This window comes from Thalia democratica, chromosome 8, assembly GCF_965202585.1.
Source record: "Thalia democratica chromosome 8, ktThaDemo2.hap1.1, whole genome shotgun sequence".
Lineage (NCBI taxonomy): Eukaryota > Metazoa > Chordata > Thaliacea > Salpida > Salpidae > Thalia > Thalia democratica.
This window is the reverse complement of record NC_139172.1, coordinates 28,323,102-28,395,190: the sequence shown is the minus strand read 5'-3', so window position 1 is coordinate 28,395,190 and position 72,089 is coordinate 28,323,102. Positions and strand designations below refer to the sequence as shown.

The 72,089-nt window shown below is 23.4% G+C and overlaps 1 protein-coding gene across 1 annotated transcript; it reads right to left on the bottom strand.

The window, feature by feature from the left end:
• Positions 1-44,464: 44,464 nt before the first annotated feature.
• Positions 44,465-54,681, bottom strand: LOC145843109 (glucagon-like peptide 1 receptor). Its single transcript, XM_082950571.1, has 4 exons — positions 54,667-54,681; positions 47,203-47,348; positions 45,087-45,252; positions 44,465-44,638 (listed from the first exon to the last, which is right to left on the bottom strand). The coding sequence occupies exons 1-4, from the start codon at positions 54,679-54,681 to the stop codon at positions 44,465-44,467; spliced, it is 501 nt and encodes a 166-aa protein (XP_082806697.1).
• Between the last annotated feature and the right edge of the window lie 17,408 nt (positions 54,682-72,089).

The following is a 72,089-nucleotide window of genomic DNA, read 5'->3' as shown; positions in this document are numbered from 1 at the left end:
TACTGTACATATTATCACAAAAACACTATGTGCAGAACTTAAAAAAATTTAAAGAAAGTTTTATGTAGTCCAAATTGAAAAAACAAGGAAATTCAAGAAAGTTTACAAAAAACGATACAAATACATAAAACAAAAAGTATTTCCATTAAACTTTTAAAAATCCTCTATAATTCTACACAATGATTTTTTGTGATAATTGTCACATTTAAAACAATTTATAGCTAAAACTAAGTTGTATTTTTGGGTCCAATACAGTTTGAATTTGGGTTGTTTTCAAAAAATCAAAACTTGCTAGCATAAAGGTTTTTTCAATCATTTGGATTTGCACAGAATGTTTTTTGTTTTTTGCCAAATGTAGAAAAAAAATGATTTAAGTTCAAAAGTCGCCTTTTTAAAAGCACCCTAACAGACATGTTAAAAAGCTCTGCTTTGTTTACTCGAGCGTGAAATTACTAACTTAAAACAAACCAAAGTTTATACGCTTCATTGCTGAATTACCATAGTAACTATTAGCATTTTACCAACTCTGCACCCTAATATATATACATATAAATAAATGGAAGATCAATAAGATTTATTTTATTTTGCTTTTGACACATTCTAATTTTTTAAGTTTTTGGCTAAAATTGATTTTTTTATTTGAAAATATCAGGCTTTTTTTGTTTATGTTTTGTTTATAGGGCCCGCAGGAATTTTTTTAATGAAATTCGGTCCGCAAGCTGCAAAAGTCTGCCGACCCCTTGACTATATTAGTCATTTGTTGTACATCTAAATTAGCATCAAACAAAACAAAAATTTCAAAACTGATCAAAATTCACTACCTGCAGAGACTTCTTTCTGAGGTTTTACGCAGTGGTGACTGTGGTGTAGTACATTGTTTTCATCTTTCATTTGAACCAGGGGCGTCGCGTGGGGTGTTGCACTGCCGCAACTGCACCACCTTGAAGTTTTGTAAGAAAAAAAATTAGTATCTATAACGTTTTCGTTATTTTTTAGAACGAAATCTCTTTTAAAACTCCAATTTTGAAAACGACCATTTTGCCCACTTCACTGCCGCAAACTCTTAACTGACTGCCGCAAATGAACTCAAAAAAGCAAAATTTCTTCAAGAATTACCGCAAAATCAATATCTTGCGGTAAGTAAGCAAAGTTGAAAATTACCTAAAACAGGACATGCTTAAGTATCATCTACAAACAAGCTATTGTAAACAAAATAAAAACAAAGCTAAGCTACTGCAAACGATTAAACTTAAGTTTTTTTAAATTTAAGAGATCACTTCTATTAAATGGGACAACAAAAGAACAAAATTGTCATAAATTACATTTTTTGAAAAAAAATAGATAAAAAACCTAAATCACCAAAGTAAAATCATCTTAAAAATTTGATTTTTTATTTTAATATACATAGATAAACTTAACTATAACTGATTATTGTTATCATAAAGTTACTAAAATATTTAAAAAAATTATATTTAAATGTAAAATTTGAGTTCTGAAAAAAAAATGTTAAGAAGTTTATTATAAACTTCTAGTTAACTCTTACAGAAAAATAGTTTGGATTTGTATTAAATAAAAATTATTATTATTGAAACAGTCAAATATTTAAACAAAGTAAATAGCCTTAACTTAAAATATTTGTCTGACCCCCAAGAAACTTTGATTACTTGGAGTAGTTTAACATTTTAGGAAAATTTTGTCTACTTTATATGACTTTAGTTTAATTTTTTCATAAACAAAGCAAAAATTTTAGATAAAATTTTTAAAACATGGTTGCCTTGCCTCATAATCAGGACAACTTAGAAATGTTAAAAAACTCAAGATGACCCAAGATAAATTAAAACAGACCAAATTAGAAAAATAGTCAGGCTGACTAAAGCAGTTTTAGTTTTATACTCTGAAAATTACAAGCTTATTTAAAATTAAAAAATAAGTGTTTTATCCATATGGCCACATTAAAACTAATTAACCAATTTTTTACTGCCCTAATGGTTACATATTTATAATTTATCTTTAAATCTCTTGAAAAGTTCAACAGCCTCACCAACTAAACTTAAAAAAGGTGAGTTTCTGAGAAAAATACTATCATCAGAATGAAAAACAAATTAAATTTAAATAAAGAAAAGATACCCTTAAAAAACTATTGAATTTTAAATTCTTTTTTTTGTGGTTTCAATAGATTTCACTCAGAGGAAGTGAATGAAATTGTTTTCAAAAATTATGCCTGCAGTTGAAATTTTTTATAACATCATGCAATGCACAGACTTAACTGTTCAAAAAGTTGAAGAGCATTTTGAAAAATTTCAAGCTGCAGTCAACAGTATAAGAAATTCAAGTAGTACAGAGAATTTTAGAAAAATCCTTTCTTCTTCAGCAAAAGAAGTCTGTGATATTGTCAGCTTCAACATTACTGAAAGGTTCAAGTTTTCAGGCCATTTAAGAATTTCACAGTTATTTTTGGCAAAATATTTTACTGTTTATAAATCTTGTTTTCCTTTAGAACTTATAGAAACAGTGAAGAAGTGTTATCCTGTAGATGAATGTAAACAGTTAGAAAGAGACCTGAAAACATTTTATTCACGTCAAGAAATGCATCAGAATGGTTAAGTGAAAATACTGTTATATCTTGAAGAACATGGCGTGCCTAAAGTATTTAACAAATTACAAAGCTTCTTAGAATTTTGATAACTATTTCATGACTAGTGTAGAAGCTGAAAGAACATTTTCATCTTTGAAAAGGATAAAAACATTGTTGAGAAATACCATGGGTAAGTCAAGGTTAAATTCTTTAAGTGTAATTTCGATTAGTAGGGACTTACTTAAAAACTGTACTAGTTTCAAGGAAGAGGTGATGGAGAAATTTATCAACCAAAAGGAGAGAAAAATGAATTTTAGTTACACAGGTGAAAAGTAAGAGTCTAAGTATTTGTGTTTGCAAAGTTAAAACTTAAGCTTTAATTATTTAGGTAGACATTCAGTAGTAACTGTTTTCTTTACTAAGCAAGTTTAGTTTATTTTTAAAAAGTAGTAATTTGTACATGAAATTTTCTTTATTTGTAGACTTATTAATTTACTTGCCAAGCTTCATTATGCATTCCTTTATTTTAAATTAAATATTGGTAAAATAATTAATAATAGTTTGATGTTTAATTATTCTAAAGTTTTTTAACTAAAGTTGAGGCTAAAATAAATGTTATTGCAGTTGCTGTATTTTCTTATTATAATATTAGTCTGTTTAATCTAAATTGTAAGTTAGAGACTTCGTAAAATTTGATATTTATGATCTTGCTTATTTTACTTTTTTGTTTTTAACTTAGTAGTCAAGCTGTTTATTTTCAAACATCAAAAATTTTAATTAGTTATAAGTTAATACTCGTTTATTTTTTTCAATATTCAGCAGTAAATAAGCAATTATTTTCTACTGAGTAAAATAGATTTTACTTGAAATAAACTTGCAGTTTTTACACAATTTTTTTTTGTTGGTAGACTTTTTAATTTTCTTGCCAAGTCTAATAAGATTTTTTTTTGTCAAGTTAAATTCTAGTAAAATAACCATTCTTAGTATGATGTTTAATCAAATATTTTTTGAATAAGATTGAGGCAAAAAAAAAAAGGACTATTAAAGTTGCTGTATTTTTCAATATAATAAAAATTTGTTTTAACTAAATTTTTTCTACTGTTAGTTTAAACTTTAAAGCCTTCTTAAAGATTAATACTCTTAAGTAAGCTAACATTTCGTGAGTTTTTTAAAGTACTTAAATTTTTTTTTTAGTCCTATATTTACTTTAATTTTCAAAAGATTTACCTTTTTTTATAACTTATTTTCATGAATAATTTCTTTTTTGAAAATTTTTTTTTTTTATATTTAAACAAAATTTCCCCAGTTACATTAGCAATTTAATGTAATTGTTAAAAAAAATAAGTTTTGATTTTAGATAAAAAAGAGTTTTAAAGTAGGGGATTTTTTTTTTAATTCTGCACCACCTAAAAAAAATACCACGCGACGCCACTGATTTGAACCATCAAACATTTCTCATCTCTTCCACATTTACTGCAGTTTGTTGAATCTGAGGTTTTTAATTGGTTTAAAAAACTTCGTTTGTTCAACTAGCAGAAGGAGCATTGAATGAAAGTTATGTTGCTACAACAAAATCACGGAAATAGGGATGGCATAGTTAAAGTTGAGAGATGAGTTATGATTAAAATACAAAAGAAGTTTTACATTGCACTTGAAAGTTTGAGCTTAGCAACTAAAAACATCAACACAAAGACATTTGTTAATAGTTTTGTCGAGAATTTTACAAGTGTAAAAATGTAAGGAAATTCATCTTTAAACGCATTTCTTAATCTTAAACTACAGACAAAAAAAAATTTTGAAAAACGTGACAATTTTAATCAAATTGCTGTTTCTAATAATTCCAAAACGTAGGAACTTAACATTTATTATTTTTAAGTTAAGTTAGTAAACTATGTAAACATCTTTTGTTCTAAGTTTATATTAAGAACACAAAATTTTCTAAATAGTCCTATATATAAACAAATATATATATATATATATTTATTAATATTCCTATAATAAGTTTGCCATTCTTTAAGTTAAAAAGCTGTCCTAAGTCATCCTGATTTTTTTAAAACTTGAAGACTTTTTTTTTAATTACTTATAATTAAATTACTTAAAAAAATTGCTTATAAAATAACCAAATATTGCAAGTAAACTAAATTTAATTAAAAAAGAGAAAATAAAAAGCTCTCCTAAATTTTTTTATAAGTCTTAAAACTATCCTTAGTTTTTTTAAAGAAAACTATACTGAGCCATCCAACGATTCTCAAAAAAATCAAGTTTCCCAGCGTTCTCAGTGTTTGGCAACTCTGCTGAAATTCATTTTCATACAACTCAAAAAATACTTTTTCATATTTAACAAAACAAACTGCGTTGAGCGTAGTCGAACTTGTGGCATCCGTACGAATACGTGTCAGCATTTTGGAGACATTTCTCGTCAGCGTCACAATTTCCGCAGTAATGTGCATTCACATCTGTTTTTTTTTTTAACTTTAAGCTTTGCAAATTTAGTATAGTTTGAAAAATACTTTTTGAAATATCTAAAGGTAAGTAAATGTTCACTGACAATTATAAAATTATAATTCATTCATGCAAGAATAACTGTTTGATTTTATTTGATGTTTATCATTTTTCAAGTTTATTTACAATGACACATTGAAATATAAGTTTGCTTCCAATTTAACATTGCTAACGAAACTTAATAAATTTTCAACTATACTTAAAGAGTTAACATGAAACTCACGTTGCGAACAATCGTTCCCGCGCATATTCTCAGGGCAAATGCACAACATCATCTGTGATAACAAAACTGGATTTTTACTCGGAGATTTCGAGCTGGTCATAAATATGCCAATATCAATTTTTTCTCCGAGCTCGTTGTATTTTTTCACTTCCTTCCAGCGAGTTTGGTCCAGGCAAGTTCCCAAGTGGCAGTAGTTGACGTTGCATTTGTGATCGTCAACTGGAAAAAAAGTGTGAAAATGGCAATGCGTTCAGATATTTTTCTAATAAAAATGAAATAACAAATAAAGTTTTAGATTAAGTCAGTGGCGTAGCGTGGTATTTTGGTCAGGGGGTGCGCAATTTTTTTTCTCAAAAAATCCTCTAAATTAAAACTTTTATAATTAGCTATGAAAAAACTTTTTATAAGTAATATAATTGAAATAAATTTATTAAGTAAAATAAGTTCGTTAACTGTTTGAAAAAAAAAAATTATATATTACAAAATTAAACAATTAAATAAAAGTATAAATTTCATTAGAATTACTTATACTTGCAAAAATGTAAACAAATAAAAATTGTTTTTATAACTTATAGTAAACTTTATATTTTTAAAAATTAATATATTCAATAAAACGAAAGCAACTGTTTTATTTACGAAAAAATATCAATCTCTTTAATATACAATACAACAGTGATAACAACACCTCATTGCACATAATTTTAATAAAGTTACACAGAAGTTAAAATAGACCAACTTTATAACTGTTATTACAGTTTATTAACTTTGTAAAATAGTTAAAAGTATACTTTTTAAATTTAGTTCATTTGATTGTATTTGTTTAAAATAAAAATCACAAACAAAGTTTATTTCTCATAGGCCGACACGCTTATCTTGTATGTTTACAAAAATAAAGTTCAGAAAACTAGCAGTAGTCTTAACATTGTAGCATAAAAAAAAAATTCGTAAAATTGTTTAATTTTTCTTTAAGCGTGACGTATTTTTGTAAACTTTTTGTAGAAAAATAATCTGCCATAAGGTTATACTACAGCGGTGCGCTATATTAATTGCGTACTGTTTGAGTCTAAATTCTTATGAAGTTAATGAACTTATAAAATTTTTCCTTATGGAGTTTTTCATCAACATCGGTGCGCATTTGCAATTACGCACCGAATCAGTATATTGAGTAATAACATGTACTTTCCTAACTTGTCACTAATTGGTATTAAAATTTCGTTTAACTTTTTAAATACTAGATAAACATAATTGAATAAAGGCAAATTAAGCAGAAAAAATAAACTATAAAGGATAAAGATATTACATTCTTTTTTTTTACATTTTTCTTTTTTTGGGTGGCACGCATGCGCCAGTGTCCCTCCCCACGCTACGCCCTTGGATTAAGTGCTCCATGTCAGTATAAGTATTTGTTTTTGAGTTTAAATAGTATTTTTTGCTTCTTGTTGATTTACTTAGGAGTCTGCAAATCAAAAAAGCAACGGTTTTGATGTGGTTTAAAATATAGTTTATTACTTAACATGTGAGATAGATTGTTTTTCAAAGATAACACTCAAACTCTAAAATATTATTTTCATAACAAAATTATATTGAATTTTGCCGACCCCTGTTCAAATGGTGCATTTATTATCTGTCCAAGCTCTTACATTCTTTAAATAGATTTGTATAACTAGAGCAGTGGTGTTAACGGTTTTCGTTTTAGGTTTAAATTTCACATATCTATTTCCAAACTTTAGTGTACAAAAATTTTAACTACCGTAAAAACAGTTTCAGTTCTAAAAATTTACAAGAAATAAAGTTAATGGAATTTATTAAGCTTAGTTCATAAAACTCCGCAAACTCTTATACTCTTGTACTAATTGTTCATACAACTTAAACGCTAATTAAAAATTAGTAAAAACGCCCTAAAGTATAAATATAATTAGTTATTAATGTTTAATAAAAACTAACATATATCTCGATATTTTACCACTTCTTTTCCGTTTACATCGTAGGTCCAAAGCGACTTTGGATTGTTGTATTGAATGCGTTTGAGAATTTCCTTTCCCTTTGCATCTAAAAAATTATAATCTACAGATTTTTTTCTAAAATAACTTAAAAAAAATTGTTTAGTTTTTACTACTACGAATATATTCGTTATAAACTATATTACAGTTATATGTACTATACTCTTAAAATTTCGAAAGTTTATGGTAATATAAAAAAAAAACTTGAACTGACACTATCAAAATTACTATGAGATGCTTATAGTATTTTTAACTTTATCTAAAATAGTATTGTTACCTAAAGTTTTGTTTTCTCCATATGATAAAAACATTAGCAACAAAACTGCAATAATGGATAGGCGCTTCATTGAATTCGTTTTTTATTAAAACTTTGTACAACTGTTCAACTTGTATTACTGCTAATTACTGTTTGAATTTTAGTAAGGTTTAAATCTGTTTTAGGATTATTCAAAACTATTAATTTAAGATTAAGTACTTATCAAATTATATTGTTTGTCATCGATAAGTTTTTGTTACTTAGTTTAATAAACTAAATATATAATCTAGTCTACTTAACAATTAAAACTATTTATTATTCAAAAACTTCTTATATTATAGATTTGATTTCAAGTACTAATAAAAATATACAATACGAATCCAGTAAAAAATATTAAATGAAATTAAAATATTTTTAACAAAGAAAACAAAAGAACAAAAGGTATTTTAAAATGATATGTTTATCAACTTAACTTAAAAGTTAAAATTAAGAAAAATTAACAATAACTTCTAAAATTTATCTATTAAATGACCTATAAATAGTAAAAAATCAAAAACTTGTTTGTACCTACTGAATAAACATCAAGCTATTACAAATTCTAAAAAATAAATACAACAATGTACTATTTAAATCCGTAAGCAAAGCATAAAAAAAGAGTCAAAAAACCATAACGAATAAAATAAAAATGTAGGGCAAAAATAGCCATTTCTGTGCTTAAAAGGTTTAAAAAAGGATTAATAATCACCTACTAAAGCAACAATGCTACATAACTATAAAAGACAACATAAAAAATTCGACAATAATTCAAAAACTAAACTGGTATACATATGTTTTTTATCTAACAGGACAAATAAATAAATAAAATAGTGGACAAGATAAACAACAGAAAGAAATTCTCAAACGATAATTTATTTTTTATAAAAAGTTGCTGTTGTTTTATAAGTACAAAAATTAATGAATGTTTTAAGTTTAGCAAATAAATGTATTTATGCCATTCTAAGTTGTTTCACACCCCCTGTGAATCTTCACAAGTTGCCTGTCACATATTGTAAACTTATGACAAACTGCACTTACAACAAACACAAAAAAATAAAGTTTATCAAACATAACTAAGAGTTAACTAATTATAATAATTATAGTTCTTATAAAAACCTAAATTTTGTTTTTTCTCGTAAGTATGCATGTTTTTTACATAATAAAGTATTACACAATTTCATAACAATATATATTTCATGCTTAACATGTCGGTTGTTTACTAAGAAATAAAAATAAAGTTTCAAATTTAGCTTATATAGTGAAAATGTGATCAATGTACAAGTAATAATAATAGAACAAAGGCTAATTAACGATACATAAGTACTTTTGATTACAATCCAGCTAAAAAATAATAACTAAAACATACGTGACAACTTATAAAACAATTTATGAAAACAAAGAAACAGTATAACCAAAGTCTTTATGTTTACACAATTTAGGTTTTCTTATTGAAATACACATAGCCTCAAGTTTAATTAAATAAAAAATGTTAAAACACTTTTTAATAACTTTAAATCATTTCAATTCATAATTACTCACACAATCAAGGTTATTTATTAGGTTTTCTGCAATACCAGATAATTTTGAAGTATTTACTACTGTTAAAGACGTATGTTCCTTATTACTCGTTTTACAAAATTCATCAATACTTTTTTAAATATGTTCCTTTATCTTTTAGCAAAATTACCTTAAAGTCATTGAAGTGAATCTTATCACTAAGCGAAGCTGAGAGTTATTTTCTTATCCAGACCAATGACAAGAGCTCGGGGTAAAAATCCGATATCAGAATATAAAAAAAGTATGGTAGTTTACCAGCTTAACTGCTTCTTTATAGATAGTTATGACGGAATGACTTCAAGGCAATTTGGCAAAAGGATATAAAAACATATTCCAAAAGTATTGATGAATTTTTTAAAGCGAGTAGTATAGAAAATAAATCTATAAGAGCAGTAAATGCTTCAAAATGATCTGTTATTGCAGAACACCTAGTTAATAACCCTAATTGTGCAAGTAATTATGACTTAAATATATTTAAAATTATCAAAATTTATTTTAACATTTTTAATTTGATTAAACTTGAGGCTATATGTATTTCAATAAGAAAACCTAAATTGTGTAAAAATAAAGATTTTTATTATACTGTTTCTTTGTTTTCATAAATTGTTTTATAAGTTTTTACGAATATTTTAGTTATTATTTTTTAGTTGCATTGTAATTAAAAGTACTTATGTATTGTTAATTACCCTTTGTTTTATTACTATTATTATCATTTTTACATTGATCACATTTTCATTATATAAGCTAAATCTGAAACTTTATTTTTATTGCTTAGTTACACAATTATAAAGTTCAATGTTTTAAGTAATTTAACTTGTCTTATAAAATTTTACAAAAATACCTTTAAAGGTGGACGTAATAAAAAAAATGAATAATTAATATTTTTCTTAAATTTTTGTTGCTTAATAGTATAAAGAATAAATATTTTTTACAGTGGTGAAAGTCTGCCTGCATGAGTTACCAAGTACTAGCCTGAGTTGGCTTAAATTTATAAAGAAATTGGAATAAGTACTGAATATGAAACGAAACCTACAAAAAACTAATTCAAGCTTGAATCATTTAAATAATAAAATATTAACATAAGGTATAAATTAAAAAAAACCATTCGTATTTATAAACAAGCATGAAATGTAGTATACACATAAAAACTATCATGAGTTTTTAACAAATTATAATTTATTCTAAAGTATCCTTACCCTTGATAATAACTTCTTTAATGAAAAGAAATACTTTACTTGCTGTAGATTAATAATACTTTAGCTTAGATTCATATTGGAAACGTTTATGCAATTTACTAAAGGTTAAGATAATAAAAAAATTTAGACAACCAGTTTAGTTCTACTTTTATTTAGTAGAAATTAACAATTTTGGAAAAAACTAATAAGTTAACAACTTGTAGAAAGTTTTACTTTTCCAGTAAAAAGATAATATAGTTACATGAGTAATGTCAAACTACATGTTAAATAATTGAGACAAAATATTTATGGGTTGTTCCATAAACTAAACAATTTTTTTTAATTAAATGTTTGTAGTAGTAAAATAATAACAAATGACATAATAAAAAAAGTTAAAGCAAAAATTTTTAAAGGTCAGAAATAAAATAGCCTGAGGCTCAAGAACAAAACTAATTAGTTAATAACTTTTACAAAGTTTAACTTTCCCAGTAAAAAGATAATACAGTTACAAGTTAAAGATAGTATGTCAAACTACACTGAGTTTGCCTATAAGTATGTTGAATAATTGAAACAAAATAGCTATGTCCCAAAAACTAAAAAAAAAATTAAACAAAATATTTATAATTCTAAAGTAATAATAAAATAACACAATATAAACGGGTGCACGGCTATTCAAATTCGGACAATTCAAATTCGGACAATTCAAATTCTTAAAAAAAAATTGAAAGGGCCACAACTAAAAAAGTATTGTATATTTGTCAAATATAAAAAATACATATGTAAGTCCTATTAATATCTTCAAGCAATTTTTTTCTTTTTGCAAAACATTGAATACTTTTTGGTATATGGTTTAAATAAAGTAAAAAACATAGTTATTTTTAGTAGTTTTAAAATATCTTAAAAAGTATTTAAGATTTTGCAAAAAATAAAAAGTGGCTTGTAGATATTAATAAGGTCTACTACATAGAAGCCAAATGTAGCTGAAACGCGGAAAATTTGTTAAAAAATGAGCTATTTTCCACAATAGCTGTTAGCTTAGCATAAACCTCTTTTAACCTAAATTTTGACATTTATAGCAGAACGGCTTCAAGGGGCGTCACATAAACGTAAAGGGGAGTCCCGTTGTAAAAAAAACACTTTGAAAAATAATTTATCAAAGTTTATAAACTGTAGTAACAATGCTTGTAACTACAAGTTGTATTGTAAGGTTTAAAATAATAAATTTAAACTGTGACAAGTTAAAACATTATAAAAGTTTCTAAAGGAACTTTGCTCTTCAAATAAAGTAAATTTGGAAATATTTAAAAAATGCTCATGCTCATAACTTTTATAAAAAAAATCATCAGTATTAAAAAGCCAATTTTCAGTATGTTTTAAAATTTCAATTAGTTATATATATTTTTCATTTTTTCAGGTAGAAAATGTTAATTTATACTTATTTAAACTTTTTTATATTGTTTAAAGAAAATAAGACGAAATATATTCAGCAAAATATTAAGCTTAGTAAGTTATTTATGAAACATTGCCAAATCCTTAATTACACTGAAAATACAATTTTTTTAATTTAGAAAGTGTTCAATTTAATGTTAAGAAGCAAAATAGAGGGTGAAGTAAATCTGATGGTTTTCTACCATAAAAAATTAAAATATCTTAGAAAAAAAATAATAAATTGTGATTAAAGTCTTAAAATACTTAAAGATTTTTATCATTAAGTTTTCTTTTTAGTTTAATTTTTGTATTCTATTTTATATATTTGAATGTTATAATGAATTTCTAAATACTTGATTAAATTTCAAGTTACTATTTATTCAAACATAAGTTTACCATTTTTTTAAAAACAAAAATATTGTTTAAATTTTTTTTAATTTTTGCACATTTTTGCTGGTCACTATTTACCTAAAAAAAAAACAATAGATTGAGTCATAATGAAATGGGTAAATAAGATTTCTTGAAACATCCTATCTGCAAAATTAATTTAATTATGCCACACATTTTTAAAGTCTAGGACTGTTTGTATAGTAGCCATATACAAAGTAGCCTACAAATGTGCATAACTGTGTTAACCATTAAAATAATAAGTTGGTTAACATGTGTTATTAAGTTAGTCCAGTTTTATAAGCTAACTCTTATTAAAAATATCTTTAAAGACTCTCCTTTTGTAACAACTAAATATTTTAACTGTATACTTATTAATTATTCAAGAATTAGCTAAATGACTTTAGACTAGTAAAAAACATTTTAAGTAATATTTTAGAACTTAACAGTTATATAATGAGTTCTTTTAAATATTTAACACTTTATTTACTCTATTTAGCTCTTCTTTGATTTCTTAAATAAGTTCTTCTGTTATTTGATAAATATTTTTGTTTCAATTTTTGTTTCGATAAATCATGTTTTTCAAGAATTCTGGAAGTTATGATTTTATAGCTTAAGTTTAGCAGTGTACAAATTTTTCTAAAAACAGCTGTGTTTAAATCAAAATCTAAACAATGTCTTTTATTCACTAAAAAAAATTAACAAAGTATTATGTAAAACAATCCTAAAAAATTTAAAAATAAGTTTTGTGTATTAAGTATATTAAAATGGTAGTTAAATAATTGATCTTAATCATCTAATTGTTACAAAAAGGAATCATTAAGAACAGTTTTAATAAAATATTCATTAAAAAAACTTGATGGATTTGCTTCATTAAAAAAGTTTTCAGCTCACATTTCCCATATCCTACAATATATGAGCAAAAAATAAAATTTTGTCTTTTAAAGCATTCAAATAGTCAATGAAAATGTACATTAATTTTTGTGGTGGACTTTAGATAAAATGATTGTGCTAAAAATTAATGTTTCAGTTTTAAAATTTGTTTGTATAATGTAGAAATTTAACCTGAGTAGATTAGTTTTTTTACAGTATCATCCATAAAGTCTATAGTAAGATTTTTTATACAACCAAAAACAGTTTCAATTAACTTTTAAGATATATTCAGTTAAAAAAAGTTTCAGATACATACTGTGTGTGGCACTCTTAGGCTAGTATGAACTTTTTTTGAAATCTCATGCTAGTGTTGATTTTTAAGTATCTCATACTAGTTTTTATGCCTTAATTATTTCTTATTTCTTACAAATATTGATTTTTAAAGTTCTTCTGTAATTATTTAGGTATCTTTTTGTATTTAAACTTAATTAGTATTATTTTTATTCAAAAATTTGCTAACAAAAACGTTTTGTTTCTATTTCATTATAAACTCTAACTAGTCTCAGGTAACACAGGCTGACTATTTTGCCTCAAAGAGTGGCAATTCTGATTATTATTAACTCAGCTAAATTATAATTATTTCAACTTAGTAGTTAGAATAGTTAAAAGCAACGATACATTTGTAAGTTGTTTAAAAAGTAGGAAAAACATCTAACTAACTAATGAATTTTTATTAAGTATTCAGTAAAAAAACAATTTAATATTTATTTTAATACCTTATTACTAACAAAACAATGTTTTACTCCTATATTTGCATATAGGAGATGCTCAGTTGTTGTTAAGGGCATAGGGGGGGTAAACACCCTTTTTTTGTTTTTGATCTTATTTTATATAGTTTTTACTAAGCTACAAGATGCTTTTTACAGATTTTAAAAATTCAAAATAATTTTTGAGATATAGCCGGTCAAAGTCAGAGGCAACAATAGGATCCCTATGGGAGGCGCAAACTAAAACGGCAAATAACTAGAAATCACTAAAAATCTATCTCCTCCTACGTTTTTTGAGATAACTACCTCAAACTTTCAGGAAATGTTCCTTGATATATTTAGAAAATTCTGTCGGAAGGAATTTTGAAAAAATTAAAAAATAAAAATTTTATAACAAAAAAACAAAAAAAAACTGTTTTTTTGTTTATTTTTTATATAAAATTTTTATTTTTTATTTTTTTCAAAATTGCTTCCGACAGAATTTTCTAAATATATCAAGAAACATTTCCTGAAAGTTTGAGGTAGTTATCTCAAAAAACGTAGAAGAAGATAGATTTTTAGTAAAATAGTCTATTTTTGCCGTTTTAGTTTGCGCCTCCAATAAGGATCCTATTGTTGCCTCTGACTTTGACCGGCTATATCTCATAAATTATTTTGAATTTTTAAAATCTGTAAAAAGCATCTTGTAGCTTAGTAAAAACTATATAAAATAAGATCAAAAACCAAAAAAGGGTGTTTACCCCCCCCCCCCCCCCCTATGCCCTTAACAAATCTGAAAAAAAATTTGAACAAATAAATGGAAGTAAAGTGAAATTAAAAACAAAATATTGAAATAGGCATTTAATTCAAGAACTTTAAATTGATTAATTTAAAAAAAGTAACAATATTAGTAAAAAATATGTACAATTATGATTCCCAAGATTTATTTAATCCAAAATACTAAGAACATATTACTTGTTATTTTATGATAGTTAACTTTATAACAGCATATTTAATATAAAGCACTAAAACATTTATTTGTCACAGCTGGTTAAAAATGATAACAGTCGAAGTTGAAGCATCTACTAGGAAGAATAAACAAAAATACACTTCTAAATGGAAATCTGTTCCTGAGTTTAAAGGTAAAGTAGTTGATTATTGCTTTACATAAATAAGACTTATCTATTAAATACAGAATATGATTTTACTAATAGACTGGATTATGCCTGATGTATCTAGTTCATACCACGTAAGATGTAGACATTGTAAGAAGAGATTACAAGCAAAATGCTCAAGTCTTAAATACCATGCTAATACTAGCCAACATTTGAAAAAAGTTACTTTTAACTAATCATCCTACCAAAAATTTTGAATAACAATTAAAAACTTACTTTTAACTAATCATCCTACCAAAAAGTTTGAATAACAATTAAAAACATGTTAAGGGCATAGGGATGTAGATCACCATTTTTACAATTTAGTTTTATAATATTAAATTTTAAGTAAGCTACAAGTTGCTTTTTACAAATTTAAAAAAATCAAATTACTTTTTGAGATATAGCAGGTCAAATTGGACGACAACAATAGGTTCCTTTGGGGAGGGGCAAACTAAAACAGCAAAAAAAAGACTACTTCACTAAAAATCTATCTTCTTCTACGTTTTTCGAGATAAATGCCACAAACTTTCAGAATATGCTCCTTGCAATTTTTAAAAAATTGTGTTGGAAGAGAATTTAAACAAATAAAAGTAAATAATTTGTGACAAAAAAACAAAAAAAAACTGTTTGTTTTTTGTTTATCTTTTATAATTTTATTTTTTTAATTTTAAAAACATTCTTTCTGAAAAAGTTTTAAAGTACTTTAGACAACATATCCTGAAAGTTTGAGGTATTTATCTCAAAAAACGTAAGAGAATATAGATTTTTAGTGAAGTAGTCTTTTTTTGCTGTTTTAGTTTGCCCCTTCCAAAAGGAACCTATTGTTGCCTCCCACTTTGACCTGATATATCTCAAAAATTGTTTTTTATTATTATAATCAGTAAAAACCATTTTGTAGCTTAAAAACTCAATAAAATAAGATCAAAATGTGAAAAAAGTGTTTAACCCCCTTATGCCTTTGATACTTTTATTAAAATTTGTTAGCATTTCTTGGTTTTAAAGATAACTAAGTTAATTTTCATACTGCTCTATTTGCATGTAGTTTTTATAGATATTCATGATTAAAACTTCAGTAACAGGTTAATTCATTAATTTTTTTCATAAATGGGCCTAATTAAGCATGCTTGTTGTCTAAAATATTATCATTTTGTATAAACTTTACCTGAACACAGTCGTCCACTAAGTATGATAAAATAATCTCGCTGAAAAAAATTTGTACAAAGAGTTAAACATAGTTTAACAAAGTTTGATTTCTTTGTTTTAAAATTAGTTTTGTTATTTTTTTTCTGCTCTAAGTATTTAAGAAATTATGTAAGTTTAAATCCAACTAGTTTTTGTTTTTTGTTTTATACAGTTTGAAAACTACTCCAAATTCTTCATAGTTTTGACAAGATTTTCTTGCAAAATGTTAGAGAAAAGTTTCTGTAAGACTAATTTAGAGAAACTTTTTTAGCATTTTTCTTAAACTTTGTTAAAATGGTATTGGTTAATACAATAAGTTATTTAAAAACTTAAAATTTTTAATTTAATTTTTTTATTTGATATTTAAAAAGAAAAAGTGCAAATAGGCATCAGGATGTTGCTTGTATAAACCTAAAATTAGTTAATTTCCTATCGATTGTTTTATTTTTTAAAATTGTATATAGAATTCTTATCATATATGCTAAAACATAAAAAAATGAAGATATTTCAGCACCAAGCAGTCAAAATATTCTCTTTTAGAAATACTTTGTAGTTTATTACCATAAATACATCAATGAAATTTTCAAAAGAGTATCAATTTTCTAATGAGAAAATATACTTTTTTTTTCAAATTTTCAAAGAATTCAGGCATTTTTTAACACTAAACCGAAAAAAACAAAAAGTCTAAAAAAAAATTTCTATATAAAAGCTTCTAAAGTATTTTTTAGTAGTTGCTGTTGGCCTTAATTTTGACATAAATTTGAGGTTTTTTCAACTTATTTTCTATTTCAAAAAGTAAAAATTTGCTACATTTAAGCTTACAAAACTTTTATTAAACTTCAAGCAGAATAGAATCAAAGCCAATTTAAAAAAAGGAAGCCTAGCTATAAATAACTAACTAAATCTCTGGGTTTAATTTTTATGTTACTAAAATGTTCAATAGCCATTTGCCAGCCCATGGGCTGAATTTCTTTATAATTCTAAAAATAGTATTAAAATTGTAATGATTTTACAACATAAAATAAACATAAATATGAAGAGTTGATGTTTTCTAATAAGATTGGCATTACCAGAAAAATTTAAGTTAAAGAAATATATATATTAAAGTAAAATTATATGTAAAAATTTATTAAAATCAATTAACTAAGTTTAAATAAATTAACCTGTAAGTAAACAGTGAAACAGAAAAGATTAATTTTTTTAAATCCCTAAAAAGTTGTCAATTATTTTCACTTTTAAAATCATTTTGACCACAAATGTTTTTTCACAAAATTTATTTGTTCTCGTTCAACTTAATCTATTTTAAAAACCTTTTTGAATTAACAGGAGTTCATATCACTTAAAGCGCTGATTTCAGTTAAGCCAACCGCAAAAAGTTAGTTAAGATTTCGAGATAATGTTCCAATTTGATAGTGCCTGTCAAAGTTGCAAAACAAATAGGATTTTATTGTCCCAGGAGCACTCATTTCTTCTAGTTAGTTTTTGTTTTAATATTTCAGTTATTCTAAGTAATTCAGCAATGTTTGTTCGATTTATTTATTTTTAGACCATTTTTCCTAAATAAATAGATACTTTGGTTTTTAAGTTAGTTAAAAAAAAGTTTTTTACCTTTCAAAACCTTTTTTTCATTTTACAACTTAAATAAAAGTACGATTCCAATTTTTCCACTTCATGATTGTTTAACAATTTTTGAAATATAGTTTTTTAAAGTTGAGAGCACATTTAATTTTTAAAATATTTAACAAATTTTAAATTTACAATTATAGACAATAAGATGATTTAGATAATTTTTTGAACTATAAGAAAAAAATTGAAATTGGTTTTATTATGTTTTGTAATTATAAATAAATGAATATTTGTTATATACCAAGTATTTCATTTCCTAATTGTTTGCAATTTTAATTATATTACACTAAAAATAACATACTTCACTGCTAGGGTTACTTGAAGTAATTTGTTCTAAATGTTTTTTCAGATAAACTTAAAAAAAAAATTTTAATTTTTTTAATTTTTAATTAGTTCAGTACATATTTATTATTTTATTACTAACAGTTTTATGTAACAAATTTTGCACTTAAGTAAATTTAGTTGTTTTCAAAATGTTGTTCTTGTGTTTTTTGAAGTTATAGAACTGATAGTTTTATCACTAACTGTTTTGAAAACAACTAAAGAAGTTATATAAACTACTTCTTTTTTAATTAAAGTTTATTCAAAAAAATCCTTTTTTGTTTTGTTAGATCTTTTAGATTTATTTAGTTTTGAACAAAAAAATAAATTTTTGGTTATTATTTTTAGTCATGTTTATTAAAAGATCAAACATTATAAAAATTATACACTGTAGCAGTTAACTTTTTAAAGTGATGTATATTCAAAGATTAATAGTTTCAATAAAAAATTCCTCCTTGTATGTTTTTTTTTTAATTTTGGTGTTATTTTTTAAACAGAAAAATTAATTAAGTGGCTTAAAAATAAAAAACAGTTACTGTTTAAAGCAATTTGTTTTAATTGCTTTGGAGTTTCTTTATGTTTTAAGCCAACTTTAAAATCTACAATGTTATTACTGATGTTTTTTCTACTTATTTTTATTAGTTAAAAGTTTATTTAGTTTTAGTCTATTTTAACTATTGTTTACATTAAATGTAAAATTTTACTAACTTAGTATACAAACTTTTTTTTAAATTTTAGAAATAGTAAAAAGTTTTTTATTCAGTGTTTCAACTTATGAATTGTTGGTTTTCTTAAAACTTATTTGTCTTGTTGATTTCTGATTTACTAGTTTTTTAGAAATGCTTAAACAAATCAGTTGTATAAACCAAACTTATGTAACATTTTAAAATATTTTAAAATTCATATTGTATTTTTATTAAACCTCTATTTTCGTTCAGATGTTTAAAAATAATTGTATGCTTAAAACTAAGTTAAATTTTTACCTCGTACCTTGGAAATTTTGTTTTTAATAGAACATTTTGATATTTAGTAGTTTTGATCTTAAAATGCACTTTAAGCTGTATCTTTCTATCAATTTTCTTTATACTTAATTTAAAGTTATTCATAATTTTTTTACCACAAAAGCTTTTATAGAAATGAAATTTTGAAACTACAAATGTAAGCTCTACTTTTTATGTGAAAACTACCTTTTAGAAAAAAATAGTGTAGAAATTTTTTAAATCTATTTGATTAGCCTTTTTAATTTCACAGTAGATTATTTGATGTTTTTTGACCTTTTTCTTATTAATTTATCAAATTAATACCTAAAATAATGACATAAAACATTTAGTTATGAAGCTTAAATAGTATTACCTATTATTTTTATGGTTTAGTTTTAAGGAGTACCAATAGAAGTAATTTAATTCTAATAGCTTTAATCCATTTGTTTTTCATTATTATGATGAACAAAAAAGATTAAAAGACCAGCTTAAAATTTAAAATAAATTCTTCTAGGTGTTTTATATTGTAAAATAAGTTTTACTGTTTATAAGATGTGTTTTTTAGTTATGTAAATAGTTTTGCAGGCTTTTAGACAGTGAATTATTACAATTTATGGAATTAATATTTCTGCAATTACTTTGAGTTGTTTTTATTATTTGTATTTTTTATATGTTGACTATGATAAAGCTTTAGTTTTTAATATATTCTTTTTAGTTAATTTATTGCAAATCTTTTCAACAAGTTACTTAATATATTTTAAGTATTGGAAAAAATACTTAAATTAGCTACAAAAATTAAACTTTAATCTAATGAACTTTTTACATTTAAAAGTTTTCTGTATCCTAAAGGTAAATGTACTGAATTTGTATACGTCCAATTATTAGAAAACATATATTTTTTTTAAGTTAATCCAAAAATTATATTCACTGTAGGAATATGTACAAACTAAATAAACTAAAGAGTTTTTTGTTTATAAAATTTATTAAAAAACTGATAAATAACCTATTCATTAAATACACTTACTAAACTTCACTTTGTATTCAAAATAAAAGTCTAAAACTATATAAATATTACAGTTCAATACTAAATTAATGTATTTTATAAATTACTCTATTAATAAAAAAAAATGCTTTTATCCATTGTTATCATTAAAATTCAAACCAACTTTTATTACAAAAAGGTTACATAATTTGAAGTTATTGTAAATTATAAAAAAATCATAGTCTAAACATTAGGTAGAATTTCATTTACAGATTTTTAAAAGAATCTTTTTTTAATAAAAATAGAAAATAAATCTTATAATTAATTTTTTTTTTCAAAAAAAAGTGTTTATTACTGCTATTTTGAGACTGAATTTACAGAATTATAAAATTAAAGTTCTCAATTAAGAAATGATTTCTTCGATTAGAACATTTAGTACATTCAAAAGTTTTAAGTTTCGTTTTTCTTTAATTTTCTAATGTTTTTATATATTTATTTAAATAAATTATAAAAAAATACTCATTTAATAATAATATTTTGAAGCAAATATTAAACTTAAATTCACTTAACTTAAAATTGAAAAGTTAAATACTAAGCAATTTTTTTTATTTTAAATCCAAACTTAAACAGCAGTGCGAACTCAATATTTGCAAATTTAACCGACTGTGCGAACTCAAAAAACGCAATCCTAACTGATAGACTTCTGCATTTGAAAATTTTAAGTATGAACAAAAAACTGCAAGCAACTTTTAAATCAGGTAAAAAATGATACCGGAACTTGTACTTTTAGTTGGCAAGAATTATTCTTTCAGTATTTTAGAATAAAGAAGTTAATTTCAGTAAACTGAAAGTTAATAAGAATAGCACTATAGTATAGTGTTTTATTTGTAGACTAATTCATTTACTAAAATTCAAAGAAAACCAAACTTAGCTCTTGGGCGATACTTAACGGTTTAAAATTTATATATGTCAATTTTCCTATAGAAGTTGAATGAGGGCAAAAATAGCAGAAAAATTCTGGCAACTATGGGTCTACATAAGCATTTTTTTATTTTCTCAAATTTCAATTATTTTTTGAGATATAGTCTTCTAATTATTTTTTTAAGAATTTGAGTTGTCGGAATTTGAATTGTCCGAATTTGAATTGTCATGTAACCAATATAAACAGTTCAAGCAAACATTTTTAAAGGTCAGAAATAAAATAGCCTGAGGCTCAATTGTCTAAACTAGCCTGAGTTTTTAAAACAGAATTCAAAAAGCCTGTGTTTTCAAAAAATAAAATTAAACAGACCTAAGTTTTTTCAAAGTTCTAAGCTGTCTATCTTGAGAAGTCTTAGTGTGTGGCAACCCTGTGCTTAACTGAAAAATTAAACAATCTTAAATTAACTTATTATTAAAACAAAAATAGCTAAAACTTTACTGGCAAATGGCTGTAGCTTGAAAATTTATAACTTATAACAACAAAAGAACTTATCAATTAATAAACATATTTTTTATGGACTAAAAAAATTAACTCATAAAAACTAGTCTGAGTTTTTCTAAACTGATCCTGTGACCTGACTATCCTGGGTGTGCCAAAAACCTAGTTTAAATTTCAATTCAGTTTATTTAAATAATGGTACAGTGTTAATTTATTTTTATTTATTATAAGTCTATAATCTTTTACCACAATACTTTTTCTTAATTAAAATTATGTGAGTGTGAAGTTAGCTTGAATAAATTTTTTAAAATGTCCAAACTTTGGATCTAATTATTTGATCTAATTGTTCTTTACCTTATAGCTAATTAAAAACTTTTTTTTCTTTTTTTCTAGAGAACGGTTCTTTGTCTAAAAATTAAAAAAAAATCTTTTGGATTGGGGTTTTGTTTTTTAAGTGGGGAGTCCCCACTGGGGACCCTTAGAAAATTTTTTTTTATTTTTATTTTTTTTATGAGTTTGAGTAAAAAAAAATTAAAAACAATTTTTTTTTAACCTTTTGAATAATATGAGTATAAACGGCTATAATTTTTTTTTTTACTAATTGTCAATATTTTGCACAATTTGGCCTTAATATAGTTTTTTTATATTTTTTTTTTATGTGTTTGAGTTCATAATTCATAAAATTCATAAAAAACCCAATTAAGGTCTCATTGAGCAAAATATTGACAATTAGTAAAAACAAAAAAATTATAGCCGTAAGGAGAATTAGAGGTAAAAGATATAGTAAAAATTAAAAAAAAACTTATAAAAACTAAATAGAAAAAATATTAGAAAAAAAACAAATAACTAAAATAAAGTAAAAATTTACCGACCAAGGTAAGGTTTAACAATGATAGTAAAAAAAGAAAATAAACAAATAAGAAATAAATAGTTTTAGAATAAACTTCTTCGGGTAAAAGTGACCCTGTGTGCATTCTTATCTTCGTGCATTCTTATCTTCGTGCAATTATATTCCCTCGTGCAAGTGTATCTTACTATAGTTTTGTTCCCTCATGCAATTCTGTCCCCTCGTGCAATTTTGTACTCTCGAACAATTTAGACAGCTACCCAAATCAGTTTTTGAGATATGCTGTAAGAGCTGAAAAAGACCAAATGTTCTTATTTTGGGCTCTAGCAAAGACCCAATAAACATAATTAAAAAATATATATATAAGCTTTTTTAAAAAGCTATTGAATTCTGTAAGAAAAAAAACTATGAACAAAGAAAATGTTGTTTATTAATTTTTTAAGTCAAGAAAAATAACTCAGATTTTCCTTAATTTTAGAATAATTGTCGTAAATATTTTCTTGAAAAAAGAGCTTTGTATTCGAGCAAAATGGTCTTTATAAAATTTAATTATTCTACGTAGGCTTCTTAAAAACAAGACTGGAATATTTTAAATTAGTAATCTATTGAATCCACAATAAGAATCTAGCCAGACCCTAATTTAAAAATAAATCAAGATTGGGTAGATCAATGATTTTACTTTACTAGTTTCAACTCCTTCCAGTAGTTATTTACTGCTAAAAAAATTACAGAGCAAGTTCTTCACGGGGTGCTTGTATAAAAAGCGGTTTGAGACATACTTGAGTGAGTGCACTGTATTACACCAGGAATTACGGGAAAGTTTATATCTTACACTACATATTCGAAGTTACTAATTAAGTTAAGAAGATATGGCAAAAAAAGTCTTAGGTTTGTTTAGGAAGAGTTTTGAAACTGGAACCGGATCCGACTGGGTCCTATTTTTATGTATCCGGTACACCACTACTTGAGATAGTTTAATTTTTTATTAAAAAAATTATGGTTGGACAACTGCACTAATGTCCAAACCCACGAGTCGTCCGGTTATTTTTTAAATTGTGTTTACACACTTTGGTTAGATAAAAGAACAAAATATTAAACTAGAAGGATAAGTTTATTTAAAAAAAATTAAAGCTTGTTTTTTATAATCAGCCTATTGAAAGTTTTATAAACAATTAGCTAACTATGTAGCTTACAAAATATTTTTTTTTGATAGATGAAAAAAATATATGATATAAAAGTCTTATATAATTTTAAAAAGTATTTAAATTCGTGTTTTAATCTTGTTTTGATTTGTTTTCTGCTTTTTCAATTATAAAGTTTGATAGTTTGTTCATTTGAATGAGACAAATAGCAAAAAATTTAATCAATTGTTAATGTTGCTTGAATGCATATTAAAATAGTAAAATTAAGTTTTTGTTTATGTAGCTTGATTTTTTTGTTCTTTTTAGCAATATTTTTTTTTTTTCGATTTAAAAACAAAATATTTTTACAATAAAAATGGAATTATTTATTAAAAATTTCAAAAATATTATTCAAGTTATGTTTCCACAAAATAATTAACACTATAATATAATGCATAATTATTGTTTGTAAACTTTTATTGTATCTATAACACAAACAGTTTAAACGTTAAGAATTTCAATAATAAAAGTATTTTGATTCGGATCTGGATCCCTTCAAATCCTAATTTCAAAGTTAAGTTTGGATTCGGATCTGGCCGGATTAATAATTTTTCGTCATCAACAGGACATTTAAATGTATAACTTAAAAAAAAGGTTGTCCAGTCTCTGAACTATTAATATATTTGAGGAATAAAACATCAATTTAGATGGTGAATCTTGAAAAAGACGACAACAAATAAGTGTAATTTCGCTTTTTGTCTAGTTTTTTATTAATATCTTAGTCTAAATATAGATAAACGAAACTTGTATAAAAAATTAATAAATTTCACTGTTTGGTCGGATATGATATGGTACGAGCATGTAAAAATTACATTTTTTAGAGTTTCTACAAAGAACTATGCATTTATAAAAACCATTCAAATTTTTTTTCTGCTTTGAAATTATAAGTTTGTTTAAATTAAAAACTAAAATAACTGTTCAAGTTACTGAGAAACTTAAATGTTTGCGACTATCTAAAAGAAACCGTGTTTATTATTTTTTCTAATTTTATACCTACATTTGAAAAAATAATTAAAAGTTTCATTTAGAAAAACAGCTAAAATTCTAAAAAAAAAATTTTTATGAATATTTTTAAAACATATGATAGAGCAAAAAATGTTTTTGTTATGTTTTACAAGTGAATTAATTAAAAAACTTAAAAAGATTATAATTCTTTGTGTAAAAGAATTAATAAAAAGTTATAAAATGGTTTGCATTTTAAACCTTTTTTTAATTTTAAAATTCTTTATCAGATTAAAGCGTATTAACAAAGTTCTTAAAAAAAACTTATAATAACATAATAAGAGTAATATCGTTGAAACAATAGTTTTTTACAAGAACTTAAACTTATTAATTTAAGTTTAAAAGTTTTTGTTAAACTAAGAATACAATTCCATAATATAATTTTTTAACTTTAAAAAACCCATCACTATCTTATTTAAAGTTTTTGCCACACTACATGTATGATAAACATAGATTTACGCGTACAAAATTGATCGACAGACTGCAAGTTCACGTGCAAAAAACAACTATTTTTACTTTTTCAAACAATGAGTGAGCCGCAAGAACAAGTTTACCAACTTATTAAGAAAGATGACGTCACTACTGGATTATGTGAGGTCATAAGTGCTTCAACTTCACTATTTAATCAAGTAAAGATGATAAATTTGAAACCTGCTAATGCAGTAGTGGTAGAAAAAAAGTTTTTACACAGAATGACGTCATAAATAGAGGTGATGCAGCAACTTCAAACAAGCAAAATATAAAAAAATCGAAAGTTAATTTATCAACTTCAGATCAAATTAACTCTGTATTTGATAATTATGACGCATTTGTGCTAAATATTTTTGACGGAAAAGATTTATCCGAAGAGACTTTATACATGCTTTTCAGCCGAGAAAACTTCTGGATCTTCTTTGGATGAGAATAAATCTTATGAAAGCAGAACCGCATCAGAAGATACTTCAGATTCCAATACATCTTCAAATGATGATATTTCTACAGATAAAGATCCTGATAATTCTCCTTCGAATGAGAACAGTTCTGACTTTAGATTTTTTCTGAGTCTGACGAAAATAGTGAATCTGACCTGCGAAACTTGTTCTCAAAGGTTCGGATCGGCAAACCTAAAACGGTGAAACTTGCTGAAATTGTGTAGGAAATAATTGAGTATGAAATCACAAATTTTTAACAACCAGTCAGTAGCACCATATGGCAACCCAAGTTGGCTGATAAAGCAGTAGAACAGCAGAAACCTTTACTGGCAGTACCCGCTGAAACTATAGAAAAGTTTTAAAAATTTTATATGCATAACATACAAAATAAATGTGTTGTTTTTTATGTTGAAAGCTTGTATATTTAGTTTAATAAATATATAGTTTATTATTTTTGACTACAGTAAAATACTAAATGCCTTTACTAGACTTACTGAGCCTAAATTTTACTCTATTATAAGTATTTATATTATATTTATATACTTATTATATTTACAGAAATAAAACTGATAAAATTTATAAAGAATCAATATTAACATAAAACCTTATAAAAAATTGATATACTCTAAAAAAATAATTTAAAGTATATTAGATTATAAATTAAAATATAACATATCGTATATAAATCTTAAAATTTTTAGTTGTTAACAGATCTAACGTAAGATAAATTATTAATTTTATAGAAAATTGGTTTATCCTAGGTAATAAGTAAAACAAATGTAAAAGCTGTAAATATAAACGTTGAATGTTCTACGTTTTACAAGTTTGCAGAAATAGATAATTAAGTATGAGTAAATGCTAAATAGTATCTTTCAGTTAAATACTTTTGTTGATAAAAAAATCGATAGTTTTTTTTACGTTAAAATCAAAAGTAGATAAAAAGTTATTCAGTTTTATGCATTTATGTAAAAAATAACACAGTTAAAGAAAATATTAATAGTATAAAACTTTTTTTCAAACTTCAAATTCATAAACATACTATAGCTGATTGTAATAAACTTATCAATTTCATCAGCTATACGTAAATCAATTTTTAGATGTTAGATAAAATGTTTGGAACAATTTTTACAATTATTGTATGTGTATACAGCTGTAAAACTACGTATTAACATACAAAATAAAAAATAAGGTGATTAAGCAATAAAGCAGCTCTCAACTATTAAAAGGATAAAGAGTCTTTTGATATTTCTCTAAAAACCACTTATTTTGTAATCAACTTTAAATAAGAAAGAGTTCAACCAGCAACATTCTAGTTAGTATAATAAGTTTTGTAAACATTGAGTTTTGAAGAGGATATTCAGGTCAAAGAAAATCAACAGTTACGACTAAATATTCATCGCTAACTTGACCAATGGTTCTACCACAGGTCAACTTTAGTTGATTTCATAGCGTTTACTTTTTCGTTTTATATGCTTTATTATAGTTAATATTTATTATTTCTATTTTTGCGTTCATGATACTATTTGAACTTTTGGTCTTAAGATAATTGCTCCTACGAATTTTGCAACAAAGTAAGATCTATAAATATCGAACATAGCTGTAATAGCTTTAAAGTTTTTATTCTAATATTTATTAAAATTTTCAAGTAATTTTAAAATTAGTCTTTTACGGTTATGGTTTAGTATTATTATTAAAAGTTAAGCGGTTTAGTAAATATAAACCTTATGTAATTTATATAAGGACTGTTTGAAGTATAAATTGTCAATAAAAATAAAATCTTAAGTTTAATGCCTAAAACAACATCAATAACTCATGTGATAAATGAAAAATATTTTAGTGCTTAGACTTTGTAATTAATTTAATCTTAAAAACATACTGTTGACTATTCAACGTATTTTAGTTAGTTTTAATTTTGTTTTTGATACAATTTAGCGATTAAAAAAGAATCAATAATAACATTTTCCTAAAACAATTACACCTTTTACAAACAAAAAAAAAGTTAGTAATAAAAGTTATTTTTTTACCCAAAAAAAAATTGTGAAATAATATCTTTTTTAACTATGATTTTGTTAGTTTAAAATAAATCATTTGATTCTATAATTTAGATTTTTAAAATACTTGAATATATTTTTGATAGACATTTACTAAAGTTATATAATTTACTTCTTCTTTAGAGGCTTTTCTTATATAGATTGAAAATAATAGTTTACATTAACTAGTTAATTATAAAAACAAAAACACAGTTTTTGATTTTATCTGTTTTTAAAATTTTAATTTATAAAAAAAAACATGTTTCTAAAATGCGCTCAATAAAAGTTTGTATGATATGGCTTATACACTACTTGCTTCAGTATTTTTTAAGAAATAAAATATTTCAGGTCAAAATTACCTTTATACACATTTATTAAGCTTAAGAAAAAATGTTTTTGCTGAACTTTGGTTTAATAACTATGCTTCTCAAGTAAGACAGGTGGACAGAAACGTAAACAATTGATACATAAATGAAACAGAAAATGTTGGTGTTATCAAAATAAAGTACAGCGAATATCATATGTTGTTATTATACCTCCTTGTCAGCAGGATTGATATCTGTACCTTATCTGATTTTGTTTCTTTTGAAGAAATTCTAAATATTAATACAAGAGTAAAGCTACAAACTAGTTTTATCAGATTTATGTTAAGTCTGTTATGGCATAATGCTATGTGTTTTTTGACATTATACACCAAATTTACAAATATTGAGACAATTTTTCATTAATAAAATACTGTTAATTTATTGATTTTGTTTTCAGATTTATAAACATGATATCCAAAAATGTGTTCGTTGAAAGCAAGGTAAATAGTGTTTAAAAGTAAAAATAAATTTAAAAAAAATATAAGACATTTATACAAATGGTATAAAAAGTTATTTTTAAAGTAATCTATTTATTTTTCGAACAATATTAATGCTGCTTGTGTCTTTTCTTAAGCAAAAATAAAAATTATTCGTAAAACTGACCACTGTTAATAAATAATTTTTATTAAGTTTATTTGAAACAAACAAACATGATTAATTACTATCAATATCGTTTAAACTTTTTATTGTCACAAAGTTTGAAAATAAAAATGATAAATGATAATTTTAGCTTGAATTATTACAATATGATAAACATTAAAGTGCTGTAAATATTCAGACTTAGTATTATAAGTGATATGTTTTACTTACGTAAAAATAATGAAAGCTAAAACATATTTATTTAGTGAATACAAAGTAATCTATTGACAAAATAAAGAAAAGTTTGTTTTAAAAAATAATTCTTTAAAACCTTGTAGTTTTTAAATACCTATAGTTTCTTTATGCTATTGAAAAAACGCAACAAAAAAAAAACAAGAATTAATAAATTCTATAGTGTCTATTTTTTCAATATAGGAACTTTATGTAGATATCTTCTAGTAACAAGTCAAACGTTGCTAACTTTCAACTAACTAAAATATAATGTGTTGTTTGATATTTTTGTTTGATGAATAAAAGTTTTATACAAAATAGGTCTAAAAATGTGTACGTATGTTAAATTTGTGGTAATTCACTTACAGGATTTTAAATAATTTCCAAAATAAAATAAATATCTACCACCAAAAAATAGAAAACACCAGAAAATTATTGTTGGAGAAACTACAGATATAAATTTAAAATACAAACAGTTTACCAAAAGTTTTAGTTTCTTTTTGTATTAACTACATATTAAAAAAGTTTCAGATCTGTTGGATACTAGTTTTTATAACAAAAAAGTTAAATGGTGAAAGCATATTTGACTATATACCTGTAGATTTAATTGATTAAAGACGCTTCGTAAGTAAGTAATTTCTAATATTGATAAAATAATTAGTATTTACACTTGTTCACCTTAGATCAATGAATTTTTACACTACTTTAAACTCAGTCTACATTATAGCTAAAAAGTTTTTAATAAATTATTTAGAATTTTCTGAAATGTTATTAACTAAGGTTGTTATTGCTCTTTAGAAGTCAGTTTAAAGTTTTTAAGTTAAACGTTTTAAAAACAAAAACCTTACAAAAAATTAATACAAAAATTAGTTTAATTATGTTTAAAACTTTTACTTTTTATCATTAGCAAAACGTTTTTTATTTAATTAAATGACATAATAAACTTATGTTCTGTAAGTTAAAAACATTTGTTAAAATAGTATGTTTTTACTACAAAAAAAAGAATTCATTTTAATTTTTTTGAAGAAGTTAATTGAGTACAATAATTATCGAAGTTAAATATTGTAACATAAAAAATATAAATTATCATCTACTTATAAAACTTAAATAAAACTAGTGAAGTTATAAAAACAATTAGTTTAAACCTCGTTATAATTTATAAACATTAAATTTAAGAAGATTTAATTTTATTAACGTTTATTATTGTAAATAAAAAGCAATTTTTTCTAAATAACACTTTTAATTGAGAGTTTAGTAGTATTAATTGTTTGTATAACCTAAACAAAACAATAAAACCAAATTTTAAATAATAATTTAGTGATATTTTAAGTAGAGTTTGTATACGAAAAAAAAAAAGAAAAAAAAAGAGTTTAACTAAAGCATTTTTATTTATTTTATTACAAAAAATATTTTACAAATACATCGACACTTTTTAACTTATCGATTTTGGTTTTAATAGTATTTCGTTGCTAAAGAAAAGTTGATGCTTTAAACTCAACTAATTGTCTTTATTTTTTATTTATGCTGTTTTATATAAAGAGACAACATATGTCGTTATAAATTTTTATCAATAACGCATTTACATTATTTTTCATGAAGTTATGTAAAGAAAACTAAGGACTTAAAAGTGATGTTTAATTTTCTAACCCTTATATATTTTTTAGAAAAATTTAAAGAAAACTTACTAAGATATAGTTTTAAGTACAATACAGCTAGTATATACTCTTCAAGAACAAAAACATATAATTTAGTTTTAATGACAATTACCATTTAATAAATATATAACATTCTATTTTTTGTTACTTTTTAGATTTTTTTAAAATTAAATAAAACAAATTGTATGTAGTTATATACTAAAAATGTATCGTCATTTCTAACTTGCACATAAGTTTAAATATTCACATTCAAGTAAATATTTATCTAAATACACATAAACCATATTTTCTGTAACACAAAATCGAAGTTTAAACAGGCTTAATACTAGCGTTAATAAAAATATTTATTTATATATTTACTTAATAAGGTTCTATTTTGAAAGGCTCTTACTTATAAAGGTGCTTATTTAATAAAAATGATTATATAAATTTGCAATTTCTACCAAAGTATTTTGAAGCAAAATATTCATTGTTTCTTTTAATTAGTTCTGCTTATATCTTTTTCTTATAAGAAAGATAATTATTAAACAAAAGCAGGATTTAGATAGTTTTTTTTATATTAAATAAAAAAACACAACTTTTTAACATACAGGTCACAAACGAGCAATTTAAAGCTTTATTCTGTGAACTCTACAAAGCAAGTGTGAACTGCAAAGAAAAAATCGAAAAAACAAAATCAATTTTCGACAACTCTACAGGCTTGAGATATTCTTATAAACTTTTGAATTTCTATTTAGCAACTTACTGCAAAGGTGAAAGCATTGGATTTTTTTTGGGAAAATTCTTATGCTGGAATGGTAAACCACAAATGTCCAACGTCACATTGTAAAGGCTTGTTTATAAATAAGTGGCTCTTAAGAAACTAAAAAAAGTTTTTGAACAAGTTTAAATAAATTTATAAGAACAATGCATACTTTAAACTATATTTTTTACGAATTGAAGTTAAATAAGTAAATTATGATAAATACATAATTTTTAAAGAAAACTTTCTTACAAAAGTTTTGTTGAAAACTATCAATAATTTAAAGTGATACTTGTATAGTTGTTATTAGTTTAAATAATTTTTACAGTGTGATATTGATGTTAGTCTCTATAGAAAACATGTTTACGTTTAAACCTTTTTACAAGCTTTTACCTTATTGTGTTACAATATTAACTACTTTCTAAAAAAGAAAGTTTTAGAATATTTAACCTATATACCATCTAAACCTTTTTTGAAAAATTAAACAATATTAAACAAACATAAGAGTTTATTTAAGTTATAATAAAAATTTTGTTTTCAGATTTAATGGTTCTACTCAAAGGCGATGTTTAGATAATGGAACTTGGGAATTAGATTTCGAGTTAGCATTGCCAAAAATTTACAATTCTTGTTTTGTTCCTTCCAATAAAACCAAACGAGATACTAATGAAGAATTAAATTTTGAGATAAGTGTTGAAGAACACTTTTAGCATTAAATATACAATTCTAAAACTTTAAAGTTTTTCATATTTTTGTAAAAAATAGTTATTATAATTCAATGAAGTAAAATGTTGTGCTCGCTAAATATTTTAATATGTCCTTTCAAGTATTAAAACTTGTCTTAGTTCAGTTTGGTTGTTTCAAATTAAAAAAAAATTTGTAAGACTGGTAAAAAGTTTACTCTAGCATTTATTTATTCTTGCATCTAAAGTTTTGAATGTACTAATCATAGTTTATGTGAAGACATAAAATCTATTTTTAAATATACTATTATCGTTTACCACAAAATCTTCATATCAAAACAAAACAAGTGACCAAAACTGAAAATATGGAAATATTTGTTTAAAAAAAGTATGGAAAGCTTAAAAATGTTATTATTTATAATTTTTTTTTTAATTAAACTTAGCAAGTTACACACAGAGTAATTTGTTGGATGTAATTACAATTATATACGAAATTGGATGTGCTGTTTCAATTATTTCCTTGGTTTTCGCTGTTTTAATTTTCCTAAGGTTTGTTTGATTATGTTTTACTAATTAGAAAAAAAAGATAAAACTACTATAAGAATTAAAAATGTAATTAATTTTTTACTTCATACAAATGGATAGGACTTTTTAAAGTACTAAACAAGGAAAAACAACATAATTGTTTATTAGCTTTTTATATGCTGTATTTCTAGCTTAGTTTATATGTCTATTGCCTTAAAAATATACTAAACAGAAAGCTTAGTTGCACGAGAAACTTCATTCACATAAATCTAATGGTTTCTTTCATACTTTGTTATTTAGCTGTAATTATAAAAGATAAAGTATTGGTAGATTCTGACGTATTTCCAGTAGTAAACGATCCTTGACAGCTATCTGATAATGAATTAGGTCAATTATGTTTGCCAAATTCGTTTGTTAGGTAACAACTCTCTTGAGATGTTTTAAAAAAGTTTATTCGATGCACTTTTTTACTAAAATTTAAATCGAAATATAATTTGTTTAACTTGATAGATTTACTAGCTTTAAGCATTATTAAAAATAAAGAAGTTACTTATTGGAGTTTTTATTATTTAGAGTTTTTACAATAAACACATATATATTGTTTAATTAGCTTAAATAAAGTTTTACACATAATTTTTTGTACTAATTTAAACTATTATAATTTTACACATTTTTTTTAAAGTTTCATCTCTTTGATTATAAATTGAAAAATCGACTAGGCAGATTAATATTGTATTGATCTATTAAAAAAAAAAATACAAATAAATAATTAACAGATTATAACAAGTTTAAGTTAATAAGTTTTTTAACAAAAAATTAATTCAGTGTTGCCTATTTTGATGCTGTAAATATCGTATATTTAATTGCCTGATGCAAACTTAAGAACAATAAAAATCTATTAAAGTTTTTTTTATTAACAAAATAAATTATTTTAGTTCATTGCATAACAATTAACATACTAAAATTATCATTTATTTTAAAATAAACTGAATTATTTTTTTTTCAATACCTGGTTTGATTTCCAACTATTCTTTTTATTTTTAGGTAAACTATTTTAATCATTTTAGGTTGTTTTACGACAAAGTTGTTAATGACGTGATAATTTAGTAAATAATTTAAATTAAACTATCACAATCAACTAAACAGATTTACAATTTTACAGTTACTTGAATATACTGTGAACGATTTTAAAATTTTAAAATGTATGTGAACAGTAAACTGTTGTAAACATAATCTTCGAAAATTTTATACCATTAATAATTAAACATTGTTGTGTAGCTTTTAAAAAATAAAAAAATTCTACGCCTCTGTTAATTTTATGAAAACATATTGAATTAAAAAAGATAACACACAAATATCACATTTTAAAAGCAATATGATCGCACAAAAAGTGTTTTATATTATTAATTAATTGTAAACTTGCTTATTAAAACAAACTTAATTGTGAAAGAAATATGATATTGATAATAATAAATCACATGTTAGGTAAATAATATTATTTAACAGTTCTAAATAGCTTAACTAGATAAAAAGGTAAAACTAAAGTATTTATTTATTCCATTATAAATATGAGTGGGTGAAAATTTTACACTTGCTTATATAATGTTTTATCAAAATTAAAAAAAAAACATGAAGTTTTAATTTTAAGCTGTTAACTAGAGGTATTCGAAAATTACTCGTTCTAAAATAAAATTTTTGTAAAAAATAAAATTAAAATCATAAATAAAAATCTAAAATATGTTGAACAGTGTTTAAATTTTCTTCAAAGTGTAACAAATTGTGAATCGAAAAATTTAATTTCTAGATATGGTGAATATAACTCTGTAGTGCATTACTCTGTTCTCTGCAACTGTTTCTGGCTTTTAATTGAAGCTGTCTACCTTCAATCTATTCTTTCATTTGCCATGAACAAAGAGCCTAAATTTTTGTGTTTGTTAATTTTTGGATGGTATTAGTTACTTTTTCATACAAAATAAAATTATGATTAAAAAAAATATACACATACTGTTTAACTCTAATTAACACTCCTAGAAGCAATAATGGTGTGTGTAGTGTATTATAAAGTTTTAAAGATATATAACTAATAAACAATGTTTATTACAATTTATATATAATAAATATTTGAAATACAACCACAAATAACATACATAATTTTAATAAAAATAATCTTTCAATTTAAACCTTGCAATATTTGCAAGATATGTATTTTATTATTGTTTTTTTTTGTTAAAGCTTTATAGATAATTAAATTCAGGTTACAACTACTATAAACAATTTTTACTTGAATAGCCAAAATCCTTTTTCAATCTTTATTTTAAGAAAATATCACTATATGTTTTTTGCTTATAGTATTTATTCTTGAAAAAATAAGATAGAGTTTAAAAGACGTTAATCGGCATATAAAATTTAGGTGGACCTCTTTTACCTACTTTAACATGGGTGTTACTCCGATACTTTGTTGAAAGAGATATGTGTTGGGAAGATGTAGAAAATAAATCTGTGAGGTGGACTATAAAAGAAACAGTATTAATTGTTATTTGTGTTACTTTACACACTTATATAAGAAGTTAACACTCATGTTTAATATTTAGTTCAAAATAAACTGTGACCGCTTTTTTGTTTAGTTTTGATATTAACTTAAACAGATAAACTTCGCAATATTCTTTAATATCTCAAAGATTATTTTTAACAAATTCCGTGCAAAAGACATGGAAAGAAATGATTACAAGTGCAGATTGACGAGATCAACTTTGTCACTTATACATCTGCTTAGTATTCATTACGTTATTTTCGCTTTTTTCGACGACCAACAATTGTTAAATAATGGAACAACACTTCTTTACGTCATAATTGCATATAAAACTATCTTCACTTCTTTTCAGGTATATTTTAAACGAAGTTAGAACTAAAATTTAGATTTTAACCTTAAATCGTTAGACTTCCATCACTTAAAAAGTATTTATTAAGAAATTTTAGGATAATTATCGTGATAATGTTTACTCATAAAGTTTTAGTAGCTAAATATTTATGTAGTATACTGCTTATTATACTTAGATTTATACCTATTAGAATTTGTTTATTTAATATTTTTTTGTGTTTTTAAGTGAAAATTAACAGTGTAGCAGCTGTTATTTATTAACACTGTTTAAAATGTTTATCATATTAATTCAAAATTAAAAAAAAATACTTATACTTTTCATATATTTGAGCTTATACTGCAGTTTCTATAAAAACCAAAAGTTTAGTGTCAAACGCGCTTAAACTAGTTAGAAAATTTAATTATTTTTTTACAGGGAGCAATGGTTGCAGTTTTGTACTGCATTATGACGTCTGAAGTGCAAAGTGAAGTGAAAAAACTCGTCAAAAACTGGAGAAATCGTCGCAAATTGCCGAAATTAGAGCAAACGATCTGAAGTTTTCAAATTTTCCAACAATAGATCGTGTGCCAATAAAAATAGCTAATTGTCAATATTAAAAAAAACCTCAGTTTAGTGTTTTTATGTGATTAAAAACCACAATCTCAAAAGAAGATGAAACAAAAAACTTTATAAATTAAAGAATTAAAAAATATATATATAACTAGTTTATTGCTTAATTTTACTGTGGTTAAATAAGTATTTACCTAACGTCATTTTTGAATTTACTGCTTTAAAAAATTTCTTTAAAAGTACTTTATTATAAAAACATTTAATTGTTATAATAAATTCAAAAACAGTATTTTTTTCAATTTAAGATACTTATTACAAAGGTTTTCCTTATTTTGCAATTGTTTAAAAGAATTTTATTTGTGTTAAAAAAACGTGCCATCAGTAATAGTGTTAAGAAAAATTAAATACAGCTTTAAAAAGTTTACATTTTCATTTCAATAAACTTAAAAGTCGTTAATGTGTATAAAGTTATGAATTTATTATCTTATATCATTTCAATAAACTTAAAAACAAAACAAAAAATTATACATAAAATTTAGGAACAAATTAAAATTTAACTTTGACTAGTTTATAGAAATAACGTTGCATGTCAAAAAAGTAAAAACTTAGTATATTAACAACGTGGTAAAGTAGATAAGTTAATTGAAAGAAGGTTTTACTTTTCAAATATGTAGTTTTTTAAATAAAGATTTAAGTTTTGCAGTGATGTTTGTTAATAATTATTTCAGAAGTAAGCTATAACTTTTTTCTTGTTAAAGCAAATCAAAAACTAGTTTTAACTAAATATAAGAGGTTTAAAAAGCTTTCTAACATATAAAGTAACTAAGTTTTATACTAAAAAAAGATCAAAACTTTTAGGTGATAAAAAACCTTTTTACGGTAAACAATTAGATCACTGTAAATAGTTTTTAAGGGTAGCTGTCTAAATTGAACGAGCGTACAACATTGCACGAGTTCACAAAATTGCACAAGGACACTTTTGCACGAGGGGATAAAATTACACGATAATACTTTTGCACGAAGGGTCACTTTTGCGCGAAGACACTTTTGCACGAGCAGACGATTTTGCACGGAGACAACATTGAGCGGGTTAACACTTAATTTAATTTTTTATTTATTTATTTTTTAATTTTTTAATTTTTTTATTTTTTTTTGCTATCACTGTTACCCCTAACCCTTACTCTCGGTCGGTAGCTTTTTTTTCAATATTTTTTTTTTGTTCCAATTTTTATTAAATATATTTATATTTTTACTATCACTATTACCCTTAAACCTTACCTTCGGTCAATTACTTTTTTCTTTTTTTTATATTACTATTTTTTTTTTTTTCTTTTTTTTTTTTTTTTTACTCACGTGCAAAAATGTAACTCGTGAAAAATTGACCCTTTGTGCAAAACCGTCTTCGTGCAATTTTGTGCCGTCAAGCAATTTAGTTTTGTGCAAATTTGGCTTCGTGCAATATTGTGCTTTCGTGCAATTTTGTTCTCGTGCAATTTAATCCCCTCGTGCAATTTAGTAACCTCGTGCATTTTTGTCTACGTGCAATTTAGACCTGCCAGTTTTTAAACCAAATTAGTTGAACAATTATGTAATCTGTACTCATTAAAGTGTAACTAACTATTAATAAATTTTGAATAATTTTTCAACTGTTAAAGGTTATCCCATTACTAATGTATTATTAGTTCAAAAAAGTCAAAAACGTCAATAATTTATTAATATGGTTCAAAGTTATTTTGTAATATAAACTAGCTGTTAGAAAGTTTAGTATGTTTCGCGGGAACAACAAAAGTTGATTTAATGTTAATATATAAAATAAAGTCTCTACTGTTAAGATAATTAATTAAATGTGACATTTATTAAAAACATATAAAAATATTCATTTTTTAATTTTTAAAACAATTATAGCTTTATACTAATCTTTTAAATACAAAAATTTCATGTATGTACTAAAAATTAATTTTTTAATTTATTTATTTACAAGGCAACAATGTTTCTCCCCTAAGGGATCTTCAGGCCTGTAAAATAAGATAAACATAATACGATGGACAACTTAAGAAAATACAATAATGCAAAAAATTATAATTGAATTCAAATTAAAATCAAAAATGTATAGCGCTATTACTAGATAATTAGTTAATAAAATTAAAAGTTTTATAACAATGAAAAAGACTTTTTTTAAAATTTTAAATATGATTTATACTTACAATAGATGATTTGTTCTATATAGATTTGGATTTAGCTTATAACAAAACAAAACAAAATGGCGCTTAACAAATGAGGGTACAAGTAATAACAAAAACAGAACTAAGTGATAGAAAAATTAATACGCTAAGTTTTAAAATAAAGTTTCCTAAAGTGCGGGCAGGTGTAGAAGAGCTCCTGTCTTTTGTTTAAAATTCGTTTCTTATTAGCAAGTGCTATTTCTATCTTTTCCAAATTGCAAGTCTTACAGATTTTACCTATATTCTTCATTTCCCTGATCTTGTGCATTATACTCCATCTTAAATCGTAGCTGGTGTTATTGTTTTTTAGTCTCCAAATGTACTTGGAAAGCTCTGTTCCCTTGTTATTTTCATTCTTAATATCACTAATGTGCGCATACCATCTCTTTTTGAACTGGCTTCCTGTGGATCCTATGTATTCTTTTGTTTCGTTCTGACTGGTAATCGTCGCCTTATAAACAACATTCCCCTGCAAACATTTGCCACTTAAGGGGCAGGAGTCTTTGTCGCGGCAGTTGCACGTTTTTTCCTCTTGGTTGTTTTTATGATTCAGTTTATTTAGTATCTTTTTATTGTGGCTACTTATTAGTGATTTGACATTATCCATGCAACAGTATGATATTTTGCAGTTACTTCTGTTGAAGATCTTTTTCATGCTCTCTGTTTTGAAATGTTTGTCAATTAGGTCTAAGAATTTCCCCCCAATGTTGGTTTTTACTGACTGGCAGTATGGGGGATTAAAATACATAATTCTTCTTTTTCGTTTACGTTTCTGCTTGTCAACAGGGTTGGCTTTGTTTTCATATTCAAGCTTGTGTTTGAAGTTGGATTGGAGCAGTGCAGTTTGGTAGCTATGTTTTGCATTGTCAAAGGTTCTTAGGTCTGTGGACAGTCTATTTAGTCTTTTCTCAATCATTTTGGGTAGGTTTTTCTTGATTATCTTCGGGTGGTTGGAGTCACTACTGATATATCTAAATTGTCGAGACCTGTTGTGCCCAAGGAATAATCCTTGCATATATATGTACTAAAAATCAATACTTAAAACAAATTGTTATTTTAGTTGAAAAAGTTATTTTTCAAAAGTTTATTAAATTACATTTGTTTCTTATGAATTTATTCTTTCAAGAATTTGTTTTTCAAACTAAGTTTTGGTCAAAGACCTCGTCAGTGCTTAAATAAATCTAAAAAGGTATGTGAGAGTCATGGAAAAGAGCATTTATATAACCAGATTAAAATAACTAAACAAGTTAAATTTTAATATTAGGATTGAGTTTAAGGTAAAGTTTAAAATTTATTTAGGATTTTAAATCAACATAACAACTAAAATAATAATAAAAGCTGTATATAGCTTTCTTTCTTTTTCTAGTTAATTTTCAAACTAAACATTGCTTAAGCAAAAATGTAGTTAATAAAGTAAGCTTAAAGTTGAGATGCATTTTAACGTAGCTTATTTTAATCGTGACGTAACTGATTAAAATTTAAACAATCTTGTGCTTGTGATAGCTATTAAAATTTAAAATCCCGCCAGAATGCTTTATATAAATACTTATAATTAAAACAATTTTTTACCTAAAAACAAAACAAATTATATTATAATTTTAAGGTTGAATTTGTGGCAGAGTTTAAATTTTAGTTAAGTTTCAAAATCAAAGAACAACAAAAATAATAATAAAAATCTGTATTTAGCTACAGTTGTTTCTCATATTATTTTATTATAGAATTTTGTCTAGCTTTTGTTAAGCCTATCATGATATATTGAACTGTCTTTAGAAAAACATATAAATAAATCACAGTCCACTAACAAGATTTTGAATAGTGAAAGACTTTTGAAATATTGATTTCAGAACGAGCTTAAATTTTCAAAACACAATTCTAAACTTAACTCCTTAAAAACTAAATTGTTTACTTTTATTATGAACATTTACAGATATAAAAATAATTAACAATTTTTACTTTTTTTTTCTTCTAAGAGTCAACTAGTTTTATTTACTATATAATGTTTGTTTTGAGTTTTCAGAAACATATATTATACAATTTTTTTATAGTTTGAAATTTATTTAACTCAAATAAACAAATATATATAAAAGTTTGCTTCAGTTAAAGTTTAGCTGCAGTAGTAACAAAATATAAGAAATATTATTTAGTTAAGTAATTTCGTATCCAAAAATTTAGTTTTGAAATGTTTTATATAAGTTCAAAAATAAAGAAATACAGTTCAAAAAAAGTTTGGTATTAAAAATGTAAAGCATAGTTTATATTTAAAAAAATAATTACCGTTGATTAGATTACGAGCAAAGTTTAAGTGGTTTAAAAAATAAATTTTTACACATAATTTTAACATACTTATAAATATAACCAAAATTTAAATTTATTTCAGAACAAAGTTTTATAAAAAAAAACTCTTAAACAATAGTAAGAAAAAAAAACTGTATTTTATTTAATTTTATTCTATATTTATCTTTTATAATAGGTTAACTTTTTAGTTTAAAATACATACATTAAAATTGGAATTTATTTTTTAATAAAACAATCGTTATAACCAAGTTTTATGATTTTACATTGTATTGTATCGTCATTAGATAAAAATACTATTCCGCAATTTTAAATTTTCTACTAGAAAGTGTTTACTTTTGCAAATTTAGTTTAATTTTTATGAAGACGGAATTTTATGTTGTACTTCAAACAAACAATATTTCGTTATATGCGTAATTTTTTATTTACGAGTCTTTAATTTTTATCATAGAAAGTGTGCTAATGAAGTTATCTAAGATTAAAATGCATGTAATTGTGAAAGTATAAATTTTTGTATGTTGTTTTAAAAACAACCTTTACGTAACCTTATTGATTTTGTTGATAGATTTGTTTTTAAAATTAATTGCTAAATATATTTACATGAAAAATTTATATCTGATGTAAAAACAATGAATAAAAAGTTTACTTAACATTCTCAGTTCTTTTCAATTTTTATTTCGTTATCGTTGAAATAAAATAAAAACATTTCTAGTAATTCAATTGTTTACTGAAAACGGATTTATTTGAAATAAGCGTTCAGTTTCTCAGATGTGTTACAATTTTAATAAAATAAGTTGCAGTTGTTTCTGCTGTTTCAAAATGTTGTTATATTTACTAAAAGTTTTGCGTGATTCAATACGCACGTTACTTTTGTTTTTATGTCAACAAAATGTTCTAATACTTTTTGTTTAGATTAGAATTCACGTAAATGGAAAAGTACAAGTAATTATACATTTACAATACTTGAATTAATATTAACAAAGAGTTATTTAAGATCGAATGAAGTACTGTCGATGTTTTTGTTAAAAATATAAAATTGTATTTTTTTAACAATTTATTAACCTTCAAAGAAATTTGAAATAGACTATAAAGTTCATAAAGTATCAAAAGTAATATAGTAGTTATTAATAGATATCTTACAAAATTAGAAATAACATAATGTTTCATATGTTGCTACTAAGAAATTGATTTATTTAGTTTTAAAAATGGATAAAAGAAATATTAATTTAATTTACCATCGATCACCATAGATCATCAAAAATTAGACATAGTTAAAACATTTTTTCAATACTAGCAACAAATAGATATCTATAAATACTAATACATCATATCTTTTTAATAAGTTTGAATCAACAATTTTATTTCAATCTTTACTTTATATTTATTTCAATTCTATGATGTTACAATTTGCAGATAATTCATAAAAATATACAGTTTATGCTAGATGTTTCTTACGTAACTTAAAATTCAATCTTACGCAAGTGTTAATTATTAATTAAAAAGGACAAAATAATTTTTTTCTGTCTCATCAAAAATTAATTATAATTTTTTTAAGTATTTTAAAAACTATGTCGCTACAAACTGATTTGATGCATTCACTTTGCTTAAGATCTTAACAAAACAAATGCGCATAATTTATCGACAAAAAGTTTTATGTTTCATAATAATTGTAGAAGTTTTAGTCTAAGCAAGCAAAATTCTGGTTAGAAATTTAAATATATTTTATTGTTTTGATTAATTCAGTCATTATAAAAAGCTTTTACTCCAAAAAATAATCTAAAAGAGTATGAAATTTTAGTCAATATGACAGATTGTATAGTTTATTTAAAGCTTATTTTTAAAATTTTTTATTGTTTGAATTGAATTCAAGTGATGCAACTTACATGCTTTTCCTTCAAAAAAAGTAAATCTTTATAAAGGTAAAAATTAAAACTATGATTTTTTATATACAAATAGAAATTTTACAACCAATTTTAATATGAAAAGCAAGTTTCAGAAAGTTTATGACTTATAATAAAGATGTAATAAAGTATGAATAAAAAGTTCGGATAGGTTACAAATTTTTTCTCCTTCTAAAAAACTAATCTTTATGTAAAACAGACTTACTGAATGCTAGTTACTTTAGTTATAAAACATATGGATTATAACAACAATATGTATAAAGATTTCATCATTCCACGTTACATATTTTTTTTTTTGTAATAAGAAAACTTTGCTAAGGAAAAGGTCACAACCTGTATTCAAATATTAAATATTACAATTACATGTTTGGTAATATTTCGCTGTTAGAAAACATACTTAGCCTTTTCTAACACCATAATCCTTTTAATAATGAGACATAAAAAAATTCTCGATAAAAATTCTTTGCTGACTTCTAATTTTACAGAAATTTTTTGTTTAACTAATAAACTTATTTAATTAAACTATTTCTCTTGGGTAAAACGTTTAACTTATATCCTAGTTTAACTTTTTGTTATATAACAAGCTAATCGATATCTTAACAGTGAATATTAAAATGTTATCGTTGTTTAACTAGTTTCGACAAAAATATAAATTTGCTAGATAATCTATAAACAAAAATATAAAGTCAATGTTACTGGATGTTTTTATTTATTTACTACTACTTTTAAAATAAATAAGATTTTTTGACCGTTTTTTTGTTTTTGTACACAGTGTTGTATAATACTTTATAAGTAAACGATTGCTTTAAGATCTAATCTGCTTAATACTATATTACACAAAAATAACTAATTTAATAAAATTATATTGAACAGTAGTTTTTTTTTGCATTTTCTTAAAGACTTTAAAAACATATAGTTTTTATTGAGTGCATCAATTCTTCTATTTATCATGTATGGTACTTTATGATTTAAGTAGGTTTACAAAAATATTCAATCTGTGACGCACTAATTTATTCGGATAAAAAAAAAACATAGTTTGCGAAAAAAATATGATAAAAATCAGCGCATAAAACTCTAGTGTTTATAAACTTTCATTACTTTTTTTTAGTAAACCTTATTTTCAATTATGCATTATGATAAAACAATAATAAAATTTAATGAAATTGTGATGAACCATCTTGAGATAAAGTTGTAAAAAATCAAGAAACTCAAAAACTTAAAAACAACTAGTTTAAGCGACATGTTTTTATTACACTTGTAGTGTTTTTAAAGAAATTTATTAACTTCTTATACATATTTTATGAGACAAGCGCAAATTTTAATTGCAAAATTATTTTTTTCATATAGTTCTACAAAGTATTCAAACAACCTTAACACGGAGACTGTTTTTCTTTTGGTTTTGTTAATACAGTAACTTGAAAAATTGTCTTTTTTTTGTTTGTAACAACAGTAGATAGTTTTTAAGTTCATCGTGAAATCAATATGAAAACAGTCTGTCGTTTTCTCAAACGTGTGCGCATTATAACTTAGGTGAATAATTATAAGCTAGACATTAAAATGTGCTACAATAAGCTTACCAAATAAAGAATGAAGAGGTTGTATTTTCATTTTTTTATCATTTAACTTAGTAAATTAATTTTTTGTAACTTGAATCTTAATTTCATTAGAACTTTATTAAATAATATACAATCAAACTTTTTAAACTTTTGTTATATGAATCTCGATATGCAGTTTAAAAGTTTATTTAGTGGAATAAATAAAAAAAGATAAATATTTATTTTTACATTAAGTATTATAAAATAAATCTATTAAATAGCAGCATTTGATTTACAGTCGACATTATTTTTTAAACAAAAATGTTTATAAAAGATGTGTTTTAGAAAAAAACCGTTACATAAATTCATAAAGCTTTATTATTTTAGTAATTTAACAGAGTAAAAATTAAATTATTTAATACATACTAAAAATTTTGTGTAAAGTAGTTAAAAGTACAATTATGAAAAAAAAAACTTTATTTTTTTAAACACAGTACAAAAGCTACAGTATTAAAATATAAGTTGAAAATATAGTTTTGTAAATAACTTTGTTAAATTATTTTTTAAAAAGCTTAAACTATATCATCAGTTTTAGAAGTTTATGCTAAAATATTTAGTTTATTATACACAAATATTTTTACTAATAGAAATATTTTTGACACTGAGATACACTGCCTTCAAAAATTAATAAAAAATAATATTCTTTAATCATGTTTAAATAGTAACGTAATATATGAAAAAAAAAAGAATTCAAATTTTATTATTATCGAGTACTTTTTTTTTTATTATTAAAAAAAAACTAAATTCACTTCTTAACATTTTCAAAATACTGTTATTTTTTTTTACATTTCCTTCCAAAACTTTGTTTTTATTAGTTGCAGAGAAAATAAGGGCGCTTTATGACTATCACTAAACGGTTATTTTTGTTTGTCCCGTCCCAGTTATTGGATAATTTGAAAACTTCAGCTCGTTTGCTCTAAATTTCGGCAGCTTGCGACGACTTCTCCAGTTTTCGACGAGTTTTATCACTTCACTTTGCACTTCAGCCGTCATAAAGCAATACAAAACTGCAATCATTGTTCCCTGCAAAATTGTTAAAATTAAACTATTAACTAGTTATACTGCGTATGAGACAAAACTGTTGATTTTTATTGAACTTTCTACACGTGCTAAGGGTGAGAATTTTAAAGTTTATAGTATAAATATGCATTTAAGCAAACGTTTACTTCACAACAGGTTCGCCAGGTACTTAAAACATTGGTTAAAAAATTAATAGCTGTTTACACAACTATTTTTTAAAATTAATTGTTTAGCTAAAAAAACATAGTAATTTATTTTCTAAAGATAAATTTTTTAAACAAAATATTGAATTATTTCGTATATAATTGATCTTTAAATTAATAGCTGATAACAGTAACTACGAAAATCTATTTAAATGCATTTATATTAATTAATTGTAACTGTAGTTGTTTAGAAAACAGAGTACTTCGATATAATATATAGAAGAAAAGTTTTGTATTGTGAATCATACCTGAAAAGAAGTGAAGATAGTTTCAAATGCAATTTTGACGTAGACTAGTTTTGTTCCATTATTTAACAAATGGTGGTCGTCCACAAAAGCGAAAATGACGTAATGAATACCAAGCAGAGGTATAAGTGACAAAGTTGATTTTGCTAATCTGCACTTGTAATCATTTCTTTCCATGTTTTTTGCCCGTAATTTGTTGAAAATTATCCTCAAGATGTTGAAAAATATTACAAAGTTTATCTGTTTATTAAAATTAATATCAAAACATACTGTCAAATATAGAATATTATAGTCAAACATTTTTCTTATTATATTAATGAAATAATTAAAAAAAAATCGTTTTTATAAACAACAGTTCAAAGTTTTAACACTTAACAACAAGTTTTAACACTTGACTGCTTTCAATCAATTTTTTACGAACTCTATTTTGATGCTTTAAAGACCTTTCAATCATTTCCAAAAAGGTAAATTAAGCAAGATTACAATGTAATATTTTTAATCAGTATAATTTTTAGAATTTCCAATAAATTGGAAAAATAAAATAAATTTCTAATACACTTTAAAACATTTTTACAAAGTATTTGTGTTTTAGTTACGAGGCATATATACTTTCAGATATTTATTGTTAGTTTGTAGTTTGCCGACAGTTTTTTCAAAATATAAAACGTTATTAGGTGAATTTTTTGAATGAGTCAAAAGTATGTTGAAAATATTATTTGTTGTACTCAATAGACTTTTAAAATATTTAAATAATAAACTACTGGATCTTGTAGTATCTGTTTAAGAATGTAAAATCAGAAAATCTATAATTGTAATAGAATTAGGAATAATTGAATATGTATTAAAAAAAAACTTTTTTGTTTTATGTGAAAATGTCAGCTTATAAAAATCTAAACAATTATTTTCATGAAAAAATTAGTCTTTACCACAACACTTTTTGATTCTTTTTTTTTAAGTTAACAAATTAAAAAAACAAGTGATTATAATTGTTAACAAAAGTAAAAACTTAATCAAAAACTTTTCAGCTACACGTAAGTTAGATTTTAATAATAATACTTGTTGACCTCTTATATACATGTTAAAACTTACACAAATAGTAATTAATACTGTTCCTTTTATAGGCCACCATACATATTCATTTTCTATTTCTTCCCAACATCCTTCATTTTTAAGAAAATATCGGAGAAATACCCATGTTAGAGTAGGTAAAAGGGGTCCACCTAATTTTAAAGTTTTTCAATTACATATTTAGGAATTATACTACGAAAAATATTACCATCTGTAAACATAGTTTAAAAAATTTTTAGATAAATATTTTTTAAGTAATGTGATGTTATAACTTGTACAATAGTTTAAATTTGTAACTCCTTATTTATAAAACATAAACAAATTTAATCCCAAAAATAGTTTAAAGAACTTAAGTGTGCCTTTTGACTGTCAAGTTAATTGTAAACTTTAAATTTTAACATCAATAAATTGAAAACTTTTGCTTATAACAATCATTTTGAATAATTTTAGAGGTTTATCTGGATAGCGTTAAATGTGTATAACTCAGACATTAGTATTTAAATATTGAAACTTTACAGTAGACTTGAATAAAATCAATAAAATAGTTGTATCTAAAGAACACAAAGCAAACGTATTAATAAATAATATTATCATTAAAATAGACTTTTCTTTAAGTTACAATTTTTTAATAATTTTTTAAAGTATCTACCTATTTTAACTTACTTAATGTACAATGCATTATGCTATTGTATAGGTTAAAAAGTGTAATTATTTAAAACTTAACTTGTTTTGAATAATAAATTCTAATTATCAACTGTCCTAATTTGTTTTTAATAAGATTATAATCTTCTGATATAAAGAAAAATATATAAATAGCTAATAAAACAAAAAAAACATCCTTAAAATTAATTAACTCTAGTAACTTCTATTTTAAGTTTGTTTTATAAATACCAAAGCACTAAATTGAAATTTTTAATATATACTTTAAATACTATTTTCGTAGTAGCACACATGCTTTAAAGATTGTTAACTAATATAAATTATGGAAAAAGTTATACTTAAATATATGATTATTAGAAAACAGTTTGAATAATAAAGAAACTAACACCACCCAATTGTGAGCAAATAAACTAATTTAGGCTGTTTATTCATGGCAAATGATAGGATAGATTGAAGGTAGACAGCTTCATTTAAAAGCCAGAAATAATTGCAGAGAACAGAATAGTGCATTACAGAGACTGTTAAGCGACACCATATCTGAAAAATTAACGTTAAAATTAATACTCAAGTCTCTAGTATCAATTTAATAAAATTTACAGTATTAAGATTTTAACATATAGAAAAATGTTTACGATCTATCAATTAAGATAATTTCTTCTGAAAGTTGTTGTAAAATTCAAATTTCCAAATTATACTTTGTTTGAAAAAAAATAATTTTTAAGTAAAAGAGTTTAGACAATGTTTGATAAGTAAAATAAAAAAAACTAGTTATTTTACTATTTTTCTTGATAATTTAATGCTTTGTGTTATAAGCGGTTGTAGTTTTTATTATGCATAATTATAATTAAAGTATTTCAAATTTTATAATACACATTTTTGGCTGTTTTAACTTTTTTTAGTAACAAATGAGCTAATTAATCTTAAAATTAATATAATACTAGCAAATTACTTTACTTGAGGTTATAATAAACTAGGTAACGTATAACGGGTAGTAAGAACCTTTTTTAATATTTTTCGTGCGCTTATTTGATAAAAAATAAATCAAATCTAAGTATTTATTTTTTCTCCTCCTTTGTTATTACGTATAATTAAAACAAAGAAGAAAAAAGTATTACGAAGACTTTTACAATATTTAAACTTTTAATGTTTTATTTTAAACTGAATCAACTTCCGTTGTTTATGTGCAAATCAAAACAAAACTGCTATTTTAAGTACTATTGATTTATTTTCTCATATAATATCTGTAAATTTAGTATCGAAATTCGTATAAAAATATATTAATATTGTTTTTAAGAAATGATGTGTTCGATTTTATTTTATGGTGTAATTTTTTTTGACATGTTCGAATGAACTATTATTAAAACATTTAAAATTATGTTTTAAGATATTTCTTAGAGAAAAAAAAAATTAAGAATTCAAACTCTATATTTAGATTTTCTAAAGGTTTACAATTTATTTATATATGTTTTTTCGATTGAATTTATACTTCTGTATGGCAATAGTTACAACTAGTTACGGATTCTATATACTATTGACAAATTCATTATAAAAAACAAATATTAAATAATTTAATATTTTTAAGATAGTACTAATAGTTGTGCAAAATTGTTTTAAATAAAATTAGCTAATCTGAAAGTACCTAACTTGTTTATTTTAAATATTCAATAAATTTCTAAATGCTTTATATTAAGACAGTTTTATCACTAAATATGTTAAGTATAGTAGCTAGAAATTATAGATTAATTTATTTCATAATCGCTTAACTTTAAACCTTCAAAAAACCTACAACATTTAAATTATCTCAAGAGAATTGTAAACTAACAAACGAATTTGGCAAACATAATTGACTTAATTCAGCATCAGATAACTGTCTAGGATCGTTTACTACTGGAAATTCATCAGAATCTACCAAAACTTTATCTTTGATAAATACAGAACAATATCGCAGTATGAAAGAAATCATCAGATTTATGTGAATGTAGTTTCTCGTGCAACGCAGTTTTCTGTTTAGAATGTTTTGAATTAAACTTAATAAATTAATATGCTGTTTATAAGGAACAGTCTTAAAAAAAATATTAAACAGTACAAAGTACTTGAAACTACATTATTATCTCTTTTGAAATAAGTTGTGTTTCTACTGCCAAACAATTAAAACATAATCAAACAAACTTCACATAAATTAGAATAAAAACAGCTAAAACTAAGGAAATAATTGAAACGGCACATCCAATTTCGTAGATCAGTGTTATCAGGTCTAACAAATTACTCTGTTTTAAATATAAACTTTTAGTTAGTACGTTTGCATGAAAGAATAAATATTATATATATAAGTGTTTTTAAAAAACAATGTGCAAATAGTAAGGTACAAAAAAGTTATTTTACTGTGAACGTTATTAAGACGATAAACAATTTTAAATGTTATTTAAAAAAATTTATAAAGTATTACTTGATGTATCATTTCTAGTTTTATCATAACTTTTGACCATTTTAATTTGTTTAACTATATTTAAATAAATTTTTAAATAAAAAAGTATAAGTTAAAAAAACTAACATAAGAGTAAAAAGTAGAAGTTTTTATTATTACTTTTAAATGAAAAACTGTTTTTGTTCAAATTGGTTTAGAACTACTTCTTCAAAAATAAAAATATTTAAAACAATACTAACTTCAAAATAAACTTCTTCAGCAATATCTCGTTTAGTCTTTACTGAAGGAACAAAACAAGAGTTGTAAACTTTTGTTAATCCTGATCCCCAGTCTAATTCCCAAGTTCCATTATCCAAACATCGTCTTTGTATAGAAATGTTTAAATCTGAATTTATTCAAACATAGATTAATTTTATTTTTTTTATTTTTTACATCTTCTATTTAATTTTAATATAAATCGAGAATTTGTACAAATTAATTTAAAAGTATAACAGTTTTTTAACTCAATTTTTTGTAGAAATAACAGTATAGGTTTTTTAACAAAAAAAAAAGTGTTTTGTTTAGTTCTAAATAAAATTTATTTCTGGTTTAAAACTAATAACCTATAAAAAATATTTCCCCACTTAATGTTTTCTATAAATATGAATATAAACTGTAACACCGGTTTAAATTGATTATATTAATTTGTGTTTTTCTACTAAAGTTTTGTATTAATTTGTTTTTAGATAAAGAGTAAATAAAATTATTCTATAGAATTTCATTATTTATAAAACTTTTCATAAAATCTACAACTTAATAAAGCTATTCTCAGTGTATAAATAAACTATTCTTTGTTGTGTAAAAAAGCTTTAATTTTTTTACGTACTTCCATTTTTTTTTTAGTTTGAATATTTACAGGTTTAAAAAACTGTTTGTATTAAAGTGTTTTATTTATTAAAATTCTATAATCTAAAAATTCTAAATTATTTCCAGCTTTACTTTAAAGTTTGTTTTGAATAGTTTTTTCTTAGTTTAAAGGTCATTTTTATAAAATAAACAACTTATAAACAAGCTCTTACAATGTGACGTTGGACATTTATGGCTGATCATTCCAGCATAAGAATTTTCCCAACAAAAAAAGCCATCGCTTTCACCTTTACAGTAAGGTTCTAAAAAGTTTAAAAAGTTAGAAAAAGCTATTAATAAATGTATTAACATTTAAAACCTGTTGAAGCGTCGAAAATTGATTTTGACTTTTCGATTTTTGCTTTGCAGTTTACACGTGCTTTGTAGAGTTCACAGAATAAAGTTTTAAATTGCTCGTTGGTGACCTGTATTAGAAAAAAATGTTTGAGTTCTTTTTTGTGTTCTAAAAACTTAATAAATATTTTTTTAGGAAATGCTTTGATATTTATTGTAAAGCTTAGTAAAAAAATTTAATCCTGAATAAAGTTCTAAATTGCTCGTTGGTGACCTATATTTGAGAAATATTTATATTCCTTTTTTATTGTTATAAGAAATTATCTAAATCAAGCAGTTGTACCTGATTAAATAATCGCTTAAATATATTTTTTTTCATAAAATGTTAAGTTCTAATACTTCGAATCTCCATACAATGACTGACACTTTAAGCTTTCTATGCCTTTAAAGTATGTCGATTTTATTTAGTTTTACATAAATAAAAACAAACGCTTTAAACTAAGAATGATTTTTTTTTATTAGCTAACTTTTCTATTAAAAATGAATTTAAAAATAAATTATAAGTATATACATGTATTTCTTTAAATTTAGTTTTAAAAGTTTGTACTGGATTTATTAAAGTACGTTTATTTTAATCCAAATCATATAACCCCTATATACTTTAACAAAATTAAAAAACAATTTAATTATAAAAATGACAGAAGCGTTTGAAGTAGCTTTTAACTACTAAATATATAGTTTATTTTGTTGTAAAAAAACAATAAATTTTACTGAAACTTTTTGTTGTTAAAATAAAATCTTTAAGTTTAAAAAAATAAAACTACAATTACCCTTTTCAATAAACTATCAAGTAAAGACATTTTGACCATTGATTTTTTTGATGCGTGCATAAAAGGTTCTTTTAATAAATCATATGTCACTGATTATCTTAAATTTAGAAAATTATTTTTCATCTTTATTAAGTATTGTGTACGATTATGCTAAGCATTTTTTTATAATAATGATTCTGTAATTTCATAAATTTCATACAGATGTTAGACAAAAAGAATAAGAAATTTAGCAAACGAAATAAATTATATCTACCTTTAAGTTTGTATGTTTGGTAAACGCATTGAAAAAAGGTATGTCAATACTTCAATAAAAAATAATTAAAATGTGATAAAAGTATAAGTACGACATATGTTTTAAATTCTTATGCTTTGGTATAATGAAAAAAGGTATAAAGTAAATACGACATCAGAAATTAACTATATTAACCATAAAACTTCTTTAAACCACGATCGATTAGTAAAACGATCGATAAACTTTTATAACTTACATTACAATAAAAATATAGTCAAAGTAACGTTTTTCCTCTTGTATTTAAGTTTACTAAACAATGCATATTTAAAACATCATTCAATATTTCTTTCAGTCAAGTTCATTTCCATGCACATCTTGTACATATTTCGCTGTTATAAAACTGATACGCTCAGCTTTAAAAAAAGTCTATAGTAAGTTTGCAAATAAGTTATATTGAAAAGTGTTTGAAAATTTCAAAGTATATTTTTAAGTATATATCAAATACAGTTTAAATTAGTAATTTCTTCACACTATTCAAAACTTAACGTTAGATACTTGTAGACTAATTAGTTTTCTCTATTGTAAATTGAGCCTTAACTAGTATAACAACTTTATATATTTTAATTTTAAATTACGTAAGTTTAAATACTAGTTGTATTATTAATAAATGCAAAATAATAAATTAAGGTATATTTTTAACCGAAAAACTTATCAGTTTTTTAACTAATTCATAATGCTTAATGTAATTCTATTGTCAAAGTTGATATGTTCAGTTTAAAATATACTTATGTATATTGTATTGCTTTACTAGTATATAAGTTCTCCTAAAGTACTTTTAGTACAAGCTAGTACTTGTAAAGAATTTTTTGGAAAGATGTTCAAGTGAAAAATAAAAGTGTTTGTATTTATTATTTTTTTACTACCTATGCTCTTTTAGTAAAAGTAAAAATTATGTCACTATTTAATTTGTTATGTTTTCTTCAAGTAAGTTTTGTAATTTTTCGTAACTATTTGTTTACTCCTTTTTTATACTATTATAGCTTTAAACCTGTTACAATAGATCATAATTACTTGTTGAAGCTAAGTTATTGTGGAAAAATAAATCAATAGAATTTGAGTTTTAGGATACTAAGATAAAATAACAAACAATTACAATATTCTCTAGTGGTAGAAGTAATAGATTGTACGTTTTTACGAAATTGTGTTTACTATTAGTAAATAAATCCTATTTTGAAATTAAACTGCAAATTTTATTGAATTCATTTATTATTGTGGCTTATTTAGCTTTCACTAAATAACTAGATTGTAACAAAATAACGGCTAAATACTGAAAAATACAAGCAACGTAACAGTATTTTGTTAGAGGAAATGAATTTTTACGTTATGTAACACCAACTCAAGTTGTAAACTAAGTAGTACTTTTTTCAAAAAGGTAGACCAATAATACTGTAAAATCTTAAACAACAAATAGCGTTTTTTTCTAGTTTAAAACCATGGTCATAAGGTAAACAACATAGCTAAATGTGATTTTCATATTAATTAATTTAAAATTTATAAACGAAAAATATAGTTGCTAGGTTTAAAATGTTTTATAATTTACTACGTTATTTAGTTTTAGTTTTGTGCATTTTAAATAAAACAATTAATGTTATTTAAAACTTAAGTTTTCGATTGAAACTTTATTAACAATAACATACATTAATTAAAGTTATCAAAGAATACTTATTATCTGCAGATTCACAGTACATTCTTTAATTAAAAAGTTTTTTTTTGACTTTCTGCTCAAAGTAACGCTTAACAAAATTGTAAATAATCAATACTGAAACAAAAGTTTGTTATACCATAGTTATAAGTTGAAATGTCTATGTTTTTTTTTTTTTACATTGGTCTAGCGTGTGAGTATTTTTACTGATTTAAGAAACATCGAACATTAATCACTTTTGACATAAATTCACTTTTGAAAATGATGTGTCATACATTTTCGTCAACACGCTAATACTTTTCTATTTTCTTTTAAGCTTTAAAAGATTACTTACTTTGCTTTCAACGTATAATTTTCAGGATATTATGTTTCAAAATCTAAAAAATAAAGTAAAATCAATAAATTAACAGTCTGTTTTTGATGAAAAACTTGTTTTAGCATTTGCGACTTAGGTGGGAATGTCAAATAAGACGTACTTACATTCCATAAAAGACTTTTCGGAAATCAGATTAAAACATATTGTGGTTTTACTATTTTGTTCATTTTAACTCTTTGTATTTGTCTTTATCTATAATAAGAACTTTGACTTTACGTTTTGACTAACATATTGTGTAAGTGAAATATATTGTTATCCTTTTCAATTACTATTTTACTTTTCGTTAATATGTAGCAAATTTTTTTAAATTAATTATAAGTGTTAGACTTTACAGAATGTTTAAGTTTTTTACTTAAACAGTACCTGGTATAAAGTTAAGCTTTTAGATGAAAAATAAACTCTACTAACTAAACTAGAAAAAAAAAACTTATTTTTTTTAAATCTAATATTTTAATTCAGGTTTGCTAAACTCTTAGAAAATCTATATGTACAATATTTAATAATGGAAATGATAATAAACGTTTAACTAATTGTACTTTGTTCTAAAAACCATTTTAGTTAAAATTACTTTAAGTAATTTAGTTTTAGTAATGAAACTTTTCAGAAAACAAAATCTGTTTTTGTCCTTTTTTTTAACGTTTTTGTGAACCAATGAATTGTTAAGACAAGTCTAAAAGTTTATTTAGTTATTTCTGAATATTTTACAATGTTTAGTAAAATCGACTATATGTTCAGATATAAAATAATGAATACTATATTAAGTTATCAATTTGTTTTTTATTTAAATCAAATTTTTAGTATATTTAGAAACTATAAAGCTAAATATTACAACTATATAATATAGAGGTTTATTCATACTAAATTCTTCCGTAACAAAGTCTTATTTTGAAATCAACTAGTTGAAAGTTATGATGAAGTTTGAATAAATGTTGAAAACACAACTTGTAAAGCTATACGTCAAAGATCTAATTTAAATCGTATTGTTACTAATAAGAAAATACTTCTAAACAAGCAATACTTAAATAATACCATTATTGCATAATTTGAAACAAATATGGTTAACAGTAGTATAAACAAAAAAAACATCAACAAATAAAACATTAAAATTAACCTGTGGGAGAACCATTGTTAAGAAAAGGAGTAAAACTGTATTGTAACGATTATTTTGCTTTTATTTGAATATCTCTTCCAACAGTTGATGTTTACAGCACGTATAACATGTATTGCTGATTCAACTCACTCTTATTTAAAGTCGGTAACAAGAAAAAGTAAATTTGAGAGAAGTAAAAAAAGATTCCCTTTTCTTTTAAATCATTCCAAATTGTACTATTGTTTAGTTATTTAAGCGTTTTATTTTACAACTCATCACGTAGATTTATGGCAATAAACTCTTAAAATAATTATAAAATATTTTCAATTGTTTTATTAGTTTAATGAGTTTTAATGAGAACTTGAGTTTTATGTTGCTGTCTATAAAAGCAATTATAAGCATAAAATAGAACAATTATACTATTTTCATAAATTTCAACCAATTAAATAGTAAAAATCTAGTAAAAAATTAATTTATTCAAGATCTTTTTTAAACTCAAATGAATTTAAACTTTCTTTTTTTATTTGATTTTATATTTTTTTTTTTGTTTTTTTTGTACATAACTATGTGATTTAGATATATTTCACAACAGCTAAATAATCAAGTTTAAACCAAGGTTTAAAAACCAAATTATAAAATACTAAAAGAGTATTCGTACACCAGGCCTTCGAAAAAATTTTTTGAGAATTTTTGTCGTTTAATAAAATTTTGTGATAAAATAAATTTCAATAACAAATGTAATATGTGTTTTTTAAAGAAATGTGTATACTTTAAGTTTATAGATTTCAAAAAAAAAAATTGACTTAAATTTAAAAGCTTTTAAAATGTTTAATATTAAACTCATTTGCCTTCCATATTTTAAAAACTAAAGATTTTATTGTTAGAAAACAATCAATGAAAGATCTCTTTTTACAGAGAGAGATTAAATATACTTTTAATATCTCACAAACTTTTTCAGCAAACTTAGATTAGCTTAAAAAGCTTGTCAGACCATTATAAAAACAATTCATACTCAAATGGAAACTTATTTAGTTAAACTAGTTTTAGTGTACCACGTTATCAAACAAAACATAAATGTCTTTCTGATGAACGCATATTTGTATTACTGTAAATATTCAGTTATTGATGCATCAACTTGAGTTAAGAGTTCTGACGTATAATTAAAATAATTTAGTTAAATAATTACAGGTAAATAAAAACAAGTATGTTCTAATTTTTGGAAAATGAAATAATGTTTCAATCAAATTAAACCAGAAGCATACAAAACAACAAGGTTTAATAAAAATAAACAACGTAGTTTCGTTATTTAAATTGCTTTAATTATTTACTTTAAGAATTAGAAAAAATGCAATTTACCGTTACAGACATATATATAAATTTTAATTCCATTTTTGCACAATATTTTAACTTATAATAGTTATTTAGAAATTATGTATGAAAATAAAACTTTAAATGTAAAATGTTAAGTAAGTATGTTGAAATGTTCTAATAAGTTTAATTCTTTTTAAACATTTTCGTCTGAACTAGTGTTTTAGTTTACTATAAAACATTTGTTTCTTTTTTGTATTATTACAACTTTTAGCCCAAAAGTCTAGCAAACTTTGTTTGTTAAAAACATTAAATATTTTTATGTAACCCTTGAATTAGTTTTTAGTTTGTAAACCTTGACGTAAAAATTTAATCTCACGTACTAAAAATTAAAGGTAAATTAATTTTTATTAAATAAATAACAAACATTAAGTTTTGTAATTTTTTTTTGTCTGTCATAAATTTCACGCAAACCATTTGACAGACAAAAACCAAAAATTGTTTTTAATAACACCATAAATTTTTCACTTAACTAGCTCACTAAAAGCTCGTAAATTAAACTAAAGCATTTAAAACATGCATTGTGTAAATCCTACTTGCAGGAAAAACTTATTTTATTAAATGCTTAACACATAATACCTTGTACAGGCTTTAAAAGCTAATTTTTTTCAATAATATAGTTATAGTAAGTTTTAGAACCGAACTAACGTTAAGTTTGAAACGGATTTTTTTGTTTATGTTATTAGTTGCTTATAATATAGCAATAATATTATTCATCCCTAAAAATGTAATTTAGAACATTTAATGTTTAGTGTTCAACAAAAAAGTGTTTTCCAGCTGAGGTACATTAAAGTAGTAAGTGTTTAATAAAGTAATATGACTTTAAATACCTTATTTTACTTAGTTAAGAGCAAACTATTTATTTCCATGTCAACAATAAACATGTTTTTTTGTTTCAACGTAGTAATATGTAAAAGCTTTTTGGTGTTTATTGTTCCATTCTTATTTACAACAACAAGACTACGGTAAAATAAAACTGTTAAAAAAATTATCTAGTATATTTCTTACTGTTAAATGTTTTTTGTACATCTACTAGTTTTTATTTTGTAATTGTCGGGTTTCGCATAAATTCACTATTTAATTTTAGAAAACGCTTTATTAGTTGACGATGCAAACCTTTGTAATAACATTACCTGAAAGTCAATTAAAGTAATAAATTTTACCTGCCATATCCGAATTAAAAATATTTTTGTGTTATCTTCCTCTTGGGTACGCTTTTAGAACGTATTAAAGCACGTTCTAAACCGGAAATGGAAACTCAAAGAATGTGTATTCAAGCAGTAAATCACTATATAAGTAAAACCTTTATAAAAAGTTATAGCAATTAGCTTTGTTAATATATAGATTGAAACTATTGGAAGTTATACAGTCAAAATATTGCGAACAACTTCAGATAATACTTTTTTTGTAGATATATTTTCGGTAATAAATTTTTATGTTTGGTTATTTAATTTCGATGTAAAAATTAGTTATACTTTCTTTTTTAAACTTTTATAATTGATCATTAAATTATTTGCTTTAGTGTTTAAACCACTTACTTTTAAAAAACAATTAATAAGCTAAAAAGTGCTTAAACAAATCTAAAAATATTTGAAATACAGAATACTGCGAATAGGATTGTACCAAGTTAAATATACCTTGGACAGTTTGAAATTAAATGTTTTTCAACCAACTAAAAAGTGATAAGCTTTAAAGTTAGTTGTCGAAAATCTAATTTCTAAAAAAAAACAATTAAGAAAGATTCACAATAAAAAACAAAAAAAAAGTGTTAAACATTTTGTTTAAAGAAGAGTATTTGTAAAACAAATGTAAGTTTGACAAGTTAAAATTTTATTTACCATAAGTTAAAAAGTATAAAAAGTCTCTCATTAATAAAAATTGTACTTTTATTAGATATTAAGTTTAAAAGTTATGTACATAATACCTGTTGAAATATCTATGTATTAAAGATAAGCCTGTACATATTAAAAAAAATAAAATCAAAATTTTAATACTGCAGTTTATTATTTGTTAAATAAATTTATCTTTATGACTTTTTTTTTTTTTTAAGAAACTTAAATTTTTTACTAAATTTATTGATGTGTAATTTTTTGAAAGTAAATTTAAGATGTAAGATTGCTAATAATGTTTACGATTAAATCAAGTTTATTCGAAAAGTATTATGTAATCAAATATAAATAAAAAACGTTTTAAAGTGCAAGATTAATTAGCACATTAAATTAGACACTTTAATTTAAGGTCAAAACCAGCGGCACATAATAAAAAGGACTGTTGAATTGAAACCAAGAAACTTTTAATTTTTCAAAGTAAGTAGGAAAATAAAAAGTAGAACTATAAACAAAAAAAATCAGCATGTAATTTTAGATAGTTTAATGAAAAATATACAACGAAACGAATTTATCTATATTTTGTGATTTTGCCATGTGGTACAGTTTTTATTATAAATGTGCATTGTTAATACGTTCTTATGCTCTCGTGGTAATTGTAAAACTTTTGAAACATCATTTAAAGCATTGGAGTACAGATGGAGTTCTTAAGGTAGTTATGGACGTGTTTCAGGTTTCATAAGGTTAATATGAATGGCCATATTTATTTAGTTTTTTAGAATCGTCATTAAGCAACTAATATGAATAGAACTAACAGTAGTTTTTAATTTTTATTTTATTAGCAATCATTGTATATGTTATTGCCGTTTAAAATATTTAAATTAAAAACATTTTTTGGTGAAGTAGAATACTTTTATGATATATTTAATTAATTTGAGCACTTGGTTTTCTTATAAAATTAAACTTCAGTCATAACAAAACAATAAAAAAACAAAAAATAAAACAACTTGTTTAGTTAAACAAAGCATTATGTTTATCATAATAACAATAATAATTTAAATATAACGGTATGATAAAAGTTAGAACTTGGATTGAGTCTCATTTACTTTTTAGAATCAATAATATTACAATTAAAAAGTATAAAGATGATTTTAAACTTAATTTTGATATCGTTATATAGAACGTGTAATGATATTTTGATAATAAAATGAAAGTATTATGATTCAACTATAGTATAAAAAATTATTAAGTTTACAGTAATACACTGCAACACTTTAACTAGTACTTTATCTTTAAACAAATTTAAACAAATATAAGTAAATTTAACTGATGTAAAGTCAAAAACATGTTTTTAAGCTATTTTTAAAGCTAGAAAAATATACATAGTGACTATTTTGATTTTAAAAACTCTCTTTGAATGTGACACTAATTTGAAATACAAAAACAACAACAGTCTTTGTTATTCCATATTAAAACTAATCGATGAATATTAAATTTTTTAGATCTAGGTGAACTATAATATTTTTTTATTGATTATATCTACTGATTTCTCATTTGTTTATGCATCAAACTAAATTAAAAATTGTTTATATATTTTTCTCAAGCACATATATAAAGAAAAAACTGTTGTTTGAGTAATATATGTAGAATTTTATTGCAATAAATTTCTTAATTGGTGAACTAAAGATTGAAAACTAATTTTTTTAAAGAAAACTTGATGAAAATAAAGTAAAACTTTAAGGTTATTTTAAACTTTTGTTTTTTAAGGTTAAAAAAAAGGTTTTTAAAATGGTATGTTTAAACTTTAAAAACAAATTTAATGTAATTAAAAACATGAGCATGTTTATACAAAGAGTTTTAAATTATTTTAATTTCATTTTTTTCAATTGTAACTTTTGAAATTTTTTTAGAAACGTACTAGATAAATCATTTTATCAGTTGTACTTAACTGTTTTCTTGTAGCTATAAATAAGAATGAAATATTAAACACTTGACAGTTTTTACAAACTACTACGTTAAATTAAAGAGTTAGTTTAATGAAAACACGAAAGTAACTAGTTTGTTCTTAATCAAGTAATTTTAAATGTTTAGAATCGTGACATTTTAATAAAAAATTACTGTTTTAATGTACTTAAGCTAACTTTTTCTTTCAGTGAACAAATTTTTTGTCAGCAAGCCTATATAGTGAAATAATATTTAAGCTATATCGTAGTGCATTTGCAACCAACTGTTCAACTAACGAGTTTCCGTTTTAGTTTAAGGTTAGTTCAAGTATAAAAATTACTTAAGTTATATTCTTGACGAAAATTAGCTTTCAAAGTCTGTACAAGATAGTATGTGTTTAGCATTAATTATATATAATATATCCTGAGCCATTAACGTTGTTGTCTATCAAATGTTTTTTAATGTATATATATACATATATAACTGAGAAAAATAGATGTTTTTATGCTTGTTAATTAAAATTAATTTTAATTAAATAAATTTCAAAACTTTAGTTTGAATGTTTAAGTTTAAGCATACATTTTCTAATAATAAACACATATTCAGTATGTAGAAAAAATACTTATATTATAATTGTAGAACCAAGGTTTAACGTGTTTTTTTATTCTGTTGTGTTAATTTTAAAAAATAACTGTTAAAAAACTATAATTGAGCTTTAAAAAAAGTTTTGCTTCCGTTTCTAAGTAGAGTAAGTCTAAGAATATTTTATGTTAAGTATTTTATCTTGTGAATTGATTATCAAATTAAAGTATTTTAAATGTCTGATTTATTTTTTGTAATACTACGCGTTCCGAACGATTTTTTTGGTTTTATGAAACCATAATAAAGATAAAACTCTCATTAAAAAAAACTATACCTATGATCACTTTACATTAAAAATATGCTTTTTAATACTTTTTGTTTTTATTAATTTTTTTAAAAATTAAAGTTTGAAAAAAAAGTTACACAAAATTTTCGTAAAAACTTAAATAAAAACAAATAAAAACATCAAAATATACCCAAAATTTGTATTTAGCTAACTTCAAATCATTTCATACTAACTATTGAAAATAATTTGTAAATTTTAGTATAGACTGTTAATAGATTTTTAATAAATACTAAAGAGTATTTCATAACCGGCCGTAGGTTGTCTCGGTTACTGTTGTTGATGGTCGTGTGTTGTACTTCATGATTTATCATTAAAGGCGCGTAGAATCTCAACTTTGTTTATGATGGCCCTAACAAATACTAATTAAACCTGATCGAACGAGCGTAGACTAAAATATAACAAAATGCTGACAATATGAGGGACGTTGGGCTGTAAACGATTTGGCTACGTCAATATGTCGGACTTTACCCACAAACAGCCGCTTTAGAGCATATGCACTTAAACCGCTTGGTTTAGATCTCATCAGCGGTTTCTCGCGACTATGCCTGCCTGATGAGTTCTTATCAGGACGAAATCGGTCGTAAGTTGTCTTGATACTGTTGTAGATAGTCGTGTGTTTGAGTTCCTTTTTTGTTATAACTTTTTTCGGAAACGTGTTTAAAATCATCAGCTTAGATAAAAAGCAACAATCAAAAAGAAAATTTTTTAAAGAATTTAAGCTTTAAAGTTCACTAAAATGTGTGTGCTAATTGAATTAATAAGGTATTGTTTATTGAACAACAAAAAAAGCGGTCAAATTATTCGGACCTAGTACGTTGTGTACGAAAGAAACTTTTAATTAAGTCCTACACTACTTGGATACAGTTTAACGTCATTTTCCAGGTCTTTAACTTTAAAAAGACAATTTAAACATCCTGTTTAAGTACGATGATTGTTTAGAATAACAACTAAGAAACAAGTGTTTGTCCTAAAACACAACAGAAAATCGAAAACTTTTATCTTTTTTTAATTTAAAAATATCATAAAAATGTATAAGTATTTACCTAGTTTTCATTATGTTTCGTTTCACAGACTTTATCATTCTTGTAATTAGTTTGTGAATAAACTCAACCAAGAAAGATGCTTATTTAGAAAAAAAATATAATTTACTAGCGTTATACTTTTTACTCTGTGGTAATTTGTTTAAACATTATAGCTATTTATAAAACCTAAATTTTGATTCAATAGCTTTTATGGGCTGCAATATAAAGCTTAATTTCACGTTTAAGTAAATTGAACCAGTAAAACAACTGGAAATATATATTAAAATATTTTATGAATTTATAACCACAAAACTACGTGATTTGTAAAATAAAACACTAAATTAATCGAACTATAATAGAATATTAGATTATTTATATGGGAGAAAGAATCTTTTTAGCACATCTCTTAAATTAACTTTTTCTTTTAACCGATTTTAAATAAGAGTGAGTTGAATCAGCAGTATATGTAAACATCGACTTTTTAAGGAAATTTTCAGGTCAAAGCAAAATAACCGTTACAATACAGTTTTACTGCTTTTCTTAACAATGATCCTTCTAAGGTTAATTTTAGTTTTATATTTCTTGTTGTATCTTCTGTTTATACTATTGTTAACCATATTTTTTTAGAATATGCACAAACGATATAATTCAACTACTGACCGCTTTCAAACTTTCTTTAACTTTTAACATTAAATTTAAATTAGATTTATGACTTATAGCTTAACATGTTGTGTTTAAATATTTATTAATACTTCACATAACTTTAAACTAGTCAATTTTAAAATAAGAATTTAGTTTCGGTAGAGTTAAATGTGTATAAGCCTCTGATTTATATATTGAAATATTAGGCATTATACTTAAATACAAAATTAAAAACTTGATTTAGACAAAAAAATATTTTTTCTTTTAAATGCTACAAAATATTTCTTATTTCATAATTAAATTAAACTTTTTTTAATTCTTACACTTGTGCATAAAATTTATTGGTACACAAAAACATTGAAAACAATTCCATTACTGAAAGTTATAAATACAGTATGTAAATTTCAAAGTGTTAATCTAACCTAAATAGTATTAAGTTTATATATTAAGAAAGACAAGTTGTTAGTGTGTTTTTTTTCAGTTTAGTTAGCAGAGTTTATTTTTCATCTAAAGGCTTAATTTTATACCAAGTAGTGCCTTTAAATTAATTGAGTCAAGTTTTTGTTTAACTCTAATTTTTTTTGAAGTAGATCGTAAGTTCACGTGTATAATTGTTATAAATCTTACTAAATGCTTGTTAATAGATACATTGTGTTCAAACCAACTGAACAGTTTATTTTCCTTAGAAACATTTTGAAATTATGTATTGGTACTTACTAGCTTCTTTTGAAAAAACTTTTAGCTCAATAATCAAGCACATATTGTAAACGTTAAAATAAACTATATGTAATTAATAAATGAATCAAAAAGCTATTGTTTATAACTTAGTTTAACTTTGAAAATTTAAAATGTAGTGCATTGTACAGTATGGAGTTAAAAGGGCGAAATTTGGTCATACAGCTTATAAGGTATGGGTTGTCGTACACTTAATTTGTTGGTACTACTCATCATAATTAAATCCTAACTTGTTAAATTACTATCAAATAAATACTAGATTATATTCCAGACTACTTAATAAAAATTAAGCAAGACTATTGAAATACTGAGTCTGTTATACAAAAGAACCACACAAAAATAATACAAAATCTCTATTTCAAAAATAAAAATTGTTTTAAAAACTTTTATAAACCACTTAAAAAAAGAGAAAACTTAATGATAAACTAGGCTTAGTGTTGTAAACTATAAAACAATTACAGAACTAACAGCTATTTAAACCTCTTTTAAAAGACTTAAATATATCAACTTAAAATTTAACAGAAACTTTTAGTGAGCAATAGACTATAAAAGGTTTAAAAAATGTTTAAACATGTAAATCTAGCTGAAGTATTTAAGCAATTAAACAAGAGTTTAAAATTAAATTTGTATCTTAACAATACTTACATTTACAAACTGAAATGTTCAAATAGAGTCCTTACAGTAATTCCTTCTCTCAGCTACACCAAAACACACTAACTGCACTTAAAAAAATGTATTTGTTATTTATTTATAAAATGCTTCATTAGTAATCTACGCCTTTTTAGCCCTCGTTTTTCATTGGCTGACTTGGGTGCTTTAAGAGTTCACTTCCATATATAGTCATTGTTGTCAGGCTCTAAAAATTGTTTAAATATTCAGAATTCAAACAATAAAAAATGCAAGTAACTGCAACCGTTCATTACAAGCTATTAATTGTAATACTTGTAGAAATTATCAGAAAATTACCTTGCGCAAAACTTAAGCTGATCAAAAACAAATTTTATTGAAGCTGCTTTTAATTTTTCAAAACGACTCTAATGTAAACTGTTTGATACCAACGATGCGATATTAGAATTTTCAACTAAAATTTGTTCCACATAAGCAAACTATCACAACAAATCAATGTGCAGAAGTTTAGACTGTTTGAAGAAAGTTTAACGTAGACTTTTTTTTGATTTTTCGCAATCTTTTTATCATTTTTCTTGTTAAAAAAACGCAAAAAGTGCCTTTGTGAAATTGTGTTTGTATGGTCTTGAGTATTATTCAAATAAAGTGTACGTAATTGAAAAGTATAAATGTTTAAGTATTAGTAATTTAAATAATTCATAAAAATAAACAAAGTTTTACCTTAAAAGATTAAACAACTGTTCAAAAAAAACTTAAAATCTATATAAAAATCCGGTAATTTTTATTACTATGGTATTAGGTTTGTTTTAGTACGTAATTTCTTAAACGTATGTTTACATTAAAATATAAATTTTTATATAACATGTAAATTTGAAATTCACTTAACGTTTTCAATTACTTTTAATTTTCAATGCACTTCGCAGAAACAATATTAAAAGTTCAGTAGTTTTATTTCTTATTGACAATAAGTTCATTATAAATTAGTTTTGAGTTGCTTAGATGTGTTGAAATTTTAATAAAATTAAGTTTCAGTTCTCTTTTGAGGTTTAAAATATTTTCCAAAATTAATTAAAACTATTCTACAAGTGATTTAATAAACATGGTGTATTTGTTTTACGTCAGCAAAAGGTACTGATATTGTTTGTTTAGATTAGAGTGTACGTAAGTGGAAAAGTACAAGTATTATATTTTTACAATATATGCATAAGTATTAACAAATAATCACTAAACACCAATTGAATAAAGAAAGGTTTATTTTTCTCTTTAAAACTTAAAATGATTTGTTTATAAAGAATTATTACAACAACTTTGAAAACGAATAAGTACTGTTTTACTGTTAGTTATAAGAAATTTATAGCTGAATTTTATGCTGTAGCTTTAAACATTTTATAGAACTTAAATAAAAATAAACTATAAAAATTAAAATTTTTGAAAGCATTACACAATTTATTGGTGTTGTGAGCTTTGTTATAAATGTTACATAAATAGAAATTATAATAGTATTATAAAAATTACACTCAATTTGTCATATGTTGCTGCTAATTAAATTTCGTACTTAAAAAGTTGTAAAAACCTAACAGGTAAATTATTTTTACGGCCTTAATTTTCCGTCAATCATCGTAGATCATCGGAAACCTAGATATAGTTTTATAACAACTTTTAGAAATACAAACTAATAGCTAGATATTTGTAAACAACTAACGATTCACTTATTATTGAAAAAATATTGTATAATTTTTTAATAAATATAGCACTAAAACATATAACTTGTTTAACAATACAAAGCTTAACTTAATAATTTAATTTAAGCCTTACAGTATGTTAATTACTTATAATATTTATAAATTATGTGTAAAATTGCTTATACTTAGTAAATTAAACCTGTTGTTAGTTTATAAAGGACATTTCTTAAAAAGTTAAAAATCAATGTTTCTAACGTAGTAATTATTGCTGAAATGTTGAATTTAATTGTTTTTGTCTCATCAAAAACTAACTGAAAGATTTGTTTCAAAGTAACAGTTTAAAATATTATGCTGCTTCAAAATGATTTGATGTAAACACTTCGCTTAAAATCTTAACAAAGCAAATGCGCTTAGTTCATTTATAAAAAGTTTCATGTTGTAAGAATAACTATAGAATATTTAGATTTTTATAAAACTGAACTGCTGGCTAGAGCTTCGAATTATTGTTTATTGCTTTGTTTATATTAATCACAGAAAAAAGTTTTTAGCAAAAAATAAACAGCTAATATTTAAAAAAAAGTAAGAACATTTAAGCACATTGATAAATAATATTTTTTATTTCAAACTAACTTTACGATTTTTGATGTTATAATTTTTTTATATCGAAGCAAAATTGAATCACAAGTGATGTAACTTACATGCTTGACCTTCAAAACACGTTAACTTTTGTAGAAGGAATATTTTAAGTCATTACCACGTAATCAAACAAAATGTTTTTTTACAACACATTGTTATTATCAAAAGCAAAACTAAAACATTTTATGGCTCAAAAAATATTTTAACGATTTTAAATTATACTAAGAGCTGTTTAATTTTTGCTGGTTTTTTAAGTATAATCAGTTATGATTTTAGACGTAAAAAATATGATGAAGTATTTATGACAAGTTATTAAAATGTCACCTGATATAAGTTACTTTTTCGACATATTTACGTAAAATAGTTTACTTAATGTTAGCTAAATGATAAAACATATGTAGAGTGTAACAAAAACATAGTATAAAAACTTGATCATTCCACCTTACATAATTTTTTTTCCATAATAAATATATTTTACTAAGGAAAAGATCACGACCTGTATTCAAATATAAAATGTTACAATCACATGTTTGGTAAGATTTGCTGTTAGAAAACATATTTAACATTATATTTCCTTTTTATAAACATCAAAACATTTCTTAAACTAAAATCGTAGCTGGCTTCTACTTTAACTTAGATATTATTAAAATTAAAGGTTTAGTTTGTTAAAATTCGTTCCCTTAAGTAAAAACATTTAATTTATTTCCTAATATATTTTCTCTGTTACATAACAAAAGTATCGATTTTTAATATATTAAGTAATATACTATTGATATTGTTTAACTAGTTTTGTCAAAACTTTAAATAAGTTTTAATTTCAGTCGATAGAAATTTTCGTATTTTAAAATAAAATTTACTGTGTTCACTTAGTTTATACTTTTAGTCACTACTTTAAAATTAAATTAGCTTTTTTCGACCGTTTTTTAAGCTGTAATGTAGCACTACTTTTATAATACTAAAATAAATATTAAACTTGCTTTTGTGTAAAATACTTTAGATACTTAAAGTTTTAATTATATCCATATATATGTTCATATCTTTTATTAATACTTATTAAAATTATTATATTAAAAACTTTATATAATTATATCTTTTACTATTTTTGTATAGTACTTAATGGTTTAAGAAAGTTTAAGAAAATATTTAAGTTACGACGCTAAAATTTAGTTGGTAAGTAAAAACTATGAATTAATGACTGTTTGAAACCTGTAGTCTTAAATAAACTACTGTAATCTATTATTGTATGTAAGTAAATTTATTTAAAAAGTTTCTTTTTTAGCCTTTAATCTTTGAAAATCTAAGTTCATTGTGAAATCAATATGATAACAGTCTGTCGTTTTTTTAACTGGTGCATTATGGTGCAAAAACTGTATATTTTTGAACAAGACATTAAATTACGTCGAATTAACTTTATCAAAAAAAAAAAACAAAAAGGTTCTTATTTTCCTTTTTGCATTTTAACTTAGTATATTTACTTATGCGTAATCTTCAAAGTTTTTAGAATTTTTTTAAGCAAAACGCAATCAAAATATTTAAATATTTAATTATATTTAAAGATAAAATACTTAAATGTAATTTAGTTTAAATACAAAAATAATACGAAAGTACATAACATTTTATTTCAAACTATTTATAAACTCATACTATCTTGTACATGCTTTGAAAGAGCTCAAATATTATTTCATCATACAAGTTTATTGACAAAAATTTTGTTCACTAAAAGAAAAAGTCAGCTTAAAGACAGTAAAGCAGTAATTTTTTATTAAAGTAATAGGATCCTGAACATTTCGAATTATTTTATTAAGAACAAACTAGTTATTTATATATTTTAATTAAACTGTTTTTTTAACTAAACATAACAATATGTAAAAACTTAAGGTCTTAAATATTTCATTTTCATTTATAACTTCAGTAAAGTGCGACTGATAAATGATTTATTTAGTAAGTTTCTCACAAACGTGTGAAAATTAAAGTTAGAACTTAACAATAAAATAATTTAAAACTCTTTGAATTAACATGCTTTGTTTTTTAAATACACTAAATTAAGTATTAAAGTTCGAACAGATCATTTTAGAATCTTTTTTTAAATTAAAAAATAAAACTTCGAAATTAGGTATAAAGTCAAAATTACTTTTATCAAGCTAAAAACTTTTTTAAAATCTGTTTTAAATTTCAAAGTCACCAATGAAATAACATATTGCAATATAATCCTACATATGTTACTCAAATAATATTTTTTTATTAATCTATGTAGCTGAGAAAAAAATATTAGCAATTTTTACTTTACTTCGATGCAAAAATTAATGAAATAAGTAGATATAATCAAAAATATTTTACCTAGTTCTAAAAATGTTAATATTGATCGATTATTTTTAATATGGAAAAACAAAGACTGTTGTTGTTTTTGTATTTTAAACAACTGTAACATTCAAAGATATTTTTTAAAATCTAAATATACATTTAGTATATTTTTCTAGATTTAAAAATAGCTATACAAACATGTTTTTGGCTTTACATCAGTTAAATTTTACTTAAATTTGTTTAGATTTGTATAAAAAGAAAGTATTAATTGAAAGGTAAATTTGTTACTTATTTATACTATAGTTGATTCATGAATACTTTCAATTTATTATCAAAATATCAAAACATGTTCTATATTACGATATCAAATAAAAGTTTAAAATCATCTTTATACTTTTTTCATTTTAATAATATTAATTTTCTAAAATGTATGAAACTTAATAAAAGTTCTTCTTTTTGTAATATTATTGTATTCAAATTAATATTGTAATCATAATAAACATAATATTAAGTCTTTCCTGCAAGTAGGATTTATATTATAAAATTTCAAATACTTTAGTTTAATTTACAGGCTTATTTTGACTTTTAGTTAGCTATATAAATAAAAAATATTTGGTTTTATTCAAAACAAATTTTAGTTTTTGTCTGTCAAATGTTTTGTAATGATTTATGACTGAGAACAAAAAAAACATAAAACTTAATTTTGCATTACAGATAACTTGAGATTATATTGTTACGGCAAGATTTACAAGTTAAGAACTAATTCAAGTGTTACATAAAGTTTTTAATGTTTCTAACAAACAAAATATACTAGCCTTATAGGCTTACAGTTGTATTAATACAAATAAACAATTATTTTATAGTAAACCAAAACACTAGTTCAGACGATAACTAATAATAAATTTTTAAACTTATTAGAAAAGTTTAACATTATAACTTAATATTTTACGTTTAAAGTTATTTTTTTATACATAATTGTTGACCAAATATTATGAGTTAAAATATTGCGCAAAATATACTTAAAATTCATATAAATCTGTAGCGGTAAATTTTAAATTTTCTAGTCGTTTTTCTAATTGTAAAATTGTTTTTTCTAATTATTAAAGTAAATTATCAAAGCATTTTGTACTTGACTTTACTTTAAATTAAAATAATAAACTATGTTGTTTAATTTTATCAAACCTTATTATTTGTATGTTTCTTATTTAGTTTGATTAAAACATTATTTTATTTTCCAATATCTAAAACATCTTTTTTTATACTAACCTGTAATTACTTAGCTAAATTTACTTTATTTCTACTTCAGCACTCAAAACTCAAGTTAATGCATCAATAACTGAATACTTACAGTAATACAAGTATGCGTTCATCAGAAAGACATTTATGTTTTGTTTGATAACGTGGTACTTTAAAATTAGTTTTACTAAATTAATTTTCCATTAGAACATGAACTATTTTTAAAATGAACTGACAAGCTTTATGAGCTAATCTAAGTTTGCTGAAAAAGTTTGTGAGAAATTAAAAATACATTTGTTCTCTTTTTATGAAGAAGAGATCTTTCATTGATTGTTTTCAAAGAATAAAATTTATAATTTTTAAAATATGAAAAGCAAATGAGTTTAATACTAAACATAATTAAAGCTTCTGAATTTAAGTTTATACTTAAGTTAAGTTTTTTTTTTGTGAAAATCTAAAAATTTTAAGCATTCATGTTTCTTTAAAACAAACACATATGCTACCTATAATTGAAATAAACTTTATATTAAAATTTTATTTAAGGATAAAAAATGCTCAAAATTTTGGTATAAGGCATGGTGTAAAAAATCTTTTTAGAATTTTATAAATCAGTTTTTAAACTTGAGTTTTAACTGGATTATTATGCTGTTATTAAACTTTTACAAACTTATTTAAAACAAATTAAAAGATAAGGTTCAATTACTTTTTACTCAATTTATTGAATTTAATATGTCTACAAATATTTAATGTTAAACTTTTAATATCCTAAATTAATTAGTAACTAAAAGTATATATGATTTACAGCTTTCGTTTTTTAAAACTCTCTTTTCAGACAGTATTTTAAGAGTTAAAATTTAATTAAAATAAAAATAATCTCATATTTCAGAAAAGCTGTACGAAAGGTTCATATTCAAAAAAAATTAACTACTATTTCAAGTACTGATTTTTTTTTAACTCAATAGTAAAGTATATAAGCTAAAAAGAAAACTTTACAAAAATTTTAGTTAAAAATACTCTAAATACAAACAAAAAATCAAAATTTATTTTAAATTGTTGATTTTTTTTATATAAAGCCATTTGACAAAAATTATTTAAAAAAGTTTATACATATAAATTTAAACTATAAATAGTTTCTAAACAAATACTTAAAAGTGTATAAAGGTTTTAAAGACTGGAAACTTTAACGTTTACATATATATTTTGTGAAAATTTATCAAAATAAACACTTCCAAAAGCTAAATAGTCTATGTCACATGTTTATGTAAAAGTATAAAAAAAAGTATGTAAAACTCAAAAAAAAAACAGAAAAATGTTATTCATTTGACTTGAAAATTACTTAAACAAATTGAATTTTACTAGATTATTACTTTTTATTGGGTTCAAATTTACATAAATAGTACAATTGTTAATATCATATGCTTATAACTGCTTTTCTACACAGCAATATGAAGCTTAATTTCTCATTAAAAGTAATTAAACTAATAAAACAACTGTAAATGTTTTCTAATTATTTTAATTGTTTATAGCCCCAAAAGTACGTGATGAATTGTAAAATAAAACACTTAAATAATTAAACAAGTAAAATTTGGAATGATTTGAATGAAAAAGGAGTCTTTTTATACTTCTCTCATTTCAACTTTTTCTTGTTACCGAGTTTAAATAAGAGTGAGTTGAATCAGCAATACATGTAATACGTGCTGTAAACATCAACTTTTGAAGGAAATATTCAGGTCAAAGCAAAATAGCGTTACAATACAGTTTTGCTGCTTTTCTTAACAATGGTTCTCCCACAGGTTAATTTTATTGTTTTATTTGTTGATGTTTATTCTGTTTATACTACTCTTAACCATATTTGTTTTAAACTATGTAATAATGATACTATTTAAATACTGATTAGAGGAAATTATCTCTTATTCATAACAATAAAGTCTAAATTAAATCTATGACTTATAACTTTAAAAAATGTGTTTTCCGCATTTATTATAATTTCTAAATAACTTTAAACTTGTTGGTTTTATAATAAGAATTTTTTTACGGAAAGTTAAGCAAGATAGAACATATGTATTATATAGTTAAAATATTTAGCTTTATACTTTCTAAATAAACTAAAAATTTGACTTAAGTAAAAAAAAAAAATTTTTCAATTATTTAAAGTATCAACTATACAATAATAAAAAAAAAGTTAAATTTTTTTTTTGTTGTTGTTTAACAACAAGTTTTTAAATCATAAGTGCAATACTTTAGTTTTAATTTTATTTTATTAAATATTTTTACATAACTTACATTTATTTTGTTCAAAAAGTGTTTTTAGAATTATTTATAACAACTGATAATCTCCTATATTCGTATATGGATGTGAAACATTGTTTTGATGATAATAAGCTGTAAAAATAATTAATAGTTAAAAATCTTTTTAAAGCTAATTAATTCGAGAACATTGAATTGTTTGATTTAAAACAAATTACAATACTGTTTACAGTATTTCTATTTTATTACT

Coding starts and splice junctions, on each gene's coding strand:
- LOC145843109 (XM_082950571.1), bottom strand. Junction 45,253..47,202: donor GTTTATTTGCTCACAATTGG/GTGGTGTTAGTT, acceptor AAACATGGAAAG/AAATGATTACAAGTGCAGAT. Junction 44,639..45,086: donor CTATCTTCACTTCTTTTCAG/GTATGATTCACA, acceptor ACAATTTTGCAG/GGAACAATGATTGCAGTTTT.